We start from the raw sequence: 72,089 nt of genomic DNA on the forward strand, positions 1-72,089 counted from the left end.
TGCACTACCAAAAACCTGCCATACTTCTCCGATTCTTCGACGCCTGCATTGGCTGCCGATCAACAACGCATTCAGTTTAAAACTCTATGCTTAACCCATAGAATTGTGTATGGCGCCGGTCCCCAAATTTTGTAGGGACTTTGTTCTCTATATGCCCCCACGCGTGCCCTCTGCTCGGCGGATCTATCTCTTGCCCGCACAATTAAGATCCGGAGGAGCAGAACCGGTGGCCGCTCCTTTAGGTATCTGGCCCCGAAGCTCTGGAATTCGACCCCCCTAAGGGAGCAGGCCACCACTAAACACATGCTCTTCAGAAAACAGATTAAAACCTGGTTGTTCTCCTCCATTTAACATACTCTCACTGGCTGCGCTGTTGTACCATCCGGCATGTCCACAAGCGCTGGGACGCCCCGTCGCTGGGGTAGCCATGCGCTATATAAACAGAATTAACATAACATAACATAACATGACAAGGAGAGACGCGTTGACGCTGTAAATTTTTTTTATTTTTATTTTTCTACATTCCCCCACCCTGTCACCCCCGAACCGTGCCAGATGCCACTGTTTTGTGCAGTAAAGTATTTCTTCCTGCAGAAAATCAACCCTGCCTGAAACAAAGGTACCCTTGGACCATGGTGCAAGGGTGTCTGCATTGGCACTGGGCAGGCTCAAGGGCGACAATATGGGAGAGAGCTGAGGATCGCCACACCTTGGTAGAAATGGCACTCCTCAGCTCCCTGCCCTTCACGCAACGCAACGCAGCCCAGCAACCTGCCTTGCTACAGTGCGCTCCGTGAATTCTTAATCCACCTGCCCCTGGGTGTGCATGAACATCTTGAAACCAAACTCTGAAAAAATGGAGGTGTCAACTTTTGGTGCAAACAGGCTGGCTCCTCCGGTCCATCTTACAGGGGTTACAAAATCTAGGAGTTCAGGGGGAAGAAAAAATTATCTTGGAAAGATGAAGCGAATGAAACGATGTCCATTTTTTTTTTTTTTTTTTTATTACCTGAAACGATTGGAGAAAATGTTTCCTTTCCTGCCCTGGGATGATGAAACTATTGTGACTAAGGACCGATCTTCTCACGGTTGGGTTACCATAACAGCCTTTATTTAAGCCTCTCTAAGGGATATTTAGCGAAGCATCTCTCCTGGGTGCTTCCGTCTGCTGAGCCCTGGGCTCTGGAAATGGGCCCTGTGTGAGCAGAGAGGATGGAAGTTCACTGGTCGCCAGAGTAAAAGAGAATCAGGTAAAGGCGCTATTTATGGTGCATTTGATCTTCTCTACGGAAGGCCCCTTGGACCCTTGCAGAAGTTCCGTGGGTCCATCCTTTGCCGTTCACTCTGTTCACTCCAAGCTTGTAGTTTGGTACTGTCCCGGGTTAGGACAGCGCCATTTGGCCGTCCGGTTTTTGGCCATTTACCAGCTAAGTTCTGGAATACACTCACATAACCTCAAAGAAATAGGGGGCATATCAACAAGGGGCGGCGATAATATTATCGCCGCTTTAGATCCCGTTTTCGGGCAAAAAGCGGCATTAATATTATGCCATTATTTGCAAGGACACGCTAGTGCGTGTTTCCTTGATTCAGCTCCGGTTTTGTTCGCGCTTCGCTTTGCATCTCTAATGAGATGCAAAGGAGGCGTGCCGGACGAAACACCATGGGAAAATATCGATACCCCAGCTTCATGCTATCATCAACGAGGGGTAGCGGTATTTTAAATCCCCTTCGTTATGCCTTAGCGTAGGAATGTAGGGGCATATTACCAAGCAATAGCGATAATTATCGCTATTGCTTGGTTAGCGTGAAAAAATTATCGCCTAGCTGCGGCGATTTTTATCGCAGATAAACCTTGGTATTACCAAGGTTTATCGCAAATGCGATAAAAATCGGCCGCAATGCATGAATATCTCCAAAAGTTGGTAATAGGAGATAGCGATGTTAGCGACTGTTTCCAGTCACTAACATCTTGGCACGCCCACTTTGCATGTCATTAGTGATAAATATCACTGACATGCAAAGCGGGGCCCAAGATGATCGCTATCTCCTACTAGCTGTCGCTAACTGGTGTTAGCGACAGCTAGGTAATAGGGAGATAATTTTATCTCCGCTTTCTTGGCTTTTAAAGCCAAAAAAGCGGAGATAAATCCCCTTGATAATATGTCCCTTAACGTCTGTTAAATTCCTGACTAAGGCATAGCTAACATGGTAGGTGGATTATGGTGATACGACCACAGGGCTGTATCACCAAGGCTATCTTCTTTTTGGGTGTAACATCGCTGGTTTTTCAGCAATGTTGGCCCATTTCTCTGGAATATTATCTCCTTGGAGTAACGCGTTATTGATAATGTGCTAACTGGGCGATAAATTCCAGCGATAGATGGCGATAAATATAAAAGCGCTAGGCGCGCTTTGCGATATTTATCGCCGTCTGTTCCTGATATGCCCCTAGATTCTTTCCATTTCAGAAAGCTTTGAAAAACTTTCTTTGAATAACAGCTGTATAAGTTGACATAACAACAGCTTGGGTAGGTAACTGTAGATGTCGAGGCAAAGACTAATAGGGGGAGAGGAGAATGGGGGAGGCAAACATTAAATTTTCCACTAAAACACCGACTCATATCTACTTTGCTTTGCGTGGCTTTGCACGGCCTCATAGATATGGAGTACGACAAAGAAACTCAAGTCGCTGCCTCGCCTCACTCTGCAGCATGGCGTAAGGGTGTCTGCGTGGATGGCAGGATTGTTTTTGTGCAGGACGGTGCACCAGCCTACACGAACGATCCATGCAGAACGCAGCACATGTAGGAATATATATATTTCTCCTTGTTACGCTTCACCTCCGGAGACGTACGGATTTGGCGCTTCTCCAGGTTAAAATCACTTTGCAGATCTGGGGCCGCGTCAAATTCCATGCGCGTCGCGTGAGAAAACCCATCATAATGACCAAGAAACGCATCAAGGGCGTAAGGCGACGCAGCAATCTGCACTCCGTTGCCTTACTCATGCTTTATGAGGCCACGCAGGGTGGCTTGGCGCGGCTTCATAAATCGTAATGAGAGCCCTGTATGTACCACTTTACATGGTGGAAGCGTGACGCAGGCCTCTCATAAATAAGCCCCATAGTGAGCATTGCCTCATCTTATTCTAATGTTATTATTGCAGTTCAGTAATCTAAGGCAGAACTTTCCAATCAGAAACATAAGAACGGTAGGGGAGGGGTCCTATAATTGGAATTAGTGCCCTCCACCCGGCCACCGTCACCACTGGAACGTCAGCCGTCCAACGTTCTAAGCACCTGCAGCAGGCGGTGGAGATGGTGGAGGCCACTGCCCTCGTCTCACCTCCCCTTCATAGAGATCAGGTTGAAAGCAGGCCGAGGCAGCCCTCCCCTCTTCCTTGGCACACACACACACACCAGTTGTTTTCAAACTCCCCAGAGCTAAACGCTTTTATCATTTATTAAAAATGTATGCACCGCGCGCCCTCGCCCCCTCCTTTGATAATCAGCAGAAAAAAGAGAAACAAAAACACAAGAAGAGGGTCTCGTTCCTGCTCAGGTCTCTTTGAGGACTCGGGTGAAAGGACGCGACGTGTGAGGCGCACGAGAGGACCACAGGCATTTAAAGGGCTCTTCGAGCTGCGATACAGCCATGTTTGTATGACAAGTGTTAAGTAAAAGCAGTGAGAAGCGTGTCCTTTAAGGCGCTGTACACAGATCACTGCAAAATGACCACTGATAAACAGGTGTGAAGCCCACCCGCCACCAGACTCCTCGACCTCTGGAAAGTGAGGGGCTTAGTTTTAGATTTAAATGATAGAGGGGCATATTACCAAGGGGAGCGATAGGCAATTATTGCCGATTTAGCAGCCGTTTTCGGCTGCTAAGCAGCGATAATTCTATCGCCCTATTAGCAAGCTGTCGCTAACTGATGTTAGTGACAGCTTTTAGGTGATAGCGAGTGGTTTGGGGCCCGCTTTGCATCTCAGTGATGTTTATCGCTAATGACATGCAAAGTGGGCGTACTCAACCAGTTAGCGACTGAAAGCAGTCGCTAACATCGCTATCGCCTATTAGCAAGGCAGGCGTAGCGTTGGAAATATTTGCGCTAAGCGCGAATATCTTCAAATACTAACACCTGCCCAGACCAGTCGTAGCCATGTTATCCAATGGGAGGTGGATAACATGGCTAAGAGCATTTCGTTGCTAATGCGTGCTTATCGCTGTATTCTCAGCGATTTTCACGCATTTCGCCGCTATCGCTGGATATTTTAGCACAATGGAGAAAAACGTTGCTAATAGCATGTTTTCTCCGCTAACATATCCAGCGATAGGCAGCGATAAAAAAATTGTCGCTAAGCCTATTTAGCGATAAATATCGCTACTTGTTGGTAATATGCCCCAGAGTCTCTTTACTGTTGATTCAGAAGTTATTCAAACATCGGAACTCAATGTAGCTCCTCACTGCTCCCACAAAAGCGCTACAGAAGCAGGAAAACTGAGCGTTGCATGCTGTGCAAAAAAACGTGTCCTGCCACAACATGGTAAAGGATTTTCAGCCAAAATTTGTGCTTGGCAGCACCTCAAGTAATTTTGCTGCGCTGCCCTTCTCCAGTTACAAAGGGCAGGAACGCATCATATTTACAAGATACAGCGCATTCCTGTCCTTTCAGCCAGTGCCGGTGCACAGTTTGCAGCTGAGTGCCAATGCAGGCACGCTCGCGCCATGGTGCCAGGGTGCCTGCGTCGTTGGGATGTTTGTTTTTGGGCAGGAAGGTGTCCCTTCCTGCACAAAAACAATCACCAGAAGTGTTTTCCTCATTCTATGCGTGCTGCAGAATGAAGCATACGTGGAAAGAGGGAAATACAAGGAAAAATGTCAAAATATTTCCTCATTATGCCCACGCTGGGGAAGCATGCATTTTTGGTGCTGCTCCAGGTTTACTTGCAGGTCCTCTGCAGGGCAGAGGTGCCCAACGCAGGAAAGCCCAGGAGCTCTCTGGGCCTTTCAGTCATCGGTGGTGGGGGGTGCTCTTTGCACTGTGGCCAACCTGGTCCTTCATCCGCTGTGTTACTCATAAGGGCCCTCAGAGTGCCCCGATCTCAGCTTCCTCCGATCCCCTCAGTCTCGCCTCTCTGGCCGGCCTTGTGATCCCGGTTTTTCTGTGCCTCTGTTCCCTGCTTGTCATCCCGGTTTTTCTGTGCCTCTGTTCCCCGCTTGTGATCTGGTTTTCGTGCCTCTGTTCTCTGCTTGTCATCCCGGTTTTTGTGCCTCTGTTCCCTGCTTGTGATCCGGTTTCCGTGCCTATGTTCCCTGCTTGTGCCTCTGTTCCCTGCTTGTGATCCAGTTTTTGTGCCTCTGCTCCCTGCTTGTGATCCGGTTTTTGTGCCTCTGTTCCCTGCTTGTGCCTCTGTTCCCTACTTGTGCCTCTGTTCCCTGCTTGTGCCTCTGTTCCCTGCTCGTGCCTCTGTTCCTTACTTGTGATCCGGTTTTCGTGCCTCTGTCCCCTGCTTGTGATCCGGTTTTCGTGCCTCTGTTCCGTGCTTGTGATTTGGTTTTTGTGCCTCTGTTCCCTGCTTGTGCCTCTGTTCCTTACTTGTGCCTCTGTTCCCTGCTTGTGCCTCTGTTCCCTGCTCGTGCCTCTGTTCCTTGCTTGTGATCCGGTTTTCGTGCCTCTGTTCCTTGCTTGTGATCCGGTTTTCGTGCCTCTGTTCCCTGCTTGTGATCCGGTTTTCGTGCCTCTGTTCCGTGCTTGTGATCCGGTTTTTGTGCCTCTGTTCCCTGCTTGTGCCTCTGTTCCCTACTTGTGCCTCTGTTCCCTGCTTGTGCCTCTGTTCCCTGCTCGTGCCTCTGTTCCTTGCTTGTGATCCGGTTTTCGTGCCTCTGTTCCCTGCTTGTGATCCGGTTTTCGTGCCTCTGTTCCGTGCTTGTGATCTGGTTTTGTGCCTCTGTTCCCTGCTTGTGCCTCTGTTCCCTGCTCGTGCCTCTGTTCGCTGCTTGTGATCTGGTTTTCGTGCCTCTGTTCCCTGCTTGTGATCTGGTTTTCGTGCCCCTGTTCCCTGCTGGCGCCTCTGTTCCCTGCTTGTGCCTCTGTTCCCTGCTTGTGATCCGGTTTTCTTGCCTTTGTTCCCTGGGGCGTTACTGGGCAGAGAGCTGTGTGTGTGTGTGGCTCTCTGTGAGTGTGTGTGGCTCTGTGTGTGCGGCTCTGTGTGTGTGTGTGTGTGGCTCTGTGTGTGTGCGTGACTCTGTGTGTGGCTCTCTGTGTGTGTGGCTCTGTGTGTGGCTCTGTGTGTGTGTGTGTGTGGCTCTGTGTGTGGCTCTGTGTGTGGCTCTGTGTGTGTGTGGCTCTGTGTGTATCTCTGTGTGTGGCTCTGTGTGTAGCTCTGTCTGTGTGTGGCTTTGTCTGTGTGTGTGTGTGGCTCTGTCAGTCTGTGTGTGTGTGGCTCTGTGTGTGGCTCTGTCTGTGTGTGTGGCTCTGTCTGTGTGTGTGGCTCTGTGTGTGTGTGGCTCTCTCTGTGTGAGTGTGTGTGGCTCTGTGTGTGTGTGGCTCGGTCTGTGTGTGGGTGGTTTTCGTGCCTCTGTTCCCAGGGGCGCTACTGGGCAGAGAGCTGTGTGTGTGTGTGTGGCTCCCTGTGAGTGTGTGTGGTTCTCTGTGTGTGTGTGACTCTGTGTGTGTGTGTGTGTGTGTGTGTGTGGCTTTGTGTGTGGCTCTGTGTCTGGCTCTGTGTGTGGCTCTGTGCGTAGCTCTGTCTGTGTGTGGCTCTGTGTGTGGCTCTGTCTGTGTGTGTGTGGCTCTGTGTGTGTGGCTCTCTGTGTGTGTGTGTGTGGCTCTGTGTGTGTGCGTGACTCTGTGTGTGGCTCTGTGTGTGTGTGGCTCTGTGTGTGGCTCTGTGTGTGTGTGTGTGGCTCTGTGTGTGTGTGGCTCTGTGTGTGTGTGGCTCTGTGTGTGTGTGGCTCTGTGTGTATCTCTGTGTGTGGCTCTGTGTGTAGCTCTGTCTGTGTGTGGCTTTGTCTGTGTGTGTGTGTGGCTCTGTCAGTCTGTGTGTGTGTGGCTCTGTGTGTGGCTCTGTCTGTGTGTGTGGCTCTATCTGTGTGTGTGGCTCTGTGTGTGTGGCTCTCTCTGTGTGAGTGTGTGTGGCTCTGTGTGTGTGTGGCTCGGTCTGTGTGTGGGTGGTTTTCGTGCCTCTGTTCCCTGGGGTGCTACTGGGCAGAGAGCTGTGTGTGTGTGTGTGTGTGGCTCTCTGTGAGTGTGTGTGGCTCTCTGTGTGTGTGTGACTCTGTGTGTGTGTGTGGCTCTGTGTGTGTGTGTGGCTTTGTGTGTGGCTCTGTGTGTGGCTCTGTGTGTAGCTCTGTCTGTGTGTGGCTCTGTGTGTGGCTCTGTCTGTGTGTGTGTGGCTCTGTGTGTATGGCTCTGTCTGTGTGTGTGTGTGTCTCTCTATCTGTGTGTGTGTGTGTGGCTCTGTGTGTGTGTGTCTGTGTGTGGCTCAGTCTGCGTGTGGCTCTGTGTGTGTGGGTGAGTGTGGCTCTGTGTGTGGGTGCGTGTGACTCTGTGTGTGTGGGTGCGTGTGGCTCTGTGTGTGGCTCGGTGTGTGTGTGTGTGTGGGTGCAAATGCAATAGGTCTCGCATTTACGAGAGATTAAGCTATTGGCATTGCAAATGACAATGCCATTTATTTCTATGTTTTAAAAACTAAAATAATGTCATGAGCAATGCCAATAGCTCTAACTTTAACAAGGACGAGGCCATTGCATTGTAAATGCTTGTTAAGGCCTGCTCAAGACACACCTTTGGGAAAGTTCCCTTCGACCAGGCACTGAATGATTCGTTGCGTTGTAAGGAAAAACATAGCCGCAGTTGAATTTAGGCAAAATGTGAGAGAAATGTTTTGCTACCTGAATGAATACCTGTAGTAACTAAAAAACATCGACAGTTCTTACTATTGGAACCTACAATTGTGAAGCAAGAGATGAAGTGTGTAATAAGCATTTATACAGTCTAAGACAGAAAAGGAGGCAAGAAACAGAGGACAGGATGTTTCAGTGCAGACTGCCCAGACGCTGCAGGGACTCGGGGTGCACCGCCCCTATGGGGGTGCGACGGTTCCCACCGGAAGGGCCAGGGCTGTTGAGGGCTCCGGGTGACGCAGCCGTAAACAGCCCCTGAGCATTGGTCTGCCGGTGTGGGGACCCCAGAAGTAAGCACTTCTGGGCAAGGGAACCGCTTGGTGCTGGACCCCGCCGCCTTTAACCCCTTGGCCAAGGTGGTAATTTTGCAGCGGCGCTGGGGGGAAGGTGGGGTCCGCTGCGCCACCATGCTTGTGACGGAACCACTCCGTCCCGAGCCACGGGCGCGCCGTACTCATGACAGAGTGGTTCCGTCACAGCCCGTCCGCTCAATGATTCAGCCGCACAGGTGCAGAATTGATGCAGCGCGGGCGGAGTGGCCGCGGCGTGACGGAACCACTCCATCATGAGCACAGCGTGCCTGTGGCTCATGACGGAGTGGTTCCGTCACAAGCACAGAACTGGTTAAAAGGGGCGGCAGAGCGGTGCAACAATCTTACTGCACCGTTCGTTGCTCCGTTTCGGCAACACACCAAGCTGTCCCATCGGGGGCTTGAAGGAAATAGTCTCTCTTTTTGTCCTTCCCATCATCCCCTGAGGAAGCTGATTTGTTCTAGTTTTAAGTATGTTTTCTTCTTTTCAGGCCTTCAGCCACCCTATTTTCTTCAAGCAGCAAGTTGAATTTTGTGCTAGTGTTTGCAATTTGATGTAACAAATTCTTTCTCCAACAGTGGTCAGCATTGTCACAATGTGTCGTATTTTGTATGTTTGGTATCCTTGGTCTGCGGTAAGGTCATGATTGGTGAGGCATTTACGGTCCTTAGGTGGGCCTCCTGCGCAAGGGCACCCCGGGGTGGGGGGGCCTTGCAGGTATTTGGACCACTCATGATCCTATGCGCAGGTTCAACGCAGGATACGCAGAAACAATTGATTTTAGTTATAGTTCGGAATGTCTTTGTATTCGAGTCTTTGTTAAGGTTAGCCATCCACGCATATGTAAATAATCTTGTAAGGACTGTTGTGGGGGGTTTCTGCGTAGGTATGTGAAATGAATATTTTGAAATGATAATTTTGGAAAATGTAAATAAAATACAGGCGGGGTTGTTATGACCACTAACCCAAAAGGTTTTCTGTCAGTAATTGTGTGGGATTTATGCCACGGGGGAGTGGGGGGACCCCACGAGGAGATGGTGTTGTTGGGGTGGGGACTCGCTGCTACCTGGCATGACAAGGAACTGAAGCAACTCCTGTATCTTTTCTTCAGTGAAATGTAAAACTACAAAGTCAACAATCCGGTGGGAGACAAGAAACAGAGGAAGGACTAGTAAAGCTGGGGCACACACCTGAACCTCGTTCACGCTGGTCTGTTGGACTGTGATTGAATTCAAGTGTTTGTTTCCCAGGAGCGGTTGATGGCACAACTGAGGAGCTCTTTGCCAGCCGAACAAGTGTAAGAGCCATAACTGGAGAAGATCTTGCGCTCAGGTCTGAGTATGAAGGCATTCATGATCGGCTTTCTGCATACATTATTTAAAAATGTTTTATAGAGCGCAAAGTCAACCCAAAGGTACTGGAGCCCTTTTCATGAGCACCAGTTGGCAGTTACATAACACAAGGACAGTTTTTTGTAGGCACAGGGAGATTAAGCGATTTGCCCAGAATCACAAACGTTCTACCACACCACTTTTAAAAGCCCCAGCCGCCACTGTCCCTGAGGCGTTCCAGCAGCAGGGAGACTGGGACGTGTGGGGACACCGATGAAGTACCTGTTTATCTGTCGTCACCTTCCTATCCAAGGTCTCTTTCCAACATAGAATTAAGGGAGATTTAGCACTGTGAAGGACCCAAGGAAGTCAGTTCCAATGCTGGCAATGGGGGGGGGGGGGACCACTTGTTTTGCTGGGTGGTGTGTCAAGAAGGGATAAATGCTTTTCCCAGAGGAGGTAAAAAGTTTGGAAGTGCTCTTGTGCTGAAGTGATACATTTTCACAACCATAAATGCAGTTCCGGATTACCAAATAGGCAAAGCAGTCACCACACTGGCCCCACTCCTTTTAGGGACCAGCGACAATGAATGAAAATAATATTGATTTGATCTTGAAAGAAAATTAGAATCTAGCTTTCTAAAATATTGTTTCCAAAAGACAGAAAAAATGAATCAACTCAAAGAAACAAAAACTTTACAATAAAGATTCTATAGAGAAAATACTGTATTAATGTAATGTACCCATTAACAATTTAAAGTACATAAACTAAAGACATAAACTGGTAGCTGGCAGTTTGTAAAAAAATCTGGTACATTGGATGTTAGGAGTGAATTTGCAAGTGGGGCCAGGAAAGATCAACTGCTTAAGGGGTCTCCACAGGGTTTAACCCATCACTGCGTAAATGTGCACTAAGCAAGTAAGAATTAACAAAAGTTCTCCCAGGGAAGGTAGGGCATGACATCTTCAGCTTCCGACGAGTCTCTCGGGTGTAACAACGGAAACCTTTGTGAATTGCACAAAATTTGGAAGTTTAGTGCAAACATACCTCTATATACTGAGCATGTGAAACTTCTGCAGCACATTTCTTATTTTTGTGTGAATCCGCCAATGATCTTTACCTCCTCCATGTGGAGATTAAAAAGGTCCATCTTTAGCTTACACTTGAATGAATGACCTAGTTTAGGATTGCTGTTTCTAAAAGCCAATTTTGGATGGAACAAAGCTCCACTGATTTCTTAATGCAAGATGTCAAGATGAGTGTGATCACGTCAATAAACCAGGAGGCAGATTTAATGCACACACAGATGTTTTAAGGCATGGGCAAAGTGGGCATTTGCAAGGGTATGTGAGGGCATGTGAGGTCATAAGCAGCGCATGGCTGGGGTGCAAGTTATAGTTAGCTGTGATATCCTATGTTCTTGATGTCATCCCCTTTTACCTGTTGCCTTAGTTACTAGAATTGTGCAGAGATGCTCTGCATTCCAGTTGACCTGTTATTGGAATGTGTATATTTGAATGCTAATGTGATGTTCACCTGTTCTGGCTGAGGCTTGGATGGATTCCTTATCTTATGGAACAAACCTGGATTTGAGAGAAACTTCATGTCTTGATCTTCATCTTTCTTCTGCCTTGTGATTGAAATCTTACATTAGCTCTGCTAACTATGACTGGTGGATTTCTGTGTTTTCTTGTGCTAAAAATGTTAATGTTGTCACAAAGATATTCACCTAACTATAAGGTCACTTTAACCTTTGTTTTTTCAGTGAATTTCTAGGGTTTTTTTAATGTAAAGTACGGTTCTCCAAAGTCAGTCCTGGAGGCCTGGATCAATGCAGATTTCTAAGATACCTACCTTTATCTCAAAGGGGATATGCTAAAACTCTGCCATGGAGACGGCCCTTCAGGACCGACTTTGGAAAATCTTGGTGTAAATAATATTTTATCACCATACATAAAGCTAACCGCCCTACCGTGCACAGCTTTTGACCACGCACAGGAGAGGCTTGGCTGCAGGGCCTGGCCTGTGACTTTGCATGGTAGGGGTTGTTAACCCCCCCGCCCGCAGGCATCCAACCCTACTGCCAAGCACATCTATTGGTCATGTGTGTCATGAGGTTGGCCACAGGCAGCTAATCCCATGCTATGCATGGATTTTGGCTATGCTCAGCGAAGGGTTGGCAGTCTTTGGCCTGCCATCAGCCCCTGTGGACAAACCCCCAACAGGCTGCCAAACTCATGCCCTGCACAGCCTTTGGTGTTTGCAGCAGAGGGTTGCTCTTGGGGCACTGGGCACCCTATCCCCATGGGGCCAAAACACATAGGAACTAAAATGGCTGGCAGCAACTTTTTTCTAATCTTGCTGGCAGCCAATCAGAGTGCTTGCTCCCCCGAGAGTCTGACTCTGGGTGGGGGGTGGAGGTGGGGGGGCTAGGAAGAGAGCAAGTTGGCTCAAGGGGAAAAAAGCTCCCAGAGCCAATCACAAGGCTCTATTTCTTAAAATTGGGTTCGAGGGACTTCCATGAGAGTTCCTTTGAACCCAATCGTCCGGATATACAAATATAAATATTAAATAGGTTTATACAAAATCAGCAAAAACACAATCTGTGGACATAGATCTAGCTTCTTGCCAGATTTGGTGTCATTCTGTTCAACAGTTTCTGCGGGAGCGCTGTCAAAAGAAGTACATGGAAAATGCATGGGGATTGTGTGTTTTGGGACCCCCTTTTCGCTAGGCCCGCGCTTGATGGATCATCCCTACAATTTTCATGCACAAATTAATCAAAACAGAGCACTATTTTGGAAAGTTTTGTGGAGATTTGTCAAATGGTGCCAAAATTATATGCACAGCAAAAAATGCATTTCCTGTTGAAACGCTGACCTAACTATAACTACCCTATGGCGACCACCACTGGTTAATACCTATCTATCTATCTATCTATCTATCTATCTATCTATCTATCTATCTATCTGTCTGTCTGTCTGTCTGTCTGTCTGTCTGTCTGTCTGTCTGTCTGTCTGTCCATCCATCCATCCATATATATACATAATGTGAATGCTGGGGGATAAGTAGGAACAAAGAGAATATTGAGAAAGATGAAGTACGAGGGACTGAATAGGTTACCAAGCAAAAAATGTGCAGGGACGCCAAGGCCGGTGAACAACTAGAGTGCCGAGCCGGTACCACAACAACCTAAACACAATGTTGCCAGGCACCATAGTCAATGTTCCTAGCAGTTTTATTCCGATACTACTCAGCATGACCTAGACCTACTGAGTGATCTCAGTTTTTTAATGGGCCAGGTGAGCCAGAAGTACTCCTTTCTGTAATGTACTAGTCCCCAGTCATCATGGGCCTGTTCTCCACAGCCGCCAACCCCGAGGTCCCAGCCTCTTGCTGACAATTCTCCTTGAGATATGTGTTGGTAAGAATCTTTTTTTGTTCAGAACCCTTTTTAGGCAGAGCACGCGGTGCTCTGCGAGGCATTCTGTATTGAGGTACGTCATAGAAGCTCTGCCCATTTCCCGGCCATGTTTTCAATTGGCTCCTGTTACTGTCCTTGCAAAATCTATGCTTTTCATTTGTGAAGAGGCTTAGTAGTCCCTCCTTGGTACCGCCTTGTCTGCAGTTGTAACCTCCCATAACAACTGGACTTTTTACTTGCATTGTTACAGGGTCTGCTTTATAAGTCGGTGAGCATTATTTTCTTTAATGATTCCCCTATTCCACCCACATTGCAACAGGCTGCCTGCTTTTATATCATTTGTTTTTAAATTATAGTGCATCCGTTTATAGCGGCTGCGCTTATTTATTTATTTAATTAACAGCGTGGGCCGCTTTCACTTTAGCGGCCGGGCTACAGAACCTTTTAAATTAATTATTATTTTTTCACTTTAGGTGAAAGCGCAAAATATACAGCTTCACTTTAATGTTGGCCATGGCCCTTTCTTTAGACGCTGCCACCTCTGAGTAGGTGATGACTGGATAGACAAGAGAAGGCTGGTGGGGTCATCTATAAAGTAAATGATGACTGGGATGAAAAAGAAAAGGACGGTGGGGGCAACTCAGAGGAAATTATGACTGGAAGGAGAAGAGAAGGATGGTGGGGCCACCTCAGAGGAAATTATGACTCGATGGAGAAGAGAAGGATGGTGGGGCCACCTCCACAGTAAATGATGACTGGATGGAGAAGCGAAAGATGGTGGGGCCACCTCAGAGGAAATGATGACTGGAAGGAGAAGAGAAGGATGGTGGGGCCACCTCCACAGTAAATGATGACTGGATGAAGAAGAGAAGGATGGTGGGGCCACCTCAGAGGAAATGATGACTGGATGGAGAAGCGAAGGATGGTGGGGCCACCTCAGAGGAAATGATGACTAGATGGAGAAGAGAAGGATGGTGGGGCCACCTCTGAGTAAATGATGACTGGATGGAGAAGAGAAGGATGGTGGGGCCCCCTCTAGAGTAAATGATGACTGGATGGAGAAGAGAAGGATGGTGGGGCCACCGCTAGAGTAAATGATGACTGGATTGAGAAGCGAAGGATGGTGGGGCCGCCGCTAGAGTAAATGATGACTGGATGGGGAAGAGAAGGATGGTGGGGCCACCTCTGAGTAAATGATGACTGGATGGGGAAGAGAAGGATGGAGGGGCCACCTCTAGAGTAAATGATGACTGGATGGAGAAGAGAAGGATGGTGGGGCCACCTCTGAGTAAATGATGACTGGATGGGGAAGAGAAGGATGGAGGGGCCACCTCTACAGTAAATGATGACTGGATGGAGAAGAGAAGGATGGTGGGGCCACCTCTAGAGTAAATGATGACTGGATGAAGAAGAGAAGGATGGTGGGGCCACCTCTAGAGTAAATGATGACGGAATGAAGAAGAGAAGGATGGTGGGGCCACCTCCAAGGAAATTATGAATGGATGGAGAAGAGAAGGATGGTGGGGCCACCTCTAGAGGAAATGATGACTGGATGGAGAAGAGAAGGATGGTGGGGCCACCTCAGAGGAAATGATGACTGGATGGAGAAGAGAAGGATGGTGGGGCCACCTCAGAGGGAATGATGACTGGATGGGGAAGAGAAGGATGGTGGGGCCACCTCAGAGTAATTGATGACTGGATGGGGAAGAGAAGGATGGTGGGGCCACCTCTGAGTAATTGATGACTGGATGGAGAAGAGAATGATGGTGAGGCCACCTCTGAGTAATTGATGACTGGATGGAGAAGAGGAGGATGGTGAGGCCACCTCTGAGTAATTGATGACTGGATGGAGAAGAGAAGGATGGTGAGGCCACCTCTGAGTAATTGATGACTGGATGGAGAAGAGAAGGATGGTGAGGCCACCTCTGAGTAATTGATGACTGGATGGAGAAGAGAAGGATGGTGAGGCCACCTCTGAGTAATTGATGACTGGATGGAGAAGAGAAGGATGGTGAGGCCACCTCTGAGTAATTGATGACTGGATGGAGAAGCGAAGGATGGTGGGGCCACCTCAGAGGAAATTATGACTGGATGGAGAAGAGAAGGATGGTGAGGCCACCTCTGAGTAATTGATGACTGGATGGAGAAGCGAAGGATGGTGGGGCCACCTCAGAGGAAATTATGACTGGATGGAGAAGAGAAGGATGGTGGGGCCACCTCTGAGTAAATGATGACTGGATGGAGAAGAGAAGGATGGTGGGGCCACCTCTGAGTAATTGATGACTGGATGGAGAAGAGAAGGATGGTGAGGCCACCTCTGAGTAATTGATGACTGGATGGAGAAGAGAAGGATGGTGAGGCCACCTCTGAGTAATTGATGACTGGATTGAGAAGAGAAGGATGGTGGGGCCACCTCAGAGGAAATTATGAATGGACGGAGAAGAGAAGGATGGTGAGGCCACCTCTGAGTAATTGATGACTGGATGGAGAAGCGAAGGATGGTGGGGCCACCTCAGAGGAAATTATGAATGGACGGAGAAGAGAAGGATGGTGAGGCCACCTCTGAGTAATTGATGACTGGATGGAGAAGCGAAGGATGGTGGGGCCACCTCAGAGGAAATTATGACTGGATGGAGAAGAGAAGGATGGTGGGGCCACCTCTGCGTAAATGATGACTGGATTGAGAAGAGAAGGACAGTGGTGCCACCTCTACTGTAAATGGTGGCAGGGATGAAAAAGAGGACGACGGTGGGGACAGTTCTGAGCAAATCATGACTGGGTTGAAGAAGAGAAGGATGGTGGGGCCACCTCTGAGCACATGGTACTGTGATGAAGAAGAGAAGCACGGTGAGGCCACCTCTAGAGTAAATGAAGAGTAAGGATGAAGAGAAGAAGCATGTTGGGGGACGTCTCTGAGCAAGTGATGACTGGGGTAAAGAAGAGAGGCAGCCTCACCATTCTTCTCTTCTTCATCCCAGTCATTTACTCCAGAGGCGGCCCCACCATTCTTCTCTTTTTTTAATTTTTATAATTCGTCTTTATTGGTTTTATTAATAAGCTGGACAACATTTGAATGCCTTATATTCACATACAACGTGAGATACCAACATATTACAGATACTGCTGTTTGCAATGACACAGGTTATGGGGATATCTCCAATCTACTTAAGTGCACTATAAGTAGCTAGCATAGGAGCATAGTAGTTTCTACAACTCAGTGTCTATACCATTAATTTCTTAGCATCAACAGTCAATGGTAAATAGCATAACCAATGGTACTTGGCACCTGGTGGCTGTGAGATAGTGCTACCCAATGCTACTGTGGGGGATTAGTTGGGAAGCGTTGGGGGTAAGGTAGAGAACCCCACAGAAGAGGTTTACTGGTGTCTGTGTATTCTCAATGGATGACGAGAGTGGGCCATCGATATAGTAAGTAATATCGGGTATAGTGTTCAAGGATGTGCAGCTAATGAGTGATCTGGGAATGTTTGCCAGGTCTTTCTTAGCAGACCCGTCAGGTCGAGGAAATATTTCCTACGCTCACAGTGGTCGATCATCCGTTTTAGCCTCCACTTTCTCCAGATATTTCTGCCAGTCGGGGGGAGGGGGGTGTGTTTGGTGTTGGGCGTCCCACACCTCCCTTTGTCAGTGCTTATTGTTCTGCCAGTATGCCGATCTTAGATCCAAGAGCCATAGGAAGGGACAGTGGAGGCAAAGCTGACTTTCAGCACATGGCTATCTCCGCTTTGCCAATACCAAAGCGGGGTCTATGAATTTGTTAATCGGATTGCGAGCAGCCGAGCATGAGGTGAGTCCCAATAGGTAATAGGTGCTTGTGACTGTAGCGCCTGACTCTACCTCTGCATTTACCCTTGTAGCGCTTTTGTGCAGACCATCTCATATTTATTAGCGCTTGACTGCTCTGTCTATGCTTTAACCATTGTGCCTGCATTGCTAGTAATTCACATCGCTAGCGCGCACTTCCTGGCTGTACTTATCAGAACTACTTGGTTCTTTCAAAAGCGCCTCCGTTTCGCTTGTTGTTGTTGCTGCCATTTTGGGTGCATCCCCTGGCCCTTCCCCCACCTCGCTCCCGCCTCCCGGCTGACCCTCCCACGCTCCGCCCCCCTCCACTCTCCATTTATGGCCAATGCCCCCACGTGCAGCGTCCACGCGCTACGGCCACGCCGAAGGTGCGCCAAAGGTAAGCCCGTCTACGCCCGTTTGCGCCTGGACCGCGCCCAGCGCCAGACCCCCTGCCCCTCGCGCAGCCCAGCCCCCCTGCATTACCTACGATGCCGCCACCCTCCTAGCCCTTAACCCCGGCCGCGCCCCCAACTGCTTCCAAGCCGCTCCTGGACGCACCCATGGACCGTTCTCCTGCCTCTCCTGCAAATTTAGCGGCACCGACACCATCCCCGCTACGGCCACTCCACAGACTCCCGACCCCAACCACCTAGAATGCATCCTCCTCAACACCCGATCGGTCCACAGACACGCCATCGACCTCTGGAATCTACTAGACACCACCTCTCCAGACGTCGCCTTCCTAACAGAAACATGGATGAACGCTTCCTCCGCCCCTGACATCGCCATTGCCATCCCAGAAGACTATAAGATCACACGCAAGGACCGCACCGACCATACAGGAGGAGGAATCGCTATCGTCCATAAGAAATCAATCCGCATCTCAACCAGCTCGGACGCCAACCTCGCCAACTCCGAACACCTTCACTTCCAGATCCACATCGACCCCAAGACCACACTCAGAGGCACCCTCCTCTACAGACCACCAGGACCCCGCGCAAAATTCAGTGAAGACATCACGGACTTCGTCACCCCACACGCGCTCCCCTCCAAAGACTACATCCTTCTGGGAGACCTCAACTTCCACCTTGAAAAGATCATCGACCGCAACACTGCCACCCTCTTGGACAACCTAGCCAACCTCGGACTTAAACAACTGGTCACTACCCCCACCCACATCGCAGGCCACACACTCGACCCAATCTTCACCTCCAGCAACCACGTCTCCTTCAGCCACACCACAGATCTCCTCTGGACTGACCACAGCTGCGTTCACTTCACCTACAACAAGCCGAAACCCATCAACCACCTCCAACCAACTCTACAAAGAAACTGGAACAAAATCACCACGGATCAGATCTCCACATCGCTCCTTCGAACCTCCCCAGCCCTCTCCTCTAACGCCAACGAAGCCGCCTCCAACCTCACCCTTTGGCTATCCAACACCGCCGACACCTTAGCACCACTGAAAAAACGTCAACACAAACTTGGCAACAAGAAGGCTTCATGGTTCAACGATGACCTCAAAAAGTCCAAGAAACTGTGCCGCTCCCTTGAAAAGGCCTGGAAAAAAGACCCAACCACCAGCACCAAGGACGCCTTCAAAAGCGCCACCCGCACTCACCACCAACTGATCCGAAAAGCCAAGAAAACAGCATTCAAGGATCGACTTGACAACAACGCCCACAACAGCAAGGAACTCTTCAACATCGTCAAGGAATTTTCCAACCCCTCGGCCAACTCCAACGACATCACCCCCTCTCAAACCCTCTGCGATTCTCTAGCCTCTTTTTTCCACAACAAGATTGCTGACATCCACAACAGCTTTGACAACCAACCCGGAAGCCAACCCACCCTACCACCAGCTGACCATCCTCCCCCCGTTAACACCCTTAACGCCTGGAACCCAATCTCCACTGAGGACACCATCCGCCTGATGAATTCCATCCACTCTGGATCCCCCACAGACCCATGCCCTCACCACATCTTCAACAAAGCAGACTCCGTCATAGCCCCGCACCTCCGAGACGTCATCAACTGCTCCTTCAACTCCGCCACCTTCCCAGAAGACTGGAAACACGCTGAACTCACCGCCCTTCTGAAAAAACCAACAGCAGACCCCACCGAACTCAAAAACTACCGCCCCATCTCGCTTCTTCCATTCCCGGCCAAAGTCATCGAGAAAGCTGTCAACAACCAGCTCGCCGCCTTCCTCGAAGCCAACAAATCACTCGACCCCTCACAATCTGGCTTCCGAGCCAAACACAGCACTGAGACCGCCCTCATCGCAGCAACAGACGACATTCGAACTCTACTGGACAATGGAGACACAGTCGCCCTCATCCTCCTGGACCTCTCAGCAGCCTTCGACACAGTCTGCCACAGCACCCTTCTACAGCGCCTCAAGGACATCGGAATCCAAGGAAAGGCTCTGGAATGGATCACCTCGTTCCTCACCGGAAGAACCCAGAGAGTCCGCCTCCCACCATTCAAGTCTGAGCCCTCTGAAATCATCTGCGGCGTACCACAAGGATCCTCACTCAGTCCCACCCTCTTCAACGTATACATGAGCCCCCTCGCGGCCATCGCCCGCCAACACAACCTCAACATCATCTCTTACGTGGATGACACTCAACTAATCCTATCTCTCACCAAGGACCCCAGCACCGCCAAAACTAACCTACACGAAGGAATGAAAGAAGTCGCCGAATGGATGAAACAAAGCCGTCTGAAACTTAACTCAGACAAAACAGAAGTCCTCATCTTAGGTAATTCCCCCTCTGCATGGGACGACTCCTGGTGGCCGGAAGCCCTCGGAAATGCACCCATCCCGACAGACCACGCACGGAACCTTGGCGTCATCCTGGATTCTTCACTCTCAATGAACAGACAAGTCAGCGCCGTATCCTCTTCCTGCTTTAACATTCTTCGCATGCTCAGAAAAACATTTCGCTGGATCCCCACCGAAACAAGGAAAACAGTCACCCACGCTCTAGTCACGAGCCGACTGGACTACGGAAACACCCTCTACGCAGGTACCACCGCTAAACTCCAGAAGAAACTACAACGAATCCAAAACGCCTCAGCCAGGCTCATACTAGACATCCCACGCAACGAACACATCTCTGGTCACCTTAAAGACCTCCACTGGCTACCCGTCAACAAGAGAATTACTTTCCGACTGCTTACCCACGCACACAAATCACTCTACGACATCGGACCAGACTGCCTCAACTCTCGACTGTCCTTCTACACCCCCTCCCGTCAACTTCGCTCTTCCAGCCAAGCCTTCGCCACTGTACCTCGCATCAACAAGACCACCATGGGAGGCAGATCCTTCTCATACCTGGCTGCCAAAACATGGAACTCACTGCCCGCTTACCTTCGCCTCACCCAGAATCACCTAGCGTTTAGAAAGCAGCTTAAAACGTGGATATTCGACAAATTATCCTCCTCCCCTTCCTAAGCGCCTTGAAACCCTCTGGGTATGTAGTGCGCTATACAAATTCTATGACTTGACTTGACTTGACTTGACCTCTCTCTAGAAGGGGGTGTCCAATGCCTCTGTAATTAACTCTGTAACCTCCTCCCAAAAGGGGGCTTGTTGAGGGCAGTTCCACACCATGTGCGTGAAATCTGCGGGTATGATTTGGCAGCGGGACAGGTGTCGTCAGTTCCTGGGCACATTTGTTCCAAGCTTTTGGGGGTGAGGTATGTGTGGTGCAGATAATTAAACTGCATGTATTTCAGCCTAGCGTTCCTAGATATTAGTTTTGGTACTTCTACAAATTGTGAGCACTGCTTGTCTGTTAATGTGATGATGAGTGCGGCTTCTCAAAAAGTACGCAGTTGATGGGAAACAACCTTTACAATGCAACCATTGCATTGCACTACACTTACAACGCAGGCATTACATCGCAACATCCTTTACAACGCATGGCACTACAACGCAGGCATTACAACGCATGACACTACATTGCATGTCACTACAACGCAGGCATTACAACGCATACCATTACAACGCATACCATTGGAGTTAGAATAGTAATTTTTAACCTCTACACTATCCAACACTTACCCTACTGTTGCACCCCCTGGAGTTAGAATAGTAATTTTTACCCCTACACTATCCAACACTTACCCTACTGTTGCACCCCCCTGGAGTTAAAATAGTAATTTTTACCCCTATACTATCCAATACTTACCTTAAATGCAATGTAATGGTATGTGTTGTAATGGTATGCGTTGTAAAGGTAGTATGCAATGTAATGGAATGCGTTGTAAAGGTAGTTTTTTAAAATGCGATGTAGTGTCATGCGATGTAACGAAATGCGTTGTAGTGGATGTTGCGCTGTAAAAACTGCGTTGTAAGTGCATGCGTTGTAAATGTATGCGTTGTAACATCATACATTCCAATTGATGGAGAGGAGCTTCTCTATCAGAGCTTATAGAGCCATAGGGGCGAGTGACTGCTTTGCGTCCTTCTCTATGTGTCAGCAGCATCTGGAGAAGCTGAGAAGTCTCCAGTTCGTTGTGATTTTTGTGCCAAGTCTTATACAGGTGTTACGTGCCCAGGGCATATAATAAGAAAGAGCTCTGAAGAATACCGCAGTCGTCCACCATACTGTCAAACGTGATGAGTATCTTATCAGTGAATAGGTTTCCAGAGACAGTAATGCCTGCTTCGGTCCAATTCTCTTCCTCTGGGTGCAATTTCAGTACCCGACAACCTGGCAATGCCCACAATGACAACTCTGGAGCATATGAAGGTCAGTTGTGAGTATTTGCCACATATTTAACCCAACATTTTTAAACTACTCGCATGAGGGTGTTTCCACCATTCCTAGGTACCTTTGTTTCAGAACACAGTAACCACCGTAGGACCTGAAGAGATAGCGCCTCTCCGAACCAACGTCCTAGTTCAGCTATATTTTGGCCTGCTAGCCATCGCTTGGCCCATTGTAGTTGGCTGCTGCGTAGTAGTGTTGGGAGTGTGGGCGCCCAGTCTGCCACAGTCCAGGGGGGCATAGAATTTGGTCAGTGCTATAAGCTATCTACCTTTTAGGCCTGGGCGGTAAATTCCATTCTGCTCGCGGAATTTGGGTAATTTTGTATTCCGTGGAGTACGCAAAATTGCCAAAAATTCTGCGTTCCGCGACTTCGAGAAATGTTTTGCTTGTTCGCGTTCTTAAAATGCGTGTTCATGAGATAATTCCCCCCGAGCATGCAAACAGCGATTGCGAACAGTAAAAAGGCATTGCGAACAAGCAATTCTGCGTGTTCGCTGAATTTCTACGTATCCGTGGAGATTTTTTACTGTTTCGCTGAGATTTGCGTAACACGTTTACGCAAATTCTGCCCAACCCTACTACTTTTGCCCCATATTAGACTAGAGAGGAGTGTCTGGAGGTATGCCAACGGTTGTGCAAGTAGTATTACTGGTATAGTGGAGAAAAAGTATGGGAGCCCAGGCAGGATTAACATCTTGGAGATAACCACTCTTCCTCCGGCACAAGTGGCAGGGAGGTCCAGAACTGCAGGGAGGATCTAACACCTGTGATGGCTCTGCCCACGCTGCCCTCTATGAGATATTTTTCAGAATGATATACCCCGACACCTAGATATTTAATTGTTCTACAGGACCATGTGAGTGGGGTGTGTAGTAGCTCTTCTTGTTGGGTCTCGGACAGGGCCTCCGTGGGAAACAGCTGGGATTTATCCCAGTTCATTCTCAGGCCGGATAACCCCCAAATCTTCGGAGGAGGTCCATGACCTGAACCAGTACTGAAACATAATTTCTAAGGCAAACTATTGCATCATTGGCATTCAATGATACTATATGCCAGCACTCGTTGGCCTGAACGCTCCATTGCGGGGCACTCGTTCTGAGTGCACATTCAAGAGGTTCCATCGCAAATGCGTATATTATCGTGACAGTGGGCAACCTTGACATGTGCTGCATTCTATTTCCAATGTACCTGATATAATATGTCCTGTTTTAACCTGGGCTAGCGGTGTATTATAGAGCAGAGCTACCAAGCGGAGGAACTTGGGACCTATCTCAATCCCAGTCAAGACCGTCCCTAAATATTTCCAACTCAGGGTGTCAAATGCCTTCTCTATGTTCAGAGATGTTACCTAGGGGTTTGTGTCTGTGCAACGTACCCAGTCCATCAGCATGAACAGGCGGCGTAATTTCAGGAAAGTGTTTACCCCAGGTATAAACCCGTTTTGGTCTGGGTGCACAATGGGTTGCACTATACCGATCAGTGGGTTAGCTAGCACCTTCCCTAATATCTTATAGTCGGTGTTCAGTAAGGAGAGTGGTCTATATGACCTAACAGCAGGGGATCTCTGTCCAGTTGAGATAGAACAACTAATATTGTCTCTCAAAGTGAGTGAGTGTGGGAGTATTTCTTTAGAGAAGGCTGTATTGTTCAGTTTAAACAGGTGGTGGGTGAGTTTGTATCTGAAGGTGGTGTAAAATTCTACTGACTACAGGGGTCTTGCCACATGCCATTTGTTTGATCGCATCCGTGGTCTCAGTTTCAGTTAAAGGGGCTTCCAGATCTGCCTGCTGTGATACCCGCAGACGCGGCAGCTGTATTGCGTCTAGGAGTGAGCTGATCTGAGTGGCATCTGCTTGTTGTGGGCTATGTAGAGCTCAGCATAATAGAGCTAAACACTGCATTAATAGCCTCTTGTGTATTGAGAATGGTGCCTGCCCTATCACGGATTGCGGTAATGGGGACCCTCAGGGTCTCAGAGCGTAGAAGCTAGGCCAAAAGCCTACTTGCCTTGTCTCCTTGTATGTGTTTCCGGGTTTGGTATTCTTTATAGTCTAATCTACACAATTGTTCTAATGTTGTTTGGTATGTCATCTGCGCCCTCACCAATGGGCCAGCGGCTGTCTGATCTTCTGGTAACCTCTGCCCGTGTCTGCAAATAACTATTTCTAGTTTTTGCATTCCCTGCACTATACTACCATAGTACCATATGTCGCCTTGAGTGCGGGCCCCGTAAGACCACTTTAAAGATATCCCACTCCATACCACGGTCAGATGCCATCCCCTTGTTGTCTGTAAAGTAGGAAGTGGCGTGTTCAGATAGGGTGGTACGAAAAGCCTCGGCTTGGAGTGCGGCAGCGGATAGGCACCACATTGGAATACAAGGGCGTCCGTGGCCCCATGTCAGCTGGAGTTGCCTGGGGCAGTGGTCTGAGGTGGCGCAGCCTAGATATTCTGCTTTGACCACCCTCACAAGAGCCTCATTGTTGCAGTAAATGAGGTCAATCCTAGAGTGTAAATCATGTAACCCGAGAGGAAAGAGTATTCCCTTTGTAGGGGATGGAGACTATACTATGCATCTGTTACTTGAGTGGGTGTTGCCCAATGTGTTGCATGTTGGGCGAGGAGTATTGAGTGCCCCGGCATCGGTGGATGAGAGCAGTCTCTTTCAAGGTCTGGTACACAATTAAAGTCTCCTCCCCAGTAACTGGAAGCCAGTGCATTGCCGAGCAGGGCCGTGGTGAGGGACTGCAAAAAGCAGGCCTGATTAGTGTTGGGGGCATATAAAGAAATAAAGGACACCGGGGGGCGTTCAAGAGCCCCTCCAACACCACATATCGCCTCCCTGTGTGTGAAACCTCTAGCGGAATTCCTGGTGCCACCCAAATAAGTGCACCCCTGGCACAACGGGAATATGTGGTGCCTACCAGTGTGCTTTGCCAGTGTCTGCGCATGCTCTCTAACTCTGGTGCGGTCAGATGTGTCTCTTGTATAAGTGCGACCTGAACTTTATGCCTGCGTAAGTATTGATTCACCCGATAACGCTTTTCATTACTCGCCAGCCCCCTTACATTCCAGGTCAGTATCAGGTATTGCATTCCATTGCCCATGTATTGTATTGTATTGTAATTGCATTTATATAGCGCTTACTACCCCTGACAAGGCGCCAAAGAGCTTTTTCGGCGAGTAGCACGCTACTCCGGAACCCATGAAGGATTACTGCCGAATAAGTGTACCCCTGGCACAACGGGAATATGTGGTGCCTACCAGTGTGCCTCGCCAGTGTCTGCGCATGCTCTCTAACTCTGGTGCTGTCAGATGTGTCTCTTGTATAAGTGCGACCTGAACTTTGTGCCTGCGTAATTATTGGTACACCCGATATTGCTTTGCATAACTCGCCAGCCCCCTTACATTCCAGGTCAGTATCAGGTATTGCATTCCAGTGCCCATGTATTGTATTGTATTGTAATTGTATTTATATAGTGCTTACAACCCCTGACGAGGCGGCAAAGTGCTTTTTTGGTGAGTAGCACGCTACTCCGGAACCCATAAAGGATTAGTGTTGAATTAGTATACTGAAATGTGAAAATAATTTGAGTGGTGGATAGGTTAGTCAGTTGTTTGGATTCAGAAGGATAGCGGAGGGAAAGAAGAGGAAAAAAAGTTTGCATTTATATAGTGCTTGTTACCCCATATGTTGTGTTGATGCGCTTTTTTGGCGAGTAGCACGCTACTCAGGAACCCATAAAGGATTAGTGGTGAATTATTATAGTGAAATATGAAAGTAATAGGAGTGGTGGATATGTTAGTCAGTTATTTGGATCGAGAAGGATAGTGGAGGGATGTTTTGGGGCTCATAGCAGGAGAACTGAGACTTGGGATGAGTAAAAGGGAGGTGGAGGGAGCAGAGTCAAAGGGAGGTGGAGGGGAAGAGTCAAAGGGAAGGGTTTAGATAGGCTTGCTTGGTAGATTGAGTAGTAAAGAGGTAAGAGATGAGGCAAGGAGAGGTAGAGCAGGGAAGAGTCAAGAAAGGGCTATTTTGGGGATCATAGTAGTGGTATGGGGTTTGGGGGTTTGGGATGAATGAGAGAGTGGAGGTAACGGACATATTGATAGAGGCATAGGGTGAGAAATAGGGTAGTGCATTGGAAAGAGTAGTGGAAAGAGTTTTGAGATGAATATAGAACCCTCTGGTCCAAAATTCCAACAAGAGCAGCAGAGAGCATCCAGGAAGGCACCCCTGCGCCCCCCAGGGGGTCCCCACACCAGGACGAAATCGCCCACTCAACTAAAGGTGGCATGCTCCGCCACTGGGACTCTCCTCATGTCGGGATACCTAGTCCTGGCATGAGCTACAACCCTTCCCCCCAGTGAGAGGGAGGAGCACAGGGATGCCCTACCTCCAATTCAAGGCATTCCAAACACCACAATGATGAGTCCAAAAGCCAGGTCAGGTGAGAGATCTTGCATGTCCAGTCAAACCAAGTCATTGAGCAGAGCTTCAAGTTTGTAACACTGCTTCCTTTAGTCTCCGCTCCACTAGCCATTCCCCCACACAAATTCAAAAATGAATCTGTAACCTAAATGCATAAAAATTGGCAGAAGCCCCCTTAACAGGCTAGCACACCAATGGGCACCCAGCCTACTGCACCTAGATGCAACCAAAAAATGAACATGTAAGATAGTCATAGTGTGTAGTGTGTAGACGCGGAGTAGCATCACTAAAGCAGCATCCATGGCAGTGGTCTGTGCTACCACAACCCCAGCCACATAAGCAATGTACCATACATTGATCACCCCATATTTGCTCCCTTCTGAACGGGGGCCATTATCCGGTCACACACAACTTTACTTATGGCTATATCACATTCGCTGACATCTGGGGGTTGATCCTCAGGCCCCCTCCAAGAAGATGATTAACCAGCGCTGATGGGCAGTCTTGTGACTCCTCATCTAGGTTGCTTTCCATAGATCCGGTTGGGGTCAGGGTCTTTGCTCTTTGTTCCACCTCTGCAACCCCTTGCGCTCTTTCCTTGGCATGCTGTTCCTTCAAGGGGCCCACTGTGGCTTGTGTTTTTTGGAAGCGACGGCATCCTTGCGCCCTGCAGATTTTCATGGTGTCCATAGACCAGAGGGTGAGTTGGCTATACCATTGCGTTCTAGCCAATTCCATACCTTGTCAGAACTTTTGTGAAAGGTGACTTTATCCCCATGCATTATTTTGAGTGTGGATGGGAATTGAAAAACGTACTTGACATTATGTTCGTGGAGGCATTGTTTCACAGGTGGAGAAGTGTGGCTCAATGGTTAGAGCAGGCAGACCTCGATGCAGAGCTCTTGCCAGGGACCAGGGTTCGATTCCCGCCTCGGCGGGTCTTGAGCTCATTAATTCCCCAGACCGGATATTCTCGCCTCAGTGCCTACTCTGATCATGGGTCCCACGCTGTAACTCTGGGCAATAGCTTGCTTAGTCTCCACAACGGCCCCCACTACGCGAGGGATGCCTGGTCTGCACCATGGGGGTGCCCAGGAGTGGACACTTCACAGAGAAAGCCAGGAAGGGTTCCCTTGCGGTATTTGTACAAGTGCTGGGAAACCCACTGCGGGTAGCTGTGCGCTATACAAGTAAAAAAAAAAAAAACCAGGTAGAAATGAGGATGGCTGCCATGGTACATCCACAATGTAATCTGGGAAGATTTTGACCGGTGCAATCTCCACAGTCCATGGACCTCTGACTCAGGTCACCTACAAGATATGGTCTCTGTCTCTATAGTTAAAGAGGCGGGCCACCACCAGGCACTGTAAGGCTCCTGGAGAAAGGGGTCGACCCAGTACTCTGTTGGCTCATTCACTGAAGAGAAGGTTGGGTGTTTTGCCTTGCAGGATCGTTTTGGAGAACCATTTCTAAAAGTAGAGTTTCATTCTGGGGCCTTCGACTCATTCTGGAAGGCCTACGATCCTGATGTTGTTTTTTCACAATCTGTCTTCTTGATCTTCGGCTCAACGTTTGAGAGGGTCTACCTTATCCTGTAAGGCCTAGATGTGCGCAAAAGTATCTGAGACCTTTGGGCTAGTTGAGGCTAGTACAGATTCTGTGTTCTCAACTCCTTCCTTCAATTTTTTGTGATCAAGAGGCCCATATTTATTCTCAAGTTGTCAATCTTCTGCTCCAATCTAGTTTTAATGTCCACCACAGCCACTAGTATTTCATCAAATCTGTGTGCATGAGTGGCCAGCGTGGTTTCAAGTGCTCCCCCTGCTGGATGCTGAGGTTTTCAGTCAACTTTGCTTCCTAGTACCTTGTCTTATTTCAGACAGGCCATGATGACTGTATTGTGGTATGGTGAGGCACCTCTTGGGGATTTAGTGACTGAGCACAGTAGACCTGGGTGCAATTATTGCTTCTCGTTTATGTCTTTTATCCAGGTGAGGACAAGGCTACATGCTGGCACCAAGAAGAGAGCACTGTGAGTACAGTATCGCACTTTACCTCCAAGATGAGCGTGGGGGAGCAAAAACCCCTGCTGTTTAGACATAAACCAGTGTAGTCTGGAGTATCACATTGAAAGGTTTGGCTGGGTGGGCACTGGTGCCCTTCGTTTGGTGGTAGAGAATACCTATGGTTTTAGGCCCAGTACCTCATGGGAGCTGGGTAGGTATCTCTGTTGGTTTATCCACAGGGAGAGCTATGAATGTCCGGTGTTCATCTGAAGAGACATGCAGATACTCCAGGCCCCCACCCATTTAGGAATAAGGTCCCTTCTCCTCACCTAATTTTGAGCTGCGGGGAGAGTTAAGGTGGCTGGGCCCAAGATTAAGCTTTGTAGGCCTTATGGAGGCAGTGTGGTTTCTAACCTAGTGTCTTTGCATTTGCAGCCCTACTGCTGCCCACTTACGTCCAGTGCGTGCCTGCAGCAGTGTAGAGTCTGGTAGTTTGTAGGCTCACAGTGGGGGCCGCAAGTCTTCAATGGGGCCGCCGCTCGTCCACCCCGCTGCCAGCAAAGAAAAAAGTCCTGGAATAGTGTGTCCCAGCTTGCCCAGATTCCCATTGCTGTATTGCCAGTCCACACCTGCGCAAAGTGTACACTTGCCGGCGACCGCTTCTTGCAGTCACTCTAGGCTCAGGTGCTAGGAAAATACTTCCCTGCCTCACACCTGGTGTCCAGAAGGTCTCCCCAAGTCCAGGCCAAGTCTTGGATGTAGTGTGGCTGGGTCAGGATATTTACAAAGAGGCAGAGGGCTGCTGAACTCCGTGATGTGTGACATACACCATTGCCATCTTGGCCATGCCACCCGTCCTTCTCTTCTTCATCCGGTTAACATTTGCTCAAGAGGTGGTCTCACCTCTAATTCATGACTTTCAGATACATTCCTGAAAGTGCAAATCCTGTCACTCTGTGGGGCCACAAAGGGGCCAATGTAAACATGTGGAAATAGAAACATGCAAAGCCACAATAGGTCTTAGTAGAAGGAGTGCATTGTAAATATTTTATGTGTTTTCAAACAAAGTTTTTGTATATATTTGCTTTACAACCCTGATGAAGTCCTTGTTGTAGGGTGAAACGCCTTGGCTGGGCTGGATGTTTTTTTCTGTGAAGAATAAAAATGTTTTGAAGACTCACCTCTACGTCTTCTCATGTGTTTACGGACGATAGGAAGAATTTCGTGACCCATCTGGATGGACTTTGTTATGATTGAACTGTCTTTTTGTTCTTAATATGGATCTTGATATAACGTCCCAGGGATTATTTCGGCAGTGCTATCTATTGCAATTTTTCCTTTGGAGCGCATGAAGGACTCGCACTACTGCTCAGCCACTCGTTGACTATCTTTGACTCTGACCTTGTACAGCGTTCTGCTGGCTTTGGCTAGGTCTACACTGCACTAATAACAGATACATATATACACAGTGCTTTAAGTGGGCCGGGTCTCACCTGGTCTGAGCACCAGCAGTTTTTCAAAGGGGGCATCAAAATGGGTCTCTTTCGGGCTTCGGCACAGGAGGTCCATTCTTTTCTGGACTGCAGTGACAGCAGGCACATCCATGTGCGCTGCTCACACTGCTCACTTCTCACTAGTGGAGAAGTTATGGCATGACGTCATGCCAGGTGAGCGTTGTAGGGAAAGGGAAATCCTTTGAGAGAGTTATTTTTTCTCTCTGGATTTCCCTTCTCTTTTTGAAACTCAGGAGCAGCAACACTGTTGAGGTGTGTCACTAGGGCTGTAAGTTAAAGCTTTTTCAATATTATATACAACAAGCCATAGTTGCTGCTTATTTATCTCATGCAACTAACAACCATTGACAAAGCCAATAGCCCTGACTTGTTGTAGGTATGATGTTCCTTGTTGTATCATATATCTGGATGCAATGACAGAAACAGCAAAATAGCAGTGCAGCGGCTCACTATGCTAAGCACACATTTTTAGTTTAAGTGTTATTAAGCCACTCGCTTAATTACATTCGCCACGCCCCTTTGAGAGACCCTCCAGTTGTTTTCATCCCACTTAGCGCCTCGTACATGCATACATATGTACATATGTACATATAAACGGCGTGGACAGCTGAGATATCCTGCCCGGCTGTCCATGTGCTTCTCCTCCCTGGATCTGACAGTCGGGGCCTCAGGAGACCTTTCATGTCAGACGAGCTTAGGACGCGCTGTAAAACATGGCTCCGGCTATCGAATGAAAAAACAGCTTTGGATCAATATTGCTGTTGCTTTTAAACATATGTTTTCATCATCACCGGGTAACAGACTTACCTGACATCATTCAAGCAGCTGCAGCGCGAGGTGTTGTCTAGAGTGACGTGAATTCGTTAGGTACTTACTGCCGCCATACTTGTCAGACATTATAGATTTACCTGATGACAATCCATCAGAGCCCAAATGAACTCTCTCCCGGTGGCCTAAGCGGGGTCATGTTTCTCGAGTACGTGAAGCACTAATCACCAGCGCCCCTGACGCAGCCCCCGAGCTGCGCGGGAGATGCTGACGCAGCCAAGGCCGCGGCATCCATGAATGGATAATGGCGCCCAGGACCCCACGTGACTCCGCGGTGCCATCGGATGCAATTCACACATTTACATCATATATACACCTAACTCCCCGGCGGCTCTGGGAGTGATAGAAGCGCTCCTGCACATTGAAGGGGGAGACTTCCGACCTTCGACGAGGCACTGTATGGAGATTCAAACCTTTTCAGGGCGCTATACAAGATGCACTGGGAGCTGCACTGGGCACCTGATTATTTATTTATTTATCCATCCATCCATCCATCCATCCATCCATCTTTTCCAACAGAGAATGCGGAGGAGTGCTCTCTTTGCATAGTGGGGGCCGTGTCAAAGGTGGGTTACCGCTCGTTTACTTGTGAGCTCACAAATATATCCACACTGGAAATCACCGGACTCCAAGAGAATCAGTCAAGATGTTTAAATATTTATTGCAAACGTGCAATTATTCACCATCAACCACCACCACCAACATGTTTCAAATCACACCGGTCTTGCTTACGGTAATGTGAGTCCGTTCTCTGTTTCACTATTTATAGTTCCTTCTACATTTTTCAAACTGATTGTACACTCCTGAGGCGTACTTTTGTACTTTTAAACCTGTTTGCTCATAATTTGGTCACCTCTTTGCTTTTAATTTGCTCACCTCTTTAAAAATAGCTGCCAAGCTTTGCCGCACTCACCCTCTGCCACTCAACCGATTAGGCGCTGAGTGACGCGTGACCACTGAGGCAGTCGGGGAATCAAGCGGCCATCTTGGGAAGCACGCAGGGTGGCGGGCTTTCTCCGCGCTCTGCGGCACTATAAAAAATTGTGGGTATACTTACGCGCAGAGGACGAGCGCAGCGGGCGCGATAAAGGCAAGTCCGTCTGCGCCCGGACGACGCCAGATGCCGGAGACTCTGGCCGTATTGCTACAGAACATCCTCCCTCCGTAAGAATTGCCTACTCCAGATTAGATTTTATTAGTCTACAGCCTGCCATATCTTTAGGTTGTCTCTCAGGCATATGTCCATGTATGGAAGGGCCTTTTTCTTGCAGACACTGTCGGTTTCAAGCCTCCCTTACCCACTTGGACCACCCAGATCCTCCTTCTATGCCCTCTCTTAATTCCACTCAGAGAGGGTGGAAAAATTTGCTGGGCAATATTCGCTCTCTGCCCAAGCACTCAGTGGAAGTCTGGGACTTAATTTCTTCAACTCAGCCGGAACTGGGCTTCTTCACCAAAACTTGGCTTAAGCCCCATTCAGTCCCGGCTATTACCCTGGGTATCCCGGAAGGTTTTAAAATGATTAGATCGGACAGACCACTCAAAACCGGTGGTGGTATTGCCATTATCTATAAAAAAGGCATTAATATTTCGATCCTAGACCAACACAGCTCGGCCACCATGGAAGTTTTGGTGTTCAGTGTTGATGCCCCCACTCTTGCCTGTTGGAAAGGTGTATTGGTTTATCGGCCTCCTGGACCTTTATACAACTTTTCTCTAAAACTAGTTCCTCACTATATCTCGGGTAACAATAATTTGTTACTCAGTGATTTTAACATTCATAGTGAACGCACAGATAACCTGGATGCTCAGACTCTCCTGACTGATACGTCTCTCCTAGGACTAGTACAACACAATGAAGATCCTACACATACGGCAGGTCATACTCTGGATTTAATTTTTTCCAACTCTACAAAAGTCAAATGTGACCCGACCAGACAGGTGAATTGCTCAGACCATTCTATCATCGAATTTCATAAGCATGGTCTTACTATGCCCAAATATCAGACCCAGGCTACATCTTACTCGCGAAGACAGTGGCATAAGGTCTCAGCGGATCCCTTTCATAATGCATTCATTGTCCCTCGGTTCAGTGGTGCTGATAATATTGAAACGGCTCTATCCAAATTTAACTGAGCTGTTACTAAGGCGATTGAGCAGATAGCCCCCATTAAAGTATGTAGGAATCGCCTTAACCAACGACAGGAAGCATGGTTCACTGACCAGCTGCGTACACAAAAGAAAGAATGTAGGAAGCTAGAAAGAATTTGGAGGGCCACACACACTGAACAGGATAGAACCCAATACTACTGTTCGTTGACTGATTATCATAAGAACATAAGATCAGCTCGAAAAATGCACATTTCATGACAATTGGCGCAGGCCAGAAACTCATCGAAAACACTATATCAAATTTTACAATAATTTACTAAACCCAAGGCATGTGAAAGCCGAGAGGCACCTTCTCAAAGGATGTGTGATGATATCTCCTCCTATTTTTCTCATAAAATAGAGGTGATATATGATAAAATCTTAATGACTGGAACGATGGCGAGCAGTACAGTATTCTCTTACACCCCTAAATTAGCCTAGTCCGCGATGCTCGACAACTTCCCTGCCATTACTATAACTGAGGTTGAGACTTTGATGTGCCAGATTAAATCTGGATCTCCATCTGATTATATCCCAGCCAAAACCATCCCCCTACTGGCCAAACAACTCGGCCCTATAGTGCAGTCACTGGTCAACCTGTCCCTCACTGATGGCACTGTGCCGCAGGAATGGAAGGTGGCCCAGGTGAGACCCATTCAGAAGAATTCCAGCATTCCATGGGCAGAGCTGTCCAACCTCCGTCCCATCTCACTTCTTCCTTATCTAAGCAAATTGACTGAAAAACATGTTAACACGCACCTGTCAGACTTTGTCGAACAAACCGGTTGTCTTGATCCCTCCCAATCCGGGTGATCGTGAGCAAGGTGGTGATACACCGAAACGCGTAGATCTATTGCGCTATATGCCCTGTAATCAAGGAAAATAAAGGAGATTGCAAACACTACAACTGGTTGTGCGACCCGTTTTTCCCCTTTCCGGGGAAGTTGGTGGATATATAGATTTATATATATATATGTAGCAATGGAATTCAGTAAGTCAGCAAGAATTCAAACGAGCCATAGTCCTTTGTTTGGCATTTATTATGGCACAGCAAGCGGACGAGGATAACGCGTTTCAAACAACCCTAGTTGTTCTTGGTCACATGTATATGTATATATATATATATATATATATATATATATATATATATATATCTGAAACCAAAGCCCTTGCGCTGGAGAGTGCACTCAGTTGCTGCTCCACCCCTCAGGGAATTGTAGCCTCGCTGCAGCTCGCCATCCATGAATTGTCTTGGCTCGACGCGTTTCGAGGCTCCTCGCCTCTTAGTCAATAGCTAGTGCAGGAGGCATAGAAGATACATCACCTGTATTTTGTATGTGATGCAGGTCAGCTTGAGTTGGATTCTGCCTTCGAGGGGAAGCCAGTTCAAAGCTTTCAGATGTGGTGAGATTTGGTTGAATTTTCTTGAGCCCGCTGCTGCGTTGAGACACGCTTTTAGGGGGGCTGTCGAAGTCTTAGGTAGGCCAGATAGTGTGGAACAGCCGTATTCAATTCTGGAGATAACGCCTGTACTGCAGTTTTTAGGTCAGCAGTTTCAAGGAAGGGTTTTAGTTTTCACAAGTGGCTCAGATGGAATCTGAAAGGGTAGAGATACCTTCAAGGGATTTTGATTATAGAATTTGGATATTTTAGATGATTTTAATCTAAGACCCACATAAATGGCAGTCTGTAAATAAATTCAACAATTTTTGTTAAAATGTTAATTTGATTTAGTCACACTATGTGATCCAAACATAAGAAAAGAGAAGAACACATGTGTATGTAAAAAGTTATATTTTATACGTATTGTGAATCATAAATAGGGTACTGAAAGTATATCAACAAGAATACAAGAAGTGCATATATTAGACATCAAACAACTTCATTTTAACCGTTGTGCACGCTTTTCTTCTATATTACAGTTTGATATTTTAAATCCAGGAAGAAAGAGTGTAGGTCGACGTTTCGGTCTCTATAGATAATATATCGAGACCATCTTCAGGACAGAAAGGATATACAAGAAGACCCCTGTACAGTGTGGAGCGTTGACTGTCCAATTAATGAGACAGATGTCCAACAGGTCCTTATACGAATTTCCAAACAGGACTGTTGGATACTTATAGACGATTATCGTCCTCAACGGTTAAATCACGATGCAGAATTCTGAAATAACTTTTAGCGGAATCGCCTGATTTCTCCACTTTGTACCAAAAGCCTTAGACCTGCAGAGAATTTAAACGTATCAGTCAGGTTTCTTTAATTCAATCAGCACTCGTAACTCAGAATAACGGTCGTGGGCTCCGCCAGCTTCAAAAAAGTAAGCAGGCTTACTTTATTGAAGCTGCATCGTGATTTAACCGTTGAAGACGATAATCATCTAAAATATCCAAATTTCATAATCAAAGTCCCTTGAAAGTATCTCTACCCTTTCATCTTCTTGCCCAACCCCTCAAGGGTATATTGGGTTGCTCATTGTGTTATATATCAGATGGAATCAGGCAGTTTTGGCCATCGCGTATATGTGTTCAATCATATTCAGGTTACGGTCCAAAGTAATTCTATCTATCTATCTATCTATCTATCTATCTATCTATCTATCTATCTATCTATCTATATTCATTCTCCACCTGTGATGTTTCTTCCACAAACGACCCAGCTGCAGACCCAGGACTCTTCAGAACTTCATTTGCAGTTGTTAGCCATAATGTGTTTCGTCACCAGGTTACCTTGTTCACAAGCACGCAGTGCTGTTAACTGGCCTCACTTATAGAAGTGTCCACAAGGTCACAGCTGAAGCCCTGTGCACCCGAGCTCGCCTGTCTGCGCCTGGTATCGTTGCCTTTAACAAACGCTATCGCGTTCTGAAGCTCCCACGCGCGCAGCGATTTAAATACTTCATTGCCAGCATCTGAATAGTGCCTGTTGTAATTTTATTGTAATTTCCGCATATCGCTCTGTGCCACATAGCCTTTAAGTTACAGCATGTATCTTTTCTTCCACATTAGCGCTTTGTAGCTGATTGGCGCATTTGAACCCTAGTAATTGAATTTAGATAGGCGCTCTGTGTCAATTACGTGCACCTCTTTGCTGCGTTGTGCTTGAATGTTAGTAGTCTCTGAGTGACGCTTTGGCAGAGGTATTGTGGTGGAATTGAGAGCCTTAGCTGCCTGCTGACTATCATTGTGCTGTGCCCTCGCTGCTGCTTTTAGTTTCACTTTGCCCTCCATTTTGTGTTTGTCCTCTCCCCTGACACGCCTCTCTGATCCCGCCTCCCAGCTGACCCTCCCACACACGTAGAACAGACTCTCCCCAGCCCGTACCTAGCTGTGACCGCCGGGATTCCTTCCTGAACGATCGCTCCCCTCGCTCTCCTGCCTGAATCTTTCCTGACATCACCTGCACCACAGCTGAAGCCCTGTGCACCCGAGCTCGCCTGTCTGCGCCTGGTATCGTTGCCTTTAACAAACGCTATCGCGTTCTGAAGCTCCCCTGACACGCCTCTCTGATCCCGCCTCCCAGTTTACCCTCCCACACACGTAGAACAGACTCTCCCCAGCCCGTACCTAGCTGTGACCGCCGGGATTCCTTCCTGAACGATCGCTCCCCTCGCTCTCCTGCCTGAATCTTTCCTGACATCACCTGCACCACAGCTGAAGCCCTGTGCACCCGAGCTCGCCTGTCTGCGCCTGGTATCGTTGCCTTTAACAAACGCTATCGCGTTCTGAAGCTCCCCTGACACGCCTCTCTGATCCCGCCTCCCAGTTTACCCTCCCACACACGTAGAACAGACTCTCCCCAGCCCGTACCTAGCTGTGACCGCCGGGATTCCTTCCTGAACGATCGCTCCCCTCGCTCTCCTGCCTGAATCTTTCCTGACATCACCTGCATCACAGCTGAAGCCCTGTGCACCCGAGCTCGCCTGTCTGCGCCTGGTATCGTTGCCTTTAACAAACGCTATCGCGTTCTGAAGCTCCCACGCGCGCAGCGATTTAAATACTTCATTGCCAGCATCTGAATAGTGCCTGTTGTAATTTTATTGTAATTTCCGCATATCGCTCTGTGCCACATAGCCTTTAAGTTACAGCGTGTATCTTTTCTTCCACATTAGCGCTTTGTAGCTGATTGGCGCTTTTGAACCCTAGTAATTGAATTTAGATAGGCGCTCTGTGTCAATTACGTGCACCTCTTTGCTGCGTTGTGCTTGAATGTTAGTAGTCTCTGAGTGACGCTTTGGCAGAGGTATTGTGGTGGAATTGAGAGCCTTAGCTGCCTGCTGACTATCATTGTGCTGTGCCCTCGCTGCTGCTTTTAGTTTCACTTTGCCCTCCATTTTGTGTTTGTCCTCTCCCCTGACCCGCCTCTCTGATCCCGCCTCCCAGCTGACCCTCCCACGCTCCGCCCCCTCCAACAACCATTTAAGCCGGATGGTCCCACACGCAGCGTCCACGCGCTACGTCCACGCCGAAGGTGCGCCAAAGGTAAGCCCGTCTACGCCCGTCCGCGCCTGGACCGCGCCCAGCGCCAGACCCCCTGCTCCTCGCTCTGCCCAGCCCTCCCACATTACCTACGATGCCGCCACCCTCCTAGCCCTTAACCCCGGTCGCGCCCCCAACTGCGTCCAAGCCGCTCCTGGACACACCCATGGACCTTTCTCTTGCTACTCCTGCAAATTCATCGGCACCGACAACATCTCCGCTACGACCACACCACTGATTCACGACCCCAGCCACCTACAATGCATCCTTCTCAACACCCGATCGGTCCACAGACACGCCATTGACCTCTGGAATCTACTAGACACCATCTCTCCAGACATCGCCTTCCTAACAGAAACATGGATGAACGCTTCCTCCGCCCCAGACATCACCATTGCCATCCCTGAAGATTATAAGATCACACGCAAGGACCGTACCGGCCACACAGGAGGAGGAATCGCTATCGTCCATAAGAAATCCATCCGCATCTCAACCAGCTCAGACGCCAATCTCGCCAACTCTGAACACCTCCACTTCCAGATCCACATCGACCCCAAGACCACACTCAGAGGCACCCTCCTCTACAGACCACCTGGACCCCGCGCAAAATTCAGTGAAGACATCACGGACTTCATCACTCCACACGCGCTCCCCTCCAAAGATTACATCCTTCTGGGAGACCTCAACTTTCACCTTGAAAACAACAACGACCGCAACACCACCACCCTCTTGGACAACCTCGCCAACCTCGGACTTAAACAACTGGTCACTTCCCCCACCCACATCGCAGGTCACACACTCGACCCCATCTTCACCTCCAGCAATCATGTCTCCTTCAGCCACACTACGGATCTCCTCTGGACTGACCACAGCTGCGTTCACTTCACCTACAACAAGCCTAAACCCATCAACCACCTCCAACCAACTCTGCAAAGAAACTGGAACAAAATCACCATCGACCAGATCTCCTCATCGCTCCTTCTAAACACCCCAGCCCACTCTTCTAACCCAGACCAAGCCGCCGCCAACTTCACCCTATGGCTATCCAACACCGCCGACATCCTAGCACCACTGAAAAAACATCAAAGCAAACCTGGCAGCAAGAAGGCCTCATGGTTCAACGATGATCTTAAGAAGTCCAAGAAACTCTGCCGCTCCCTGGAAAAGGCCTGGAAAAAAGACCCAACCACTACCACCAAGGACGCCTTCAAAAACGCCACCCGCACACACCACCAACTAATCCAGAAGGCCAAGAAAACAGCATTCAAGGATCGACTAGATAACAACAACGCCCACAACAGCAAGGAACTTTTCAACATCGTCAAGGAATTTACCAATCCCTCGGCCAACTCCAACGACATCACCCCCTCTCAAGCCCTCTGCGACTCCCTGGCTTTATTCTTCCACAACAAAATTGCAGACATCCACAACAGCTTCGACAACCAACCCGGAGACCAACCCACCCAACCATATGTTGAACATTCTTCCCCCTTAAACACCCTTAACGACTGGAACCCAATCTCCACTGAGGACACCATCCGCCTGATGAACTCCATCCACTCAGGATCCCCCACAGACCCTTGTCCTCACCACATCTTCAACAAAGCAGACTCCGTCATAGCACCGCACCTCCGAGACGTCATCAACTGCTCCTTCAACTCCGCCACCTTCCCGGAAAGCTGGAAACACGCTGAACTCACTGCCCTTCTGAAAAAACCCACAGCGGACCCCACCGAACTCAAAAATTACCGCCCCATATCGCTCCTTCCTTTCCCGGCCAAAGTCATCGAGAAAGCTGTCAACAACCAGCTCGCCGCCTTCTTCGAAGCCAACAAATCCCTCGACTCCTCACAATCTGGCTTCCGAGCAAAACACAGCACTGAGACCGCCCTCATCGCAGCAACAGACGACATTCGAACTCTACTGGACAATGGAGACACAGTCGCCCTCATCCTCCTCGACCTCTCTGCAGCCTTCGACACAGTCTGCCACAGCACCCTCTTACAACGCCTCAGAAACATCGGAATACAAGGAAAAGCTCTTGAATGGATCACCTCGTTCCTCACCGGAAGAACCCAGAGAGTCCGCCTTCCACCATTCAAGTCCGAGGTCACTGAAGTCATCTGCGGCGTACCACAAGGATCCTCACTCAGTCCCACCCTCTTCAACGTATACATGAGCCCCCTCGCGGCCATCGCTCGCCAACACAATCTCAACATCATCTCTTACGCGGATGACACTCAACTGATCCTTTCTCTCACCAATGACCCCAGCACCGCCAAAACTAACCTACATGAAGGAATGAAAGAAGTTGCCGAATGGATGAAACACAGCCGTCTGAAACTGAACTCAGATAAAACAGAAGTCCTCATCTTAGGTACATCCCCCTCTGCATGGGACGACTCTTGGTGGCCGGAAGCCCTTGGAAAAGCACCCATCCCGACAGACCACGCACGGAACCTAGGCGTCATCCTGGATTCTTCACTTTCAATGAACAGACAAGTCAGCGCCGTATCCTCATCCTGCTTCAACATTCTTCGCATGCTCAAAAAAACATTTCGCTGGATCCCCACCGAAACCAGAAAAACAGTCACCCATGCTCTGGTCACGAGCCGACTGGACTACGGAAACACCCTCTACGCAGGTACTACTGCTAAACTCCAGAAGAAACTCCAACGAATCCAAAACACCTCAGCCAGGATCATATTAGAAATCCCGCGTAACGAACACATCTCTGGTCACCTGAAAGACCTCCACTGGCTACCCGTCAATAAAAGGATCACTTTCCGACTGCTAACCCACGCACACAAATCACTCTACGACATCGGACCAGAATGCCTCAACTCACGTCTGTCCTTCTACACCCCCTCCCGCCAACTACGTTCTTCCAGCCAAGCCCTCGCCACCGTACCTCGCATCAACAAGACCACCATGGGAGGCAGATCCTTCTCATACCTGGCAGCTAAAACATGGAACTCACTCCCCACTTACCTTCGCCTTACCCAGAACCACCTAGCATTCAGAAAGCAACTCAAAACGTGGATATTTGACAAATAATCCTTCTCCCCTCCCTTAGCGCCTTGAGACCCTCTGGGTATGTAGTGCGCTATACAAATTCTCTGACTTGACTTGACTTGACTTGACTACACTCCTGTCTGTAACTAGTATGCAGCAGGCTGAGCCCAACTCATACGAATTTAAACAATCAATTGTTAAAGCAGGCATACTTGGCATAAGGGCATGCGTTTGACTTAATTTGAACCATCTGCACAAATTCATGTATGTTAAGACCAAACATATTGCACATGACTAGATTACACTCCATATTACTGCATAATGCATTAATAAACATTAAATACCCAATCATATGAATTACCAATCATTGGCACACAATTGGGCTCCAGTGAGCAGTTACTGGTTTTTGTGACAAAATGTATGATTGCATGGTACAAAAACACATAACATGAATCACTACATTTGTGTTTCTCTATGAATACCTTGTTTCCTACTCAACTTAATTTATAATCCAGTCTGGCTTATTATCTAACCTTATGATTTCCTGTTAAATTGGCCTGGACCTTATGTGGATACACTCAAACTCTATGCCTTAATTGCTCCTATGCTGGTCATTGTTTCATAAAAACACATACAGTTCTTCTTCAGAGTTCAAACTGTTGGCACACTTGTATCAAGGTTTACTTCCATAGGATGTTTGGGTAATGCATACACCACGAAGTAAGAGAGGAATCGTTGGTCATTTCCATGTAAATCACATATGTCCTGTGCCACTGGGTATGTCTAGTCTTTGTTAGTTATAGGCATGGGCGGTGAACTTCCCTGTTTGCAAAGTTTGCAGAGTTTTCTGCACTTCACGGAGCTCTCGGAGTGCAGAAAACTCATCTTTGCGATGTGCATCGGAGTTTTTTCCCATTGTGAGTGCAAACAGTAGGTTTGCAATCGCAAAGATCGCGAGCTGCCGCTCGGGTAGAATTTCTAACCAAGCTGCAGGAATACCAGCACAAACTGCAGTTCGCACTGCACTCCCCCACTTGCGGAACTTCGCAGAGTTTTTTTGTAACTTCGCTGAGTTCCGCAAAGCAAAATCCAGCAAACTATGCCCAGGTTTAGTTATTGACAGCCCTGAGGTGTTGCAAAATTCTGCAGTGAACTTGTAAGATGGAAAACAAGTAAATGGAGAGGCAACAGAAAGAATGATGAAGAGAATGTTTCAATGCGACAAAGCACAACTCATGTCCTTCATTGATATGAAAAAGGTCCTGTTTTAATAAGTCTTCTTGAAACGATGATAAAAGTAAACAGCCAATATTCTCAATACAGGATGACCAAAGAAACAGCCAAGAAACAGCCAATGCGTTTCGCCCGTTGTGGGCTTCCTCAGGGCAGAAGTATATTGCATTGACTGCAGTCACGCTATTTGGACCTCAGATGAAAAAATGCGCAAGCAAATGAGCTTGTAGGCACACGTGTCCTGTGAAAAGAACAACGAAAACAACTGGAAACGGAGGACGTCACTCTAACCAGGATGCGTGTCCAAAAAGGAGTTCCTTAAACAACGTTCTATCTGAGTAAGTCTTTATTTTCTTTCAAAACGTGAATTGATCACACAGATGAGGTGTACGCTATGATATGCCACACGCCCAAAAAGTCCTCAGTTATAAAAACGTCCCCATTTTGTCCAATGAGTCTTTAATCTCGCTTCTGGCAAACCGGATTTTGTAACAACATTTTAGAGTGAGCTTCAAGGTGTATACTCCTTGATTTCAGGAAGTATTCACAGACTCTCAGTCCATCAGTGTATTGAATACTAGTATATAAACTTTCGACGTCTAAACAGACTAGCCAAAAGTGTTTCTCCCAGTTAATGTTCTCTATTTTTTGCAGAAAGTCTTTTGTATCTTCAATGTGCGACGTAAGGTCTTTCACATAATCTTTCAAGAAGTGGCCCACATAATGAGATACATTTTCTAGTAAGCTGTTAATAGAGGACACTATTGGCCTGCCTGGGGGCTGTAGTGGGTCCTTATGAACCTTCGGTAAAAGGTAGAAGGTAGGTGTTGTCGGGTTCTCATTAGTGAGAAATTTAGTTTCATCCCAATTTAAAAGTTTGTCGTTAGCCCAGCTCCTAAGATGTTGATGTACCCTACTCTGTAGGTTTATGAGGTAGGAGTGATCTACTCTGATATAGCATGTGGTGTTAGATAGCTGCCTCGTTGCTTCCTGTATGTACCTTTTCTTTTCCCAAAGGACTATATTACCACCCTTGTCTGAGGGTTTAATGAAGATAGTATCATCATAACGTAAATCTGTGAGAGCAGCTTCCATTTCAGGGGTAAGGTTTTGTCTTCCTAATGGTTTGTTCAGAAGTTGTAGCATATCATTGTTCACAAGGTCATGGAACACATCTATGTTGTCTCTAGGTAATTGGGGTCTGTATCTGGATTTTGCTCTAAAGTGTGTTGGTACAGTACTCATTGGAACAGGGTTCTCATCTATGGTCTCTAGTATGGCCCGTCCTGTGGTTGTAACCGGTTGTGTGGTGTTCTGTGTATTAGGGATTTGTGTTATTTCTGGTGGTTCCTCATTTTGTAAGCTCTCTAGTGCTCTAAAGCACTGGTCACAAGCCGACTGGATTACGGAAATACCCTTTACGCCGGACCCACAGCCAAACTACAGAAAAAACTCCAACGCATCCAAAACGCCTCAGCCAGACTCATACTGGACATCCCCCGTCAAGCTCACATTTCCGGTCACCTGAAGGAACTTCACTGGCTCCCCATCAACAAGAGAATAACGTTCCGTCTCCTCACCCACGCACACAAGGCCCTCTACGACCTAGGAACCGAATGCCTCAACACACGACTATCCTTCTACACCCCCACCCGCCAATTACGATCGTCCAATCAAGCCTTCGCCGCAATTCCGCGCATCCATAGATCCACCATGGGGGGGAAGATCCTTCTCTTACTTAGCAGCCAGAACCTGAAATTCTCTTCCCACCCACCTCTGCCTTACACAGAACCACCTCTCCTTCAGAAAGCAACTAAAAACTTGGTTATTCGATAAGTAAAGCACCCACCCCCCCTCAAGCGCCTTGAGACCCTCTGGGTGAGTAGTGTGCTATACAAATCTCTGAACTTGAACTTGAACTTGAACTCTCAGCAGTTCGCTTTCTGATTGGGACTCTCTCTCGCTAGTGTCCTGCAATAGTGAATCTGGAGCTCTATTGTAGTGTACTTTATACAATTTAAATTTTCTTACAAACATATACATATCTATAGGTGTTTGTGTATAGTTGAATTGTGTACCAGGGCAGAAGGTCAGTCCAAGTTTTAAAACTTTTTCCTCAGTAGGAGACAAATGTCTAATAGATAAGTTCATTACCGTAAGTTCTGATGTTTGTTCCTCCATTACTTGGTCTTCGTTGCCTGGTTTCTGTTTCCCACTCCAGTATTGTTGGTTTTTGTTACGCCGGTCTCGCCGTCTCTCGGTTTTGTTCTGCCTCCTCGGCCTTGAAAGCGTGTTCTTCCGCGTATAGACTGTTCGTTGGTCTCCAACATGAGGCGCATCTCAACGGAAAAAAACGTTACTTCAGTGGGGCATTGAACATTGCTATCAATAGAGCTTGCTTCGGAGCTCAAACTTGTCCCAGATTGCCATCTGTCTTTATCCGCCACGCCTAGAGCTTTGTCTTTCACTAGGGATGCACGTAGTTTGTCGAATTTTCTCACAAATGTAAGGATCCTCCCAGACCTGTAATCCCACTCGTCTCTCTCAAATTTGCGTTGTTTCCTCGCAATTATGTCTTTCTCAAATTTTTCAATTCTGTCATTGACTGCTGATAAGGTCTTTGTAACTTCGGTTTGGTTGGGCTCTTTGGCTAGGTCATCCAGGATTTTTTGAATTGCTTTCACCAGTTCATTGTGCTCCTCCCACGCATTTTTAATCAATATTTGCATCATTTCTCCAGCCATGCCTTTAGTACTTCAGGCTTTGGTTTATTTAACGTGGGTACAATGAAGATACGTAATCCTCTGGGGACACGATCCACCTCCACGTAGTTTTGGAGAGATATCGCCTCCCACCAGCGGCTCAGCTCTTTTTTCCGATGCCTCTCTAGAGCGTTTCCTTTCTGCTTCACGGATGCTAAGCCAGAAGGTGCAGTGTCTCTAGATCCCTTCTCCCCGCTTTCATTTGGTATTTTCTTCTTGAAAATCTGTTCAGCTGAGGCCTCCCGCCCCTTCAGGAATGCCATCACCCAGAATGCAGTTCGGTCCTAGGACCGTGTCAGTACCGGGTCGCGCCTTGATGAAAGTTATCCAGTGCGCCCTGGCAGCTGCTCACCCCTCGGCTCTTCCTCTCACCTTACGTGAGTCCGCTCGGTGTAGAGCAAGATCAAAGCTGTTTCCCGGGTGCAATCTTTGATCTTCGGTGGGCAGAGATTTCTTGACTCCACGTCACTCTACTCAATGGCGCAATTCTCCTCCCTTCCGTGTCAGGCTGAGGCTCGTTCTCGAGCGGGCGCCGCCGCTCACAAAGATTCACAAGGCTTCTCCGGTTCAGGAAAAAGATCGAGCCACACCGACCAGGTACTGTCAAGGATTTTTAGGTTTCGCCTGCCGCAGGCTGCGCTCTGCGCAGCTTTTCGGCGCAGGCGAAATCTATTGTTTACTATATGGGCTTAAGGAACGTCCCCTGGCTCCCATTGGCCAGCTCCATAAATGGAGGCTAGCCATTGGGAGCTGGATCTGTCCGTCAAGGCCGGACCAGATTCGGGGGCGTTCCCGCGATTTTTTCCCTCTCCACCCACTTCTGATCGTCATCGCGGCGATGGGTGGGTGTTATTTTTTTTTTTCGAGTCGGCCTGTTTTCTTCTTTTTACAAGTGTCTGTTGTTGGAGTTGGCTGCAAGATTCGAGTTCCCACGAGGCGATCAGGTAAGGAGCATTTTGTTTATAAATGTGTTTTCACTTTGTAAGTTTACGTATTTTGTCCTGTGCCCGTTCCCGGCCCCCTCCCCCTCCCGCTGTCCGTGCGCCGTTCCCGCCCCCCCCCTCCCGCTGTCCTGTGCCCGTTCCCGCCCCCCTCCCGCTGTCCGTGTGCTCTTGGTGCTTGTGCTTGTTTCTTTCTCATTTTTTCTTTTGTCTTATTCAGTCCGGGTGAAAAGTAGCCATGATCGTGCCATGACTCAATCTCTCAATGGGAGTGGAAGTTTCTGCGTCAAGCAGGTTTATATAAATATATTTAAATGAGTGCTTTCTCTTCGCACTCTATTGTCACGCTTTAGTGCGGCAGCAGGAGTTCGCAGATGATTGTCTGGCACAATTGTTTCTACCGCTCAGAATGCGCCTTTCTAATATGCGCTTCTTTATGTATACTGGATGTTTTTAGGACGTTCCCCACATACGTATTGGACCTTTAGGAAAGGACCGTTCACACGTGACCCTCTGTTAAATGGGATTTCGAGGGCATAAGGGGTATTTTTAATATGACATTTGTTCCCCCTTTTTTCACAGTCTTTTTTTCACAGTCTCTTTTTCAAATTCTGTTTTCTCAGTTTTTTTCTTGTGACCGATCCTTTGATTGACAATTCGTTTTAGCCAGGTTAATATGGCCGCCGGGTCCTTGATAGTAAGAGGAGCTCCTTTGTTGAAATTTCGTCTTTCATTTATGTTCACGGTCACATTCTGTCTTGTCACTTCCGCTTACGGAGTTGGACGTCGACGCGGGAATAAAATGGCCTTTAAAAATGGGTTTGCATTCGGGTTCTTCGCTTGGATCCACCAACCCGTGTTACCATGCCGGGAGGTCGTTATCATTGACCGGGGTAAGTTCTATATGCACACCGCTACTTTCGCTCGAGTAACGTCTAATTTAGAGTGTGGGGTCATCCTGTTTGTAACTTTCTGTAACTCCCAGCGTGTTTAAATGTAATTTCCGCCGTAAGGATAGCTTTGGGAACCACGGTTATTTGCTGTTGCATATAAGATAAGGATGCTTGTACTATATATTGCTGCAATAATTTCTTTTACGGCACCCCGTGTTTTTATGCCTAATATTTACAGGCTCATATGCTCTTCTCTGTGAGTGGCGCACAACATGCAATTACCTCGGACTGGGGCCATTGCATTAGTTTTAAATTAGCATTTACGACAATTTGGTTTTGTATGTTGTGCACGGACAGTATGCACACTTCAATCCAGTGTGTGGCTTGTAAATGTACAGCTGCTTGTTTTCCTGGCATATTATCCTATCGACATATCGGATTGCCTTCTTGACACCTATATGTATTTTAAATTCTCTAATAGAACTTTAAAGGTCCGCGTGGCTGCTGTTTGGATTTAGACGCAGGCCAAGGTCAGTGCTAGTTTAATGTGGGGGATAGGATATATGTCTCGACACTATCGGGGCTAACTAATACTGAAATGAGCTTGGGCAGAGGTGATTATCTAAAACTTTCATTGCACTATTAACTTGCAGCTGTCTTTTCTTTCAATCCCGTAATATTTGGTATTAGCAACACATGTTGCCTGCTTCTATTATAAATATAGATCAATTTAGGGTAGTAATGTTATCATCATGGCATATGTATTTCAGATGCCATATTTATGGGGCTTCTCTTTCCCCTGCAGCATCCTCTTTTATAGATAGGAGGCAATACATACTGATCAAAAACTTCACTTTGCATTCAATTATCTTGGCGTATATCGAAGGGCCAGGTAAGACATTGGGGGCTTTTTATCTTCTATTGATACATTCTGTTTTTGGCGTTTTTTTGTCGTCTGGCATTAAGTTTTTCTTTTCAATATAGGAGGTGATATATATCTCTAAGAAGTCACTTTTCATCGTTTGACTCAGGAGAGTTCTTCTGTCTCAGGTAAAGCATCACACTATTGCTATCGTTATGATCCTTTAAGCTCTATACATCTAGTGATTTGTGTTTTTGAATTCTGCACATTGATACAACTTGTTGAGATGATACGCCGATCAAGCTGGCCTTCTTTGTGATTTAGATAATAGCTGCAACTAGAATATTATAATGCGGCCCGCTTACTAATTTCACTATTTACTTTATATTACGTGTTTCACATTGTGGTCACAGCCAAGAGCTCAGCCTGCCATGTTCTGTATTGTTCTTAATGTATTTCTTTTTGCACTTTGGATTTTTTGGATTTCAGTGCTTCCTTCATTGGTAGTGGACTGGGTTTTCTCCTCCTTCTTGCTCTCTCTCTCCTGCCATCCCTCTCTTTTCTGCCTTCTTACTCCCTCCTGCCCTCCCTTTCCACCTCTCTCTTCTGCTCTCTTTCACCTTCTTGTCCTCCATCTCTCTCCTGTTCTCTCGTTCCTGTCCTCTCCTCCTCTAGCCCTCCTTCTCCTTCCCGCCCTCCCTCTCCTACCTGCCGCCCTCTCCTTTCTGCCCTCTCTCACACACTCCTACCTTCCCTCCTGTCCTCCCACTCCTTCTTGCCCTCCCTCTCCCTTCTGCCTATTTTCCTTCTTGCCTTCCCTCTCTCTCCTGCCCTCTCTTCCTTTTGACCTCTCTTCCTTCTTCCTTCTTACTCCTGCCCTCCTACATGCCCTCCCTTTCCCTTCTGTCCTCTCTCTTGCTCTCCCACTATTTTCTGACCTCCCACTCCTCCTTGCATTTTCGACTTCCTACCCTACCTCTGTATCCTCCCCACTCTTCTTTGCATATGCCTTCTCAAAATGCGCCTTCCTACCCTACCTCTGTATCCTCCCCACTCTTCTTTGCATATGCCTTCTCAACATGCGCTATCACTGCACACAGCCTCTCAACACACGGCCTCTCTGCACATGCCTCTCTCCATATGATCTCTCTGCACAGGGCCATGTGTAGAGAGGGCAAGTGAAGATAAGGCATGTGTAAAGAGGGCGTGTGCAGAGAGGGTGTTTTCCAGAGAGGCACTCCATATTTCTGTGTAAAGTAAAACACATCAACGTTTTACACATAATTCAAAGAAGTTAGAAAAGACCATTTGTCAAAAGCAATACCAAAAGCACAAACTTTAACAAAGGCGAAACCATTGCATTGTAAATGCTTGTTTTATTTTCGGGAAAAAAGACGCGTTTCGAGCGCACAGGCTCTTGGTCACATGACCATGGTCCCAAATCTCGTACAGAAGTACTCTTGGTTTGCAAAAAAATTTAAAACAGACTCTGTGTTTACAACATCACACGGGTCCTGTGTCGCAATATAAATTATAAATAAATTAATTGATTTATGACACAATTATAATTAGAACAATTGTGTTTTACCGGCTTGATCATTTGCTTTATAAGGTGATTTGAGACGCTGTTTAATGCATGAAAACATTAATCAATCCACAGCAACGGTATCAACATATCATGGTCCAATATATATATATATATATATATATACATCTATACTACTATTATAAAGAGAGAACTTGCACCTTTTGGCCAGGTAAACTCGGGAACCACAGCGCCAATCTACACACCCGATACATCTATGAAAATGTCAAGGTGTGTAGATGGACATAGGCTATATAAATTTTTTTTAAAGTAAATTAAAAAAATTACGTTTGTAAACAAAGTAGTCCCCTGTAAGTAGCGCCGGCCGGGACCTAGCGCTGGCCGCTACGCGACGTGCGTGATGACGAAGGAGGAGGGCGGTGCAGTGACGAGCGGCTGTGCAGTGAGGAGCGGTGGCACAGGTAAGGAAAGGGAAAGTGAAACTGTGTGATGCAAATGTCGGAACGCGAGTGAGTAGGGGCAGGAGGGGGCGTGAGTGAGTCATGGCAGGAGGGGGGCGCGAGTGAGTCGGGGCGGGAGGGAGTCGGTGTGGGAGGGGGTCGGGCGGGAGCGGGTGTACTGCCTCCAGCCCCTTTCTGCCACAGGAAACGCTGGGGCGGGCTGCTAGTATGTATATATATATATATATATATATATATATATATATATATATATATATATATATATATATATATATATATATATATATATATATATATATATATATATACACACACACACACACACACACACACACCACAGGAACCCTCCAGCAAGCAGAAAGGAAGAGGCCACACGGGGAATCCGGTTTGAGGCTTTCATATAGACAGCATGTAAGCATAATGCATTTCGGCCGATGGCCTTCCTCCGACACCACTGCTAATCAGGAACACAACCAACTTGGTGCCTTAAAATGCTCCTGCTGTCCTGTCATTGGCGAGAACAGACACCCTCTCCAACCACGTGATCGCCCACCAGGTGTAGCACTGTAGGTACTACCTCTCCTGGGTTACATCAGTACTGGGCAGGTGTTGCGTGAAGAAGCTGAAAGTGAGTCCATGTGGGCAGGTGTCATGCGGGGCAAGGCGCTGTGTACCCGATTTGATGAAAGTCCCAAATGCCTCCTTTTGTCCCCTTAGAAGTAAGAACGCCGGGCCGTGAGTTTGATTGTAATAAATCAAAACTCCTCGTGCAGTCATAAGCCGCCACAGGCAGCGGCAGCTGATGTACTCACACTTCCGGGGAAAGGAGTAACCACCTTCAGCAGGAAAGCAGCTCTGGTCCGAAGAACCCTATTATCGCATGGAATGATGTAAAAGGAGGCTTGGAGCTAAGACCTTGCAAATTCACTCACCCTCCTAGCGGAAGTTATGGCAACCAAAAAATATAGTTTTAAATGCTAGAAACGTTAAGGGACAAGTATGTAATGGTTCAAAGGGTGAACTCATCAAGAACGTGAGAACCAAATTCAAATCCCACTGAGGCATGATAAAAGGAGTGGGAGGAAACCTATTAGTGTGACTTTAAATGAATCTCATAACTATAGGAGATTTAAACAACAAGGGTTGATCTTGTAAACAGAGAAAAGCCGACACAGCAGTCAAGTAGACCTTAACTGTAGCTACTGTACAACCCAGTTGCGTTAGGGAAAGAGAGAAACACAGAACATCAGATGAATGGGCCTGCAAAGGATCAATTGATCTCTCTCCACACCATTCAACAAACTTGGCCCACCTACCAGAATAGACAGATTTGGTGGAGTGTCTTCTGGTGGATAATATAACGTCCACCACATCCGGTGGGAGAGAGAAGGAACTTAGTTTGCCCCGTTCAATCTCCAGGCATGAAGGTGCAGACTCTGCAGGTGGGGGTGTAGAGCCTGCCCCTGTGAGAGGAGGTCTGCCCTGAAAGGGAGACGGAGTGGAGGGTGCAATGAGAGGCAAAGGAGGTCTGTGTACCATAACCTTCTTTGCCAATTCAGGGGGATCAATATGACTTGTGCCCAGTCTTGGCGAATCTTCCTTAGAACCCGAGGAATCTAGGGTATGAAAGGAAACACGTAAAGAAGGTCTGAGCCCCAATCTATCTGTAACGCGTCCCCTAATGTTCCCTGCGCTGGATATTGTAGACTGCAGAATGCCAGGCAGTGCGCGTTCATGTAAGAGGCAAACCGGTCCAACTGGGGAAACCCCCACATCCTGAAAATGTGAAGGACCACCTCCGGATGGAGACGCCACTCGTGATCAACTGAATACTGACAACTGAGACTGTCCACATGCATGCACACTCATAACTCCGGATAGATGATTTGCGATTATGCAAATCTGATGGGCCTGAGCCCAGGACCAGAGTCACAGAGCCTTTCTGCAGAAAAGAGACAACCCTACTCCGCCCTGTTTGTTGATGTACTGCATTGCTGTAGTGTTGTCCTGGACCTGATCCGACTGTCTGCGATGGGAAGGGAGGAGTGCCTTGAGAGTTAATGTATTGCCCACAACAATCTTTCCTCCAGAGACCAAAGACTTTTGACCTTCAGATCCTCCAGATGGGTTCCCCACCCTAGAGTGGAGGCATCCATTATCACTGTGGCCACCGGAGAAGGAGGGTGAAACGGCTTCCCTTGAGACAGGTTGCCTGGAACACTCCATCATAGTAGATTCGCTGCAGTGTCTCTGGAGATTCTGACCACCTCTTTGAGATCTCCATTGTGTTGAAACCACTGGAAGACCCTCATGTGCCAGCATGCATGGTTGACCAACAGTATCCAGGAAGCAAATAGACCAAGCAGGAACAAGACCTTTAGAACTGGAACAGCCGCTCCATTCTGAAAAAGTGGAATCATAGCCTGGGTGTCTTGAATCCTCTGTGAAGGTGGGAAGGCATGACTCACAGTAGTGTCCAGTACTGCCCATATGAACAGGTTGTGCTGAGAGGGCACCAGGTGAGATTTGGGTAAATGTATTGAAAACCCCAACTCGAACAAGAGTTGTGTTGTTACCTGCAAATGATGCAGCACAATCTCTGATGACTTTGCTTTGAGCAGCCACTCATCTAGATGGGAAAAATAGGAATCCCCGATCTTCTGAGATGAGCTGCCACCACCACCATCACCTTTGTGAAGACTCGCAGTGTGGAAGTAAGGCCAAATGGAAGGACTGTAAACTGGTAATGTTGAGACCCCACTGAAAACGAAGATCCTCTGATGCAACTTCAGGATGGAAATGTGAAAATATGCATCCTGTAAATCGATCAACACCATCCAGTCTTCCTTCTCCAGCGCAAGGAGAACCTGAGCCAGGAACAACATTATGAATTTTTCCTGTTTGAGGTAAAAATTCAAAACCCTGAGGTTGAGGATTGGTCGTAAATGACCGTCCTTTTTGGGAATCCGGAACTACAGAGAGTAGCACCCCGACCCCTTTCCTCCTCTGGAACCTCATTGATTGCACCCCTTTGTTGTAATGTCAGAATCTCCTGCTGTAGAAGCAGAAGATGCTCTGCCTAGCAAAAGCCCTGTCGGGGAGCTAAAGGAGAGGGGAACTCCCAGATGGGCAGGGCATACCCATTCTCTATGATGTTCAACATCCAGAGATCTGTAGTGACAGACCTCCCATGCTGTAGAAAATGGAACACCCGTCTTCCCACAGGACAAGTATGCTCTAGGGTGGTGGACCTAGAGCAGCTTCCCTGCCACACCAGCTGGAGGGGCAGAAAAGGAGGAAGAGGAGGAGACTTGTTGTTGTGCAGCACCCAGCAGACGACCTCTGCCCTTTTCCCTGTAGGACCTGTACAAGGGATTTGGCTGCTGCTGTGGCTGTTGCTTGGCATGAAAGGACAAGTGTTTCCTAAAGCCACAAACCTTGTGGAACTGCCCAAAGCTCCTGGGTTGAGATTGAAGCCCCAAAGACCTTGCCCTGGCTTTACTGTCCTTAAAGAGCTGCAGAGCCGAATCCGTTTTAGCCCCAAACAGGCAAGATCCATCAGAGGGCAAATCCAGCAATGTCGCTTGAACATCAGGTGAGAATCCCGAACCAAGCATGCCTCCTAGTAGCCATAGGCGATCGAATCACCCTGGCTACTGAATCAGCTGTGTCCAGACAAGATTGTATCACTTGGGCAGCAGCTTGGGCATCCAACAACATCCCTGAGAAATGCCCTTGTACCTCCTTGGGCAACTTTGCGACAACTTCCCTGGCTGAGTCCATGAGGGCATGGATGTAGCTGTTGCGGTCTGAGCGCTGTGTGTGAGTCTTTTGTTTTCCTACCTTTCCATTTCACGGGCGGGTATTGCGGGCGGGAACTCACGGGCGGGCATTGCGGGCGGGAACACACTGTTGGCGGGCATTGCGGGAATGAACACACTGTGGGTGGGAATAGCGAGCGGGAACATTACGGGCTTTGTGAGCGGTTATGTTTCAGGCGGGATCTTTTAGGCGGTACTACTGCGGGTGGGAAACCTTGCGGGCGGGATTAGGAGGCAGCACCAATTTTCGGCGGGAATTCTATCCTGACACTGGGTAGGAGGGCAGGCTTTTTCCTTCTGTTTTCTGCCTAGTGATAGAGGGGTGGGAATGGCCTTGGTTACTATTTAAAGCCTCTGCTCTCTCCTTTCCTTGCTTGGGTTCTTTTTCGGTTTTCGGCCCCGGAAGCACTTTAGCCTTTGTTATCCTGGCGTCCTGCTGTTTGGATCTTGTACACTGATCCATGGTGGTTTTTGTTTCCCTTTGGACTCCTGTTTTTGGCTCATGAGTGGATCCTCAATGCTGCAGAGGACTTGTCTGTTTCCGGCTGGAGCAGACATTTGATGGAAAGAACTTGTCCTCTACAAAGGCAATTGGATATACTAGGAGTCATCTAGGAGGACCTTATAATAAGCCGTGGATTCTAGTGGACTCTAGGCAAGATACATTGTCTACCTCCTTCAATTATTATTATTTATTCCAGTGAACTGAGATAGGATTTGGGACTTTGCTAGCAGGTTTTTTGGTCACTTTTTGGAAGTGTTCCTTTTTTGTCCCGCCATCTGGAATAACCTGGTGTTATAGAACTGCCTTATTATGGCTACCCTCCCTACCCCTTTTTTCTTTTTCGTCATCAAGGCACCTCAAGATTGCTTCTTAGAGCGATTTTCACATTCTGTTCTGGGTATGTGAAAGTGAAAAGGCAAGGGGTATATAGGGTTATATTATTTTGCATAACATTCATTCCAGTGGATCTATCCCTCTGTTCTAATCTGCTATCTCTTTTGTTCTTTGCTTGCTGCAGCGTGTTCCTGGTATGGAAATGTGGTATGCCTGCAGTTTAGAGGATGGCCATATGAATACCTGTATCACCCAGAATATCTGACGTTAACCGTTCTTCCCCGGGTGCATTGCCAGCTTGGGTGATTATAATTGAATATCGCTCGAGGGGTTAAGGCACTATTAGGGGTGTTTCGGACCATCTTCGCTCCTGTAGTTCCTGTGTTATCAGGTGAGTGGGGTCGTAACAGAAACCCAAGCCCACGAATTGCATACTACCCGAGCGAAGATGGATGTGGACCCATTGCCTGGCGCATTTGGGGGTTGGGGGGTCCTTCGGTACAGGAATTGGCCCAGGCTCTCACGTCTTTACAGGAGGAGGTGAGGGGTTTGAGACAGGAAAATCATGGCTTACTAGGTGAATTAAATGCCTATAAGGCTAAGGAACGGGTGGGGGTTGGGAGAACACCGGTGCAACCTCCACTTTCCTTTATGATCGTACCTCTAGTGGCTCAGGTAGTGTGCCAGTTGCAGTTACGATTAATACACCTGTATCAGTGCCTTTGGCGGTCCCTGAGCGATTTTTGGGGGACAGTAATAAATATGGCATATTTATGAATCAATGCCATTTGCACTTCATGTGCCGACCAATGGCTTTTCCTGATGATGCAGCACAGGTTGCTTTTGTGATATCTTATTTGGCTGGTACAGCTGCATTATGGTCTGTTCCCTTGGCGGATAATTATGATCCAATACTATATGATTTTAAGTCTTTTCAGGAGCAGATGCGACGTTTGTTTGCGAAGCATACTTTTATGCAGGCTAGCGATGCTGAGCTCCTTAAATTATGGCAGGGTAAACAGGACCTATTGGTGTATATAGCCACTTTCAATCGTTTGGTATCAAAGACACATTGGCCCGATGAAAAGAGAACTTCCCTTTTTAATCAGGGTCTATGTGAGGAGCTAAAAGATGTGATATCTCAGATTGTTGATCCCCCTGAAGACTGTACTGAGTTTATTGACCTAGTGGTCAAAGTGGATCACAGGTTATCATAAAGGAAGGGGGAGAGGTATCGTTTGCCCATGTCGAGGTATCATGCTGGTCGTAGCGAGGTTACCCAGAGGCAGGAGAAAAGAATCTTCCTGAGCCTATGCAGATAGGGAGTGTACAAGGTTACTTGTCCAAGGAGGAGAAAGAGAGGCAACAAAGGCTTAATCTCTGTTTACACTGTGGTGGGAACGGACTTTTTGTGCGTGAATGTACAGTTAAACCCTCTTCAGTGCCGGTACGAAAATTTGTAGCCTTTGTAGTACAGGGAGGAATGTTTATTGTACAGGTAAAAGTACATGAGAGTAATACTTATGATGTGGCTGGGTTGGTATCTCAAGTACTGCGTCATTTTACTCTCACAGTTACCTTGGTAATATCTGGTAACAAAAGAAACACCTTTCCTGTTCTCCTTGATTCCGGTGCTACGGGAAATTTCATGGATATACAGTTGGCCAAGACATTTGACATACCTTGTGTTTGTAAGACTCACCCAGAACCAGTGAGGTCAATTGATGGCACAGAACTGTCCTCCGGACTGATTGTGAAAAAAACTGAGCCACTAATTTTGGTTTGTGATAATGGTCACTCTGAGTCTTTGAGCTTTGATCTTATTGATGCCCCGGCCTTTGGTGTGATACTGGGGGTGCCCTGGTTGCAAACTCATAATCCCAAGATTGATTGGGTGAGACGTACGGTTAAGGTGCTGGAATTCCATTACAATTTATGTCTTTTGCGGATGTCTTTGATACCTTCAAATCTGGTGTTTTACCACAACACAGTTCTTTTGACTGTCGCATAGATTTGGTTCCAGGGGAGTTTACCTTGTAGCAGGATCTATGCCTTATCTGAACCAGAAACACATCTCCGGTTATATTTGGACGAGATGTTAGCTGTAGGTTTTATTCGGCATTCATCATCCCCTGTCTCTTCTCCTCTCTTCTTCGTACCGAAGAAGGGAGGTGAATTGCGCCCTTGCATCGATTATAGTGCATTAAATAAGGTGACCATCAAAAATAAATACCCAGTCCGATTGATTTCAGTGTTGTTGGACCAACTACTACATACTACCATCTTTATAAAACTGGACCTGCGGGGGGCTTACCATCTCATTCGTGTCCGTGTAGGGGACGAATGGAAGACCGGCTTCAGAACGAAGTTTGGTCTTTTCAAGTATTGCGTTATGCCCTTCGGGCTGGGTAACGCCCCCGCAGCGTTCCAGTTTTTCATCAATGAGGTGATGAGGGATTTATTGGATATTTGTGTCATCGTTTATATCGATGACATTTTGTTTTTTTCACAGAAAGCAGGGGATCATGAAAAACAAGTGTCTCAGGTTTTACAGCGTTTACGGGATAATTTGTTGTTTGTGAAACTCGAGAAATGTATCTTTCAGACATCACCTGTGGATTTCTTGGATTTTATAATTGCAGCTGAAGGCATACAGATGGATCCTAAAAAAAACGGAAGCCATTACTACCTGGCCTACTCCTACATGTGTTAAAGATGTTCCAGTGTTGTTGGGATTCGCCAATCATCTCCCATTTTTCGGAGCTAGTCACACCAATAACTGCATTGTTGAGGAAGGGAGTGGTAGAGCGTTTTATCATGGCCCCCATTTTGCACCATCCCGATCCAGCCTTGACTTTTTTCGTGAAGGCAGATGCCTCATTGTATGCAGTATGCAGTGGGGGGGAGGGGTTATCGCAACATGAGCCTGAAACCGGCCACATGCATCCTCTTGCTTTTTTCTCAAAGATATTGCTACCGGCTGAACAGAATTATACGGTGGCAGAAAGGGAATTACTGGCTATTAAGTTAGCCTTTCAAAAATGGCGACACATGCCTTGACACCCCGCCAAATGAGATGGGTTACTTTCTTTAATGAATTTGATTTTACCATCACATATAGGCCAGTTGCTCAAAAAGCGAAATCTGATGCCTTGTCTCGCATTCATATGTCACCATTGTGTAGGGATGTTTCCTTTGGTGAGGGTCCCATGATACCGGCTGAGAAGATTGTGGGTTGTACTTCTTTTCAGGAGTTCGAGGACGAGATCAAGTTATTGTTATCATCCGTTGATCTATCTCCTTGGTTGATGGATGCTTCTTTGCAATTAAGAGATGGATTATTTTTTCATGGTTCTCAGTTGTTTATTCCCCCAGAGTTAAGGAATAAGGTCTTGGAGTGGTGTCATTCATCTTCTCTTATGGGTCATCCTGGAGTGACTAAGACGCGGGAGATGTGTCTTCACTGGTTTTGGTGGGCCTCACTTTCCCATGACATCCATGTGTTTGTTACTTCTTGTCCAGTATGTGCCATAAACAAGGCCTCACATACTCCTCCTGTAGGGTTAGTGCATCCACTACCTGTTCCTCCTGCGCCATAGCATACTATAAGCATAGATTTTGTTACCGATATGCCATTGGATGCAGGTTGCACTACTAACTTGGTGGTTGTGGTTTTATTTACTTTTTATTTACTAAGACGGCCCATTTTGTGCCGTTACCCAAGGTTCCAACGGCTCAGGAGTTGGCTACGGTCTTTATTTCTCAGGTGTTACGTTTGCACGGTATACCTACTGCCATTTTGTCAGATAGGGGGGCCCAATTTGTGTCCCATTTTTGGAAGGAGTTGTGTTCTTCGTTGAACATGGAGTTACGTATGTCCTCGGCTTACCATCCTCAGAGCATGGACAAACAGAGCATACCAACCAAACCATGGAACAGTATTTGCGTTGTCTTCTCACTGCCCTGACTGGGAGTTGGGTTAAGGCTTTGCCCATTGCTGAATTTGCATATGATAACAGTTTTTATTCCACACTGGGTGTTTCTCCTTTCTATTGTTCCATGGGTTTCCATCCTAGGGTTGTTCCTATTCAGCCTTCTGACAGGGTTCCGGCTGTGGATAAGTTGAGTCTTGAACTCAAGGCGGTGTGGCAGGCCGCTCACAACCAGCTGGTAGCCGCCAAGGCAAAGATGAAGGTGAATGCTGACCGGCATCGGGTCCCTGCGCCTTCATATATGCCCGGGGATCGGGTTTGGTTGTCTTCTAAAAAATGTGCTTTTAGCCGGGCCGCGGAAATTGCAGCCTCGCTATTTGGGTCCCTTTCGGGTTTGTCGTATTGTTAACCCTGTTGCAATCGAGCTGGAGCTGCCTGATGACTATCGTGTGCATCCTGTGTTTCATACCTCCCTTCTTAAGCCCTATGTTCCTAATACTGTGCCCTTGCCTCCTCCTCCCCCGTTGTTGATTGATGGTGACGAGGAATATGTTGTTCATGCTATATTGGATTCGAGAAGGCGTCGGGGACGTTTGTTTTATCTGGTGGATTGGGAGGGTTATCCCCTTAAGGACCGCACTTGGGAGCCTGCTGGTTTTGTTCATGCTCCCTGGTTGGTTCGGTTGTTTCATCGTCGTCACCCTTCTAAGCCTCGGCCTGTGGGGGGTCTTTTGAGGGGGGTACTGTTGTGGTCTGAGCGCTGTGTGTGAGTCTTTTGTTTTCCTACCTTTCCATTTCACGGGTGGGTATTATGGGCGGGAACTTACGGGCGGGTGTTGTGGGCGGGAACTCGCGGGCAGGCATTGCGGGCGGGAACACACTGTGGGCGGGCATTGCGGGTGGGAACACACTGTGGGCGGGCATTGTGGGCGGGAACACACTGTGGGCGGGAATAGCGAGCAGGAACATTACGGGCTTTGTGGGCGGTTACGTTTCAGGCGGGATCTTTTAGGAGGTACTACTGCAGGCAGGAAACTTTGCGGCGGGATTAGGAGGCAGCACCAATTTTTGGCGAAATTCTATCCTGACACTGGGTAGGAGGGCAAGCTTTTTCCTTCTGTTTTCTGCCTAGTGATAGATGGGTGGGAAGGGCCTTGGTTACTATTTAAAGCCTCTGCTCTCTCCTTTCCTTGCTTGGGTTCTTTTCCGGTTTTCGGCCCCGGAAGCACTTTGGCCTTTGTTATCCTGGAGTCCTGCTGTTTGGATCTTGTACACTGATCCATGGTGGTTTTTGTTTCCCTTTGGACTCCTGTTTGTGGCTCATGAGTGTATCATCGTTGCTGCAAAGGACTTGTCTGTTTCCGGCTGGAGCAGACATTTGATGGTAAGAACTTGTCCTCTACAAAGGCAATTGGATATACTAGGAGTCATCTAGGAGGACCTTATAATAAGCCGTGGATTCTAGTGGACTCTAGGCAAGATACATTGTCTACCTTCTTCTATTATTATTATTTATTCCAGTGCACTGAGAAAGGATTCTTTGGGACTTTGTTTGCGGGTTTTTTGGTCACTTTTTGGAAGTGTTCCTTTTTTGTCCAGCCCTCTGAAAGAACCTGGTATTATAGAACTGCCTTATTGTGGATACCCTTCCTACCCCTTTTTTCTTTCTCGTCATCAAGACACCTCAAGATTGCTTCTAAGAGCGATTTCCACATTCTGTTCTGGGTATGTGAAAGTGAAAAGGCAAGGGGTATATAGGGTTATATTATTTTGCATAACATTCATTCCAGTGGACCTATCGCTCTGTTCTAATCTGCTATCTCTTTTGTTCTTTGCTTGCTGCAGTGTGTTCCTGGTATGGAGATGTGGTATGCCTGCAGTCTAGAGGATGACCATATGAATACCTGTATGACCCAGAATATCTGACGTTAACCGGTTCTTCCCCGGGTGCGTTGCCAGCTTGGGTGATTACAATTGAATATCGCTTGAGGGGTTAAGGCACTATTAGGGGTAATTCGGACCATCTTCGCTCCTGTAGTACCTGTGTTATCAGGTGAGTGGGGTTGGAACAGTAGCGACCCAAAAGGCATGTAGCATTTGTGGACTCAAGGGCCATACTCCTTGATAAGACCACCTTCTTTGCTGATTGCTCCATGCGCACAAAGCCTGGACCACCAAGCTTTCCGGTGAAGAATGGGTGGACAGAAAAGCAGAATTCCCTGGAGCCACCTTGTACCTCCTTGCCACGGTCCTGGAAACCACTGGAGTGGACATTGGCTTCTGCCAGACATCGAGAATGGCCTCTGTCAATGCCTCATTGAAGAGAAGTAAAGGTTCTGAAATAGAGGAAGGAGAATGAAGCACCTCCGTCAGAATATTAGACCACAACTCCGCTGTAGGAAGAGGCAACTCCAAGAGGTCTACAGCCTTTCAGATCACAGCGTGATATATGGTCACCTCTTGCATTGACAAGCCATTTGGTGACAAAAGCTCCCACTCAAGAGATATGTCAAGGCCACTAGCCTCCTGTAAAACCTCAAAATCTGGGTCAGGAGCTACAATTATGCCTTCCTCAGCCCCTCCATGTTCCTCCTGGTACTCTTCTTCCTCCAACAGTCTTTGCGCCTCTTTCCAAAACCTCATCCTCGGAGCCGGTGTTGGCGGTGCCAGATGTAGCACTGGTTACTTCTGGATCGGCGTCGAAGAGAGGTCCACGGGAGTAGCAGTCTAAGCCGGATGAGGTTGAGTCGGCACCGGTTAGGAACCAGACGGCACCGGGGATGAACCATCTAGAGGAGTTTGTCCCTCCAAAGACTGTAATGGTGTCAAAAACCTTGGTCTCAGAAGCGGCCAAATCCCTGGAGCCATAGGAATGAAAGACATGAGTAGTGCCTGAGGAAAGTGAGGTGGCAAACCTCCCAGGGAATATGGCAACAGACCCATGGAGCCAACAGGTGCACCTGTAGGGTTTGCTGCTCTGGTGAACAAGCCAAACATCACATTTAAAAATTGCAAAGGATCCGATCCTGGAGCTGGGAAAGCAGGATATGCTGGATCCGGTACCACAGGCTCTGGAGCTATTCAGGGAGGCACTAAATTTGGCTACAGTTAATGTAAGCCGAACTTTTTGAGCGCACGGCTACCCCAAAGGGTGTCCCGGCGCTTTAGCAAAGAGGCCCAGAGAAACAGGAAAGCCAAAGGCATACACACTACAGTTACCGCGGGTTACTTGGTGAAGAGCAGAGTCTTCAACTCCTTCCTGAAAGCCAGGAGGTTGTTCGCTTTCCGAAGGGAAAGTGGGAGCTCGTTCCACAAGCAGGCTGTCACGTGTTGGAAGGAGCGACCTCCCATCCGGACACGTTTGACCACAGGCACCTCCATTTTAGCCAGGTCCGCCGACCGCAATGACCTCCGTGGCACATAGAAAGCAGTACGCTTCCTCAGATAGTTAGGACCAATCGCATGGAGAGCTTTAAACGCCAGAGTGAGGAGTTTAAATCTGATTCTCCCAGAGATTGGCAGCCAGTGCAGCCTAGCCAGGAGCGCTGAGGTGCTGGCTCTCCTGGGCAGGCCGTAGATGGCTCTGGCCGCCGAATTCTGAACAATCTGCAGTCTGGATAACAGATACTTAGGTAGGCCTGCAAAGAGCGCATTTGCATAGTCCAGGCGGGATCCCACAAGCGCCTGGACTACATTCCTACGGTACTGCAGTGAAAGCAGAGGAAGAAATTTCCTAAGCATCTTGAGGATGCTGAAACATTTCCCTGCTAATCCCAGGATGTGTGGACGAAAGGAAAGATCATCGTCAAACACCACTCCGAGATTTTTTACCTGAGTAGATGGTTTCTCTGGGGGGAACATGTCCTGGGGCCACCATGTCTTCCAGCCCGGGTCTGGGGCACAGCCGAAAAAGAGCAGCTCAGACTTGTCTGAGTTGCATTTCAGGCTGTGCCGCTGAAACCACGCAAAGACTGTGCTCAGACAGTCCTTAATTCTGCCGCCGTTGAAGACCTCTCCCTTCCTGCAGGTGAACAAGAGCTGGGTGTCATCAGCGTATGAGATGACCCGGGCCCCAAACGCTTCGCTACCTCTGCTAGAGGGGCCATATATATGTTGAAAATGGTGGGGCTCAAGATAGAACCTTGAGGCACCCCCACCTCCAGCGAAGGCATTTCGGCCGAGAACGGCGGAGCCCAGATCACCTGTCGGCGGTCAGCAAGAAAGGATTGAAACCAGTCCAGCACCGTCCCTCGCAGACCAATCTCCCTGAGTCTTGAGAGGAGACCTGCGTGTGGGACGGTGTCGAACGCCGCCGATAGGTCCAACATGACTAACATCGCCTTTCCCCCATGATCGAGCGTCTCCCTGATGGCGTCGGTAACCTCTACCAGAGCGGTCTCCGTGCTGTAGTTCGCACGAAAGCCGGACTGGGAGTCATGCAGCAGTTTGTTGTTCTCAATGAAGGTGGACAGAGTATGCTGAACATGTTTCTCCAACACCTTCGCCAGAGCAGGGAGGAGGGAGATCGGTCTGTAGTTAGCCCATTGCAGGGGGTCGAGCAGAGGCTTCTTAATCAACGGCAGAATGAGAGCGTGTTTCCACTGTCGTGGAACCACCCCTGAGCTCAATGATAGATTAAGCAGGGGGTTCAGCAAGTTGTTCAACGCTGAGGCCACCCTGCCCAAGCATTTCGCCGGACAGGCATCCAGAGGCGAACCAGATTGCAGCCGAGATAACAGCTCAAGCGAAGTCTCGCAGGACAGCTGGGGAAAGACAGATAGTAAAGGCCCAGATTCAGCCTGTGAGGGATCTAAATAGGTCGACTTACCCCCTAAAGCGGCGTCAGCCGTTCGGGAATCCACAGATGGAAAAGTGTCCTGAATCTTTAAGATTTTGGCCACAAAAAAGTCGGCAAGCTGTTTAATCCATTCTTCCGTATGTGAATGGACAGGGGTACCTACAACCGGATTGACAAACTCCTTCACAATTCTAAAGAGTTCCCGGCTGGTATTATCGGCTTTGTCAATTCTCTGCTCGAGATAGCTCTTTTTAGCTGCGGCAATCTGTTTGTAGTATGACTTTATCGCGTCGCGGTATTTCGTTTTCTCCACAAGATCATACTTGCGCCGCCAGCGCCTTTCCAACTTCTTGCAGTCTTGTCGCATTATGCGTAGAGTGGAGGAGAACCAAGGAGCAGAGTTAAGATGAGGGGCTGTTCTAGCAGCCCTCAATGGGGCCAGCTCCTCGAATCTTGCCTGCATCCAATTTTGGACCAGGATTAAGTCGGCTTCCAGAACCCCGGTCAATTGACACGGGTATTGGCAGAGAGCATCGGAGAGCATATCTGCTGTCACTAGATGGAAGGCTCTAGACTGCCGAGACCCTTCCTTCATAGCCCTTTGGCTAGGCTTAGAATCAAGCACTAAGGCAAAGTTTATCAGATAATGATCTGACCAAAGGATCGGGAGTGGAGGGGACACCTCAATAGGCATGGAGGAAAAGATCACATCTAATGTGTGGCCTTTCACGTGGGTGGGGCTGTGGATAAAAGGGGCTAACCCTAACATCGCCGTGATGTCACGGAGTTTGGCAGCTTCAGCGTCTGTTAGACAGTCCATGTGCAAATTTAAGTCGCCTAATAGCAAGCAATGCGCAGAACGCATGCATGGTACTGATAAGGCCGACTGTAGATCCTCAAAAAAGGACCCTATGGGTCCAGGGGGTCTGTAGAGGAGAATGCCGGAACAGGTCTGGGACGCCGATAGGTGGAGCGTAAAACCTAAGGCTTCACATCCGGCAATGTTGTCCACCGCAAAGGAGGAACAATCAAAAGCCTTGTCCACTATCAGAGCCACCCCGCCGCCTCTTCCCTCAGTTCTATCCCTCCTTAAGATGGAATAGTTAGGCGGAACAGCACAGGCAATGTCGGGTTCCGAACCCACTCCCAACCAAGTCTCAGTTAAGAATAAGCAGGAGATCTTGGAATGCGCGAGAAGATCCCATATGTCCGAGGTATGGCGAGGAAGGGACCTAGTGTTAAGCAACGCGCAATGGCAATGCTGGGGAGGGGTAGATGGAACACGTGTAGATGATAATATGGGGTGCCAGTTGCACACGGGGCAACCCTTGCCCAGTCGGCGACCGCCGGGGAAAAGAAACAGACAGTCAGAGCGAGGGGGGCGCAAAGCATACAAGGTAGCAGCGCTATACGCGATCATCCTGGAGCTGCAGGAAGTCAGCCTCTAGGCAGGCAGACAACATGAGCCGAAAGCCAGAGTCCGGCCTCGTCCGCCTCCGAGACGCGGACGGGCGCAGACGGGCAGGACTCTGGCACGACTCAGGCGCAGGGAAGGCGCTCCACTGCGCGTTACCGCTGCGCGCATGTGGTGCCATAGACCCTGGAGCCAGATGTGGAGTGGTTTTTCCCCGGTGAAGGAGTCGGAGAGATCCCAGTCCTGCAATTACGTCTGGGACCGACTTCAGAGTTTCATCTTTCGAAGAATGACGCTGAGAACTATAGTACTACTGCTTCTTATGTTTCTTCGAAGACCTGAAAATGTATAGAGTTGGTGACTTCGAGTGGTTCCTTGACCTCCTGCGACCTCTCTTCTGCTTTTTGGCCTTGGCCATGAATCCTTTAGCCTCCCTCTCCTTCATCACTTTTGCATTCATGCTCTTGAACAAAGTGCATGTCCTGACGTTGTGGTCCAATGACAGACACCATCAACAATCTTCATGGGGGTCAGTGATGGACATCAGACCTCCAAATTCTCTGTATGTCTTGAAACTCAACTTTCTCGGAATTGTCATCTTCGACGGCTAAAAAGTCGCAACAGTAGCAACAAAGAAACTCCCAGAAATGGAGAGCCTGGGAAAAAACAGTTACTCGTCGACAGAGCACAAAAAATGGTACTGGCGTCAGTACGCCGACGAGGTCTTCTTATGGTTTCAATGTCGTTATGCAGAGGCCCGTGCGAATCCATTCCATTGTGACATCCTCGTTGACGTGGGAACGCTGAGGAGAAAAGTTTCTGTGGATTGCTGCGCATTGGGGTAATTCAAAAGGGGAAGAATCCACAGGCAGATGTATCCTATCCATCAGAATAATTATTTTGTCATTTTAAAACTTGTTAACACTGTCTGGGCGAATGTATAATGGAACAACGAGTTCCTCAACCACGCATACCTAAACAATGAGGTCTGTATAATGACCGTGTCTTAACCACACATTGCTTTACCACGCATCCGCTTACCATGATTTTTCGTGGTAATGGCATACATGGTAAATGGGTATGCGTGGCTAAGGTTACCACCCACGACTCCCTCTCCCTGAGCTCTAAAAAGGACCCCGCCCACCCCTAATCCCTAAAAACGACCCAATTCCCCTTCCTTAGCCCTAAAAAATACCTCTTCAAAAAATACCCCAAACACCCCCTGAAAACCTCCCTGAACCTCCCAACCCCTAAAAACTACCCTGAACCCCACCACCCCTGAAAATTACCCCAAACCCCACCCCTTAAAACAACTCTGAACATCCCCACCCCTAAAAACTACCCCGAACCCCCACCCCTGAAAACTACCCTGAACCCCCACAACCACTGAAACCTACCCTGAACCACCCTCCACCCCTGTAAACTACCCAACCCCACCCCTAATAATGACCCCAACCCCCATCCCCTAAAAACTACCCTGAACCCCAACCCCTAAAAACTACCCCAAAGCCACACCACCCCTGAAAACTACCCCAAACAACCTCTGAAAACTACCCTGAACTACCCTCCACCCCTGTAAACTACCCCGAGCCACCGTCCACCCCTGTATGCTCCCTCAAACCCCCACTGCAAAAAACTTCCTAAACCCCACCTCTAAAAACTACCCCAAACCCCCACCCCTAAAACTACCCCAAACTCCCCACCATCCCTTAAAACTACCCCAAATCCCACGCCATAAAACTACCCCGAACCCACACTCCTAAAAACGACCCCACCCCTAAAATCTACCCCGAACCCCCACCATCCCCATAAACTACCCAAACCCGCACCACCCCATAAAACTACTTGAACTCCCACCATCCCATAAAACTATCTCGAACCCCGACCACCCCATAAGACTATCACAAACTACCCCACCCCCCCAGACCTGGCCCCAGCCCCACTTACCTTTCCATGTGCACTTCCCAATACTCCTCTTTCCCTGCCCATTTCGAATAGCGCATTGCCTTTAAGGGAAAGTCGCTTTTGGGCAAGCAGGTTACGCTTGCGACCTTCCGGAACTCGTGGCTCCGGGCTTGTTGTTCCGGATGTTTCCCATTTTGGCATTAGTTGCAACTCCGTAGTACCAGTGTAACACCCAAACACAGCAATAAGCTACAGAAACATGACCAGCCAATCTTTGCAAAGGGTCGTCCATTGCGTGGCAACATGTGTTGCTATGTTTTTAGTAACTTTTGAACCGCTCGAGCAAGACACAATTTAAAAAAAAATCTACAGATTATGCAGCAGATGATGGATTATGTGGCAAATGCGGCAAATCTATAATTATGCAAAAATCAACATAGTTGCACAATCGCATCATTCCTGTGGCCCTACCCATAATCAATATCTGCCACAGGACTTTGAGAAACAACTTCAAGGGCACACGTCAAGCACAATCATCTAAGAAGAAAAATAAACTCTTTAAAGGTCCTGAAAGCACCCCAAACCAGGCAACCCAAAGAACATGAAAACAGGAATTTGGAACAATGTGGTTTGTGAGGTTAGGGGCGTAGGATTTGAGCTACTGCAACAGGTGCTTCACAAACAACAGACACACACTGCTTCATTTATGCAGTTCTACAGAAAATGAGGACTGAACAAGTACACTGATCCAGGATTTCCTCCACTGCCATATTGGACTGGGTTGAGGACATGTTATTTACTTGTAATCCTCGTTCTGCATCATAGGCATCTTCACTGAATTCATACACAGAATATTCCCAGTCAGAAACATATAATACAGCCTTAAACATAGGCAATTCCCACCTGTGTGCAGAGACCTGGAACAATTAATCTCCAGAAACAACATATGCTTCTTTTAGGAGGTGAAAATCTAGCTTTTTTCAAAGATGGGTATGCAAAAACCAGCACAGTTTACAACACAGCCCTGCCAAGCAGCACGCATCGTACTAACGCTTTTCAGTGTGGTGTCCGCATCACCCCATTAAAATGTGAAGACACGCATTTATAGAGCCTCCTCGGCTGTGAACAGGCTGGAGTGCCGCTAACAGCAAACTGACAGAAAGCTGTCAACGCGCGGTCCGCGCTGCTTGTATTGTATTGTATTGTATTGTATTGGCATTTATATAGCGCACTACTTACCCGTAGGGTCCCAAGGCGCTTCGACCGCTGCGAAACCCTTCCTGGCTTCCCTGAGAGATGGTCCCTTAATGGGTATCTCCAGGGTGAGACCAGGCATCCCCGGCGGTCTGGTGGGGCCGTTAGTGAAGATGAGGCAAGCTAATGCCCAGAGTTGCCGAGTGTGATCGCTGATCAGAGTGGGCACCGAGGCGAGAGAATTATCGAGTCTGCTGACCCTGGTCCAGAAACCTGCCGCGCCGGGAATCGAACCCTGGTCCTGGGCCGTCCTCTGCTCTCGGGTCTGCCGCCTCTAACCAGTGAGCCACACTACTTCACACTTGTGGCGAGCTCACTCTGGGCTCGGGCAGGCTACAATGTAACAAGCTGTTCAGCATTCACCCGCGGCATGAGGTTCACTGACTGACCTGAGGTCACAAATGACTCCTCGGAGTCAGTCTGCAAATTGCCAATGGCGACTGCCGAGACAGCCCACAAACACTGCTGAGAGTGTGTCACACACACACACATAGGCGGGCTCGGCCTCCCGCGGCAGACAGGTTTTGTATTGTAAGCGCAGCCTGCCGCTGCTCACGCCGCATATTGTTGACTTATGCCCTGCTGTAATGTGGCAACCCCGCTGGTCAACTGCGACCCGGGGCACCGCTGGAGTGGTGGTGCCTCAACCGCAGCCTGCAGCACTGCAGTTCAGCACTGACCAGTCATGATCAGAATGCTGTGCCGGCGCCAGCCGCCGACTCGAGTCCTGGGTAGGGTGACCAGGCGTCCTGGATTTGCGAGGACGGTCCCCGTTTTTCACAAGCAGATTTCGAGAAATTTAGCTCATGTCCCGGTTTTTGGAGAGGGTCGACTAAAAACGGGGGTAGTTTTTTTTATGTTTTACAAAGCAGGAATAGTTAGCAGTTGTTCCAAGAAAGCAATTTAATTCACAGACAAGCTACTGGGTTTAAAAATTGGATCTTATGTATGTTCTTACTGCCTGTTTTGTAATTCTCTGCTGAGAAGCGCTGTCATTCTGTGCGCTCGCTTGACGTAAAATGATAGTCCTTTTTCTATTTTTTTTAAATGTCCCGATTTTTTTTTTTTTGCTTTACAATTCTGGTCACTCTAGTCCTGGACTGCTGGTTACAGTCCAGGGGGGGATCGTTGTGGCCGGCTGACCTGTATTGTGACAGCCTTGCTTGCGCTACTAGTAAAGAGTCATACTGACTACCTTGTTACATATCCTAATAGTGTAATTTACTTTTAAGAGCATGCTGGGGTCGGGACCCACATGGCAGAGAGCCTGGACAGGCAAGACATGCCTGTGAAAGACTTGTTAAATATCATGGTTACACATTTTTGTTTTACAGTACGATCAGGTTACAAGGCCACTAGGTTACTGCCCTTCCATTTCTGGTGCTGTGCAGCACTTTTAAGATCTTCTAAGAGTTTCTTGTTGCTCAAATGGGTGTCATTTCTGATATTTATCTGTTTCCCTTGTCTTCATCACTTGATTTTGCTCGCAGGGAAGTGTCACTCATAGCCATTGAATGTCATTGATAATTAGACTGAAATTATGAAAATGTTACACATAAGCAATCTGAAACCTTGGCAGCTATCTAAACAAGTTATTTGTGTTCAAATTATTTCCATAATTAATCCATAAGGAAACATTGCAGTATGAAACCACAGAAACCTGCAACAAAAAAGAGCAGACTAGATGGAAGAAAGTCAAATAAAACAGCCTGATGGGGTGACTCTACAGAAACTGGAAACATGCACTGTGCTTTAATGAGCCGGCGGCTTCCAGATCACAGCTTGCCTTCTTCAGGCAGTTGCCTCAAAGGCTCAACTGTTGTTGAGGAAGACATGCAGAATTTTAAATGTAACTGAATATGTACTTTCCATCTACAAAGGAGAGACTATAAAGGTAGAGAGGAGGTTTATGACTTGTGTTAGGATTCCTATGGTGCAAAAGTAGGAGTACAAGTAACATTTCTTTCTGCATCGTTCGATCCTTAGTGACAGTCATACATTTAGACTAGAACAGCAAGCTCGTCCCGGAACACCTGCCGTCTCTGCTCTTCAATGGCGGACGATCAGGAGTCTGAACTTGTAAGAACATCATACAAAGAGATTCTTTACAGCAGCCAGACCAACTACTGAATTCCTTCCAGAGACGTCATCTAGGCTGTAATGCTTGGAAAACGTATGAAGAGATGTCCATATGGCTACTTACAGTTGACTAACAGTGGGACGCTCCTCAGCCAAGCAGCAGTTATCAATTTCATTCCTGTAGATTGAGATTTGAGTTCACCAGGTAGAGGTTTGTCGACCAGCTGGAAGCTAACTGGGGTTTTTTTAACCTGGAAATGGACGGTTTCCAAGCTGTAATGTAGTTAATCAGCAAACAGGATAGCTTCCCCATTTTTGAAGTATGATCCTGTCTGCCAAAGTCTAAACACAGGTTAATAGGGAAATTGGTTAGTACTTTCAGTAGAAAAGAAGGATGTGTTCTCATTACGACCCAATTGGGGGGAAAGACCCTTAAGGCTCCAATGCAGACAGAGCATGAAGGTTGCTTACCCTTCAGGCCGGTGGAAAGGCCCCTTTAAATGCTACCTTCCAAGTGAGATGTTGCAACAATGTCTTATGAATAAACTCAAAAAGGAGTGGCCATTGTTGGAAAGTAGGATCTGCTTCCTATGGTTACCCCCACTTGTTGCTGGTGTTTCACTGTTTTTCGCCTTTAGTCTGGCTGGGCCCTGTTACCCAGGACCCCAGCCTAGCTGCTTCATCTCTAAATTGATTGCATGTACATTAGGTACACTCCAGTTTGGTTCCTGGGTTACCCTTGTGAGTCCGACGTATATCGTATCTTAGGTACCCCAGAGGCCTACCGGGGGCTGCAGCATGTATTATGCCACCCGTGAGAAGCCTTCCAAAATGACACCACAGGACTGCTACTGCAGCCTGGTATGGTGGTGCAGGCACCCCTTACTAAGATATAGGTTACCTATATCTACTTTAATCACTGACACATATAAACATATCACTCACTCCTATGGCAGGCCTTATCAATCCTGAAGGGAGAGTGCTTGGTTTTGTGTGAGAGGGTGCCCATGCATGAGCAGGACCCCTATGCAGCTTTCGGAGTCTATTGTCTGAGGCTGTTCTGTGATGCAGCCAGACCATATACTCTTGAGTGCATTATAACATTGCTGTAAATGTTAACTTTGGAATGGCTGCATGGAAACATGTCGTGTTTGGTGTCAAACACTTTGGAATCCTACCCCCCTGCCAGTCCTGGCGGCGGGGGTAGAATTCCACCCTTCTGAAAGGAGAAGACTTGTACACACTGGTCTGCCTGGTAATAGTTTAAAAGAGCCCAGGCATCACAAAATGGATGCTGCAGCCACAGACACAGGTCTGGCCTCCTGTTGCTGACCGAAACTCCGGCAGGGGAGGCCTAAACAATAGGTTTCCTGTCACAGGGAGGTGTAACCACCTCCCAAACAGGCTTTAGTGTTTTAGGCTAGGTGGGTGCACTCCATGCGTGCTTTGAAAGTCTGCACTGGGGGCACACTTGGTGTCCCGATGCATAGCCCAGTTCAAACTGGTTGCAGGGGCTACCAGCCCCATCTCTGGTGCGAAACTGGACAAAGGGAATGGGTGTAACCACCCCTCTTTCAAGACCCTCCCATAGGTGGGTCCCCAGAGTATGTCCAACCCCTTTCTTCAGTATAAGTAAGGGACCCCTGGCAGCAGGATTTTAGATTACACCTGGATGAAACTCTGACACTGAATCCTGGAACTTAGACGCACTACTCAAGACTAGAGGACGGAAGAATCTCCCTTAGGGTCAAGGAGTAACTCCCCTGCTCAAGCAGGCACCAACGAATTATCTTGCCGGTCTGCATTTCCGAAGCTCCCACCGGATTCCGAAGTATTTGTGACACAGGACACAGACTTCCAGACTTCTCAGAGGCCGACACGAGATCCCAGCAAAGCGGAGACCCGCAGCCCTCACAAGTGACGTAGGACCGGAACTCCTGGACACCGTGCACATTTGCTAGTGCAACGACTTCCCGAGTTTTCCCGAAATTGTGCATTGGGTTACTTTGAGCCCAAGCCCGAGCACCATCTGCACTGAAGATTGAGGGCCTACACTCCACGAGTGTTCTGTTAGCCCATTTCTTGCATTTAAGCTTGAGGCCCCTTCGCGATCCCTGGTCCGTCGACTGGTGGGTTCCCTCGAAGGTAACTCTACTTTACCTTGGGCTTCCCTGGTTACTCCAGACGTGCCCCGACTCCCCACCATGTGGTGCGTCCCTCACACCTTGCTGGTCTGCACCGAATCCAATCTCTGCTTTCTGCATGGGTTGCTGTTGCCAAGGCTTGTTGGGTCCAATCCATAAACTGATACCGCAGCACTCAACATCCTTTAAGGGACAGCTCGAATCCAGAACCTGGTATCGTCGGCACCTCCTGGTCCTCGTAGCTGAAGAGTCAAGTGTCACCTTCTTCACTTGCAAGCACCCGACATCGGTGGGCTTCCGCCTATCGCCTTCCTGGTCACTGGCAAGTGACCCAGACTATGTCCCATCTGGTTTCAGGATCTTCTTATCCTTGATCCAGGCTTGGATCCCTCCGGACACTTTCCACTTGGACGTCAGAAGCACTTTGGAGCAGATCGCCATTGAAAACGATGACGAAACCCGACACGAAAAGACACCTATGCACCCAGCTTCCCAGGGTGAGGTAACTAGAGTACTCCGGTGCTCCCATGGGTGTTGACACTAGAACCCCCTAGTTCTAAAGGGGTTTGCTCTAAGCCTTCGTCTAAGTGTCCTTTATCTTTAAAATCCAAACCACAACTTTCCCCATAAAAGTTAATGGGGATTCGAGGCTGTGTTTAGACACTGCACACGTCCCTCATGGGTCCCCTGTGTCACTAAACAAGAATTAGTGGTGGAAGAGGCACTCCAGTTTCAACAAAAATTTTTTTTTTTTGTTCGTAGTTTTTTTTAATAATCTAAGCGTGCTGCAGAGGAGGACGCAATGCCCATGCTGCGTCAAAAAGAACAAACATGAAAGAATCAAGCTGAACAGCCTGACCTCTGCGCACTGTAACTTTTACCCCAGTGGGGTAAAAGTTACAGTGCGCAGAGGTCAGGCTGTTCAGCTTGATTCTTTCATCCCCTGTGTCACTACCATGGGTTGTTACTGAAGTAAACAAAGGGAAAGAAAGGGATGTAAGTAGGTCAAAAATAAGTTTTTATTATTTACCAAATAAAAAAGGGGCATAGACAAATGTGCAATAATTTTGAAAGAAGAAATTTCTTATTAAGTAATCAGCAAAATTTCAACAGGGAACGTTCAGTACATAATTTAAAACATTATATCAAAAAAACATATTTAAAAAGTGGCATCAACAATTTAATTCTCTACGCGCGTTTCGGCGACCAGC

Source organism: Lissotriton vulgaris, chromosome 5 (genome assembly GCF_964263255.1).
Source record: "Lissotriton vulgaris chromosome 5, aLisVul1.2, whole genome shotgun sequence".
Taxonomy (NCBI): domain Eukaryota; kingdom Metazoa; phylum Chordata; class Amphibia; order Caudata; family Salamandridae; genus Lissotriton; species Lissotriton vulgaris.